This window comes from Lycium barbarum, chromosome 1 (assembly GCF_019175385.1).
Source record: "Lycium barbarum isolate Lr01 chromosome 1, ASM1917538v2, whole genome shotgun sequence".
Lineage (NCBI taxonomy): Eukaryota > Viridiplantae > Streptophyta > Magnoliopsida > Solanales > Solanaceae > Lycium > Lycium barbarum.
Window position 1 is genome coordinate 161,636,052 of NC_083337.1, and position 71,146 is coordinate 161,707,197.

The 71,146-nt window shown below is 35.2% G+C and overlaps 7 protein-coding genes, 1 long non-coding RNA gene and 1 pseudogene across 11 annotated transcripts in view; 6 read left to right on the top strand and 3 right to left on the bottom strand.

The window, feature by feature from the left end:
- The first annotated feature begins 6,491 nt into the window (after window positions 1–6,491).
- LOC132602767 (uncharacterized) lies at window positions 6,492–12,913 on the top strand. The gene is made up of 7 exons (XM_060315541.1): window positions 6,492–6,844; window positions 9,945–10,035; window positions 10,955–11,070; window positions 11,472–11,531; window positions 11,614–11,679; window positions 12,327–12,526; window positions 12,608–12,913. Exons 1-6 carry the CDS (start codon window positions 6,788–6,790, stop codon window positions 12,516–12,518), a joined length of 582 nt encoding a protein of 193 aa, XP_060171524.1. The 5' UTR covers window positions 6,492–6,787; the 3' UTR covers window positions 12,519–12,526; window positions 12,608–12,913.
- Window positions 12,914–14,041: 1,128 nt separating this feature from the next.
- LOC132602778 (uncharacterized) lies at window positions 14,042–17,638 on the bottom strand. Of its 2 annotated transcripts, none has more exons than XM_060315556.1 (5): window positions 17,432–17,638; window positions 15,913–16,489; window positions 15,666–15,824; window positions 14,438–15,381; window positions 14,042–14,339 (listed from the first exon to the last, which is right to left on the bottom strand). In XM_060315556.1, the coding sequence occupies exons 1-5, from the start codon at window positions 17,543–17,545 to the stop codon at window positions 14,271–14,273; spliced, it is 1,863 nt and encodes a 620-aa protein (XP_060171539.1). In that variant the 5' UTR covers window positions 17,546–17,638; the 3' UTR covers window positions 14,042–14,270. The 2 variants fall into 2 exon arrangements, with proteins under 2 accessions (XP_060171539.1, XP_060171533.1); XM_060315550.1 differs by having other exon boundaries at window positions 14,438–15,390; window positions 17,432–17,636.
- A 2,711-nt stretch (window positions 17,639–20,349) lies between these two features.
- On the top strand, window positions 20,350–27,338 carry LOC132602793 (uncharacterized protein At1g51745-like). 2 transcript variants are annotated; one of them, XM_060315567.1, is made up of 3 exons: window positions 20,350–20,909; window positions 23,360–24,360; window positions 25,813–27,338. In XM_060315567.1, exons 1-3 carry the CDS (start codon window positions 20,722–20,724, stop codon window positions 26,925–26,927), a joined length of 2,304 nt encoding a protein of 767 aa, XP_060171550.1. In that variant the 5' UTR covers window positions 20,350–20,721; the 3' UTR covers window positions 26,928–27,338. The 2 variants fall into 2 exon arrangements, with proteins under 2 accessions (XP_060171550.1, XP_060171558.1); XM_060315575.1 differs by lacking the exon at window positions 20,350–20,909 and adding an exon at window positions 20,928–22,690.
- Window positions 27,339–30,335: 2,997 nt separating this feature from the next.
- LOC132602808 (uncharacterized) lies at window positions 30,336–32,805 on the top strand. Of its 2 annotated transcripts, none has more exons than XR_009567876.1 (3): window positions 30,336–30,645; window positions 31,204–31,249; window positions 32,486–32,805. It is a non-coding gene; the product is annotated as an uncharacterized LOC132602808 (long non-coding RNA). The 2 variants fall into 2 exon arrangements; XR_009567877.1 differs by having other exon boundaries at window positions 30,340–30,608.
- A 3,614-nt stretch (window positions 32,806–36,419) lies between these two features.
- LOC132602815 (cell division cycle 20.2, cofactor of APC complex-like) lies at window positions 36,420–39,879 on the top strand. The gene is made up of 5 exons (XM_060315601.1): window positions 36,420–36,915; window positions 37,528–37,800; window positions 38,375–38,644; window positions 38,728–39,309; window positions 39,413–39,879. The coding sequence occupies exons 1-5, from the start codon at window positions 36,817–36,819 to the stop codon at window positions 39,551–39,553; spliced, it is 1,365 nt and encodes a 454-aa protein (XP_060171584.1). The 5' UTR covers window positions 36,420–36,816; the 3' UTR covers window positions 39,554–39,879.
- A 532-nt stretch (window positions 39,880–40,411) lies between these two features.
- LOC132602822 (late embryogenesis abundant protein At5g17165-like) lies at window positions 40,412–41,927 on the bottom strand. Its single transcript, XM_060315610.1, has 2 exons — window positions 41,708–41,927; window positions 40,412–40,918 (listed from the first exon to the last, which is right to left on the bottom strand). Exons 1-2 carry the CDS (start codon window positions 41,803–41,805, stop codon window positions 40,666–40,668), a joined length of 351 nt encoding a protein of 116 aa, XP_060171593.1. The 5' UTR covers window positions 41,806–41,927; the 3' UTR covers window positions 40,412–40,665.
- A 7,499-nt stretch (window positions 41,928–49,426) lies between these two features.
- LOC132602833 (late embryogenesis abundant protein At5g17165-like) lies at window positions 49,427–50,633 on the top strand. The gene is made up of 2 exons (XM_060315622.1): window positions 49,427–49,655; window positions 50,215–50,633. Exons 1-2 carry the CDS (start codon window positions 49,540–49,542, stop codon window positions 50,444–50,446), a joined length of 348 nt encoding a protein of 115 aa, XP_060171605.1. The 5' UTR covers window positions 49,427–49,539; the 3' UTR covers window positions 50,447–50,633.
- Window positions 50,634–65,546: 14,913 nt separating this feature from the next.
- Window positions 65,547–67,745, top strand: LOC132602843 (UDP-glycosyltransferase 73C3-like; annotated as a pseudogene).
- A 3,190-nt stretch (window positions 67,746–70,935) lies between these two features.
- Window positions 70,936–71,146, bottom strand: part of LOC132602850 (UDP-glycosyltransferase 73C4-like) — a 1,808-nt gene continuing 1,597 nt past the window's right edge. The window contains exon 1 of the mRNA XM_060315644.1: window positions 70,936–71,146. This exon is cut by the window's right edge and continues 1,597 nt beyond it. Coding sequence (XP_060171627.1) covers window positions 71,068–71,146 — 79 coding nt within the window. The 3' untranslated portion in view covers window positions 70,936–71,067.

Here is a 71,146-nt window from a genome sequence, read left to right on the forward strand (position 1 = left end):
GATATGTATATGTATATAAGATAAGTAATTGTATATAGGACATGTATATGTATAAGAGAGAGGTAAATGTACATGTATATGTATATGGGGAAAGGGGAAGGGCCACTGTTATATCACCACCTGATTCAGCTGGATTTCATCCTGGACGCGGGATGCCGGGACGCGGGATATGGGAGAGCCGTACGCGGCGTCTGTATATATATGATGTATGATATATATGATATGATGTGTTGGGACACCGTTGGGGAGGGGGGTTGGGAGAGCCGATGTATTCGGCGTCTGTAAATGTGAGTAAAAGATACCGGTTACTGAATTGTACTGTTTTCTGTATACGAGAATAAGGGACACCGTGTTCTGAAAAAGGGGCAATGCTATGACATGATACGCTATGCCAAGATATACTATGATATGAGATGCTACGACATGACGTGATACGACACACTATGATAGAGCAGCACATAATATGATAAAATATGACACGATATAAATCCTATTTTCTGTGTCTACGAGAAAGAAATGTCTCAAAGAGAAAAGGACAAGCCTACATGATAGCCGGCCTGAAACAGAGGCCTTCCCACGTACAGGTTACTTTCCTGCCCCGTTATATGTCCTATGACTCCATGATATTGTTAATCGTACTCTATGTTACTGTTTATATTATCTTTTATGCCTTACATACTCGGTACACTATTCGTACTGACGTCCCTTCTTGTGGACGCTGCGTTTCATGCCGCGCAGGTCAGCAGACAGGTGGACGTGATCCTTAGAAGCTCTACCAGCCACACTTGACAGCGCTCCAGTTGTTTCGGAGCCTCACTCCAGCGGTACTATTTTGTGTATGTACATTCGGGCACGACAGTACTCGGCCCTTTCTATGTATAAGTGTACTATGTCTAGAGGCTCGTAGACAGATATGCACAGTCAGCTATGTACAGTTAGATGTATTGTATTTTGAATTGTTCGCGTCCCGGTATAACGCGATAGCGGAAAGCTTACTACTTATGTTTACGGTGACGCTGCTAATGTTAAGGTTCAGAAAAAAAAAATATGGCTCTGTTTACACGGCTTGCTAAGAGGTAAAGGTATTATGATAGATAAGGAGTGCTCGGTACAAGTATCGGGTACTCGTCACGGCCCCTAGTCAGGTCGTGACACTAACAACAACTAGCCTCTCTGTATCAATTGTCACACCCCCTTTTTTAACCCCGGAGAGTTAGAAGTATGACGTACGACATATTGGAGATTCCTATTTTTTGTTATGTGTTTTAAGGAGTCGCCACCTAATTATTTATGGTGAATTGGGACACCTAAAGTTTATTAAAGTTATTAGGTTTAAAGTTAACTGTATTTAAGGTCTGCGAAACTTAAGATTCTAGGTAAGGGTTCAATTAGTCTAAAGGGAAGGTATTAGGCATCCTTTAAGACCCATTAACAATGGTTAACCGACCGGACTTATGATTAGTTAGGCTAAGGGTAGATGTAATATTTAAATATTTAAGAAAATATCTTGTAAGTATTGTTAAAGTTATTTAAAATGAAACTTATAGAAAATAGTAGTCGCATAAAAGAGTTTAGTTAAAAATAAACTAAAAGAAGCAGGATATGTAATGTTTACATGTATTTGGAGAAAAAATGAGTTATGCCGACTCATAAAATAAAAAAAAAAAGCTATTGTAAAATTAATATTAAATAATTTTTAAAAGTTTCATAGAAAGACTATTAGTTTAATGTGTATTATACGAATGTTGTGTTTAAACAAACATATATTTCAAGTGTTTGGAAAGAAACTAAAGTGAAAGAGTTATCTGTTAAATTAGTTTGCTCTTTTATTCCTTAGATTAAGCTAATCGCTAGTGTAAAATTTGTGATGCTCTGGAAACATATCTGTCTTTCTAACTAACAGATGACAAACTTATGAGGACAATTAAACTCCGTTTAATTTAAGATCTAAATTCGCTAATTGAGACATCCTAATATAAAGAGGCTCGGTTAGAATAAGCAGTTAAATAATTATCACAATCACTCAGCTAGATAAAATGTCAGTCACACCAGACACATAACAAGCATCAAAAAATAAAAATGAGATGACTAAAGCTACATTTGACTACCATAAGAGTAAAGTTTTCAATGGTCTGCCGTTTGGCTAACCACTCTCTTTGTTCTCTGGTCGGATGAAGGTCGAGGGAATGAGAGCCGAATAGCAAGACACGTGCAAAGTTCAAATGCCGTATAGTCTCAAAATGAGACTGTTCGGATAATGAGTCTTTATGAAGACTCCATTGCGCTCCGAGGTGTACATGTAAAAAGAAAGATAAAGATTAGCATAAAATTATCATATGATAACTCAACAGATTTCACTAGAACGCGTACGAAAGAAATGAATCTTGACGATACTATGAAATATCAGCTTATAAATAGGCTAAAGCTCCAACTTAAAGCCAATTCATACCAAACAAAAGGGCTGCTGCCGTTAAACAACAGCTGAACCATATATTTCTCACCAAGCCAAATTCCCAAGATAAGAGTGTATATCAATCATTAGTCTCAAAATTTAGTAATCAAACTTAACTACTTCAATCGGCATTTTTCGACAGAACAGGACTAGTATGCAATGGATAAACAAGGCTAAGCGTGTATAGTATACTGGTCATACATATATATACACATAATCAATATGGTATACTTGGCAATATAAGAATCACAAAATTGAATATGCAATAACGCGACGGATCTGATCAAAGTGGCGACTGCACAGCTTGAACATGCTATGACTGATCCTCAAAATGCAGCAGTAAAGATAACAAAATGCAAACAGCAGCTTCAGTCCAAAGAATATGACAACAAAGATTAGAAATGAGGAAAACTAAGAGGTCACCACCATACTGTTCCAAATGCTGCGATTCAGTTTATGTTCAGAAAGAACACAAGGAAACCACAACAGTTTGGAACTTATAAGTCAGTTCCATTTGCAGTGGGTAATACAAAATCAACTCATCAGTGGTTCCTTAGATTCATAAAGAAGGAAAGAACAACAACTAACAGAGGAAACAATTCTATGGCAACACTATGTAGTTTAAAAAGCAGCAAATAACAATGTTCTGCCCTAGATTTCCAGCAACAAATAACTGATTTTAAAGGCAGAAATAATTGGTTCACGCCCTAACACAATAGTTTAAATTTAGCAACAATGCAGCAGTCTTTTAGTTCTAAACACTGACTCAAATAAACCCTTTAAACACTCTGTTTTCCTCTTAATCTCAGCTAAAAGTCCAGGCCATAAATGGCTAATCTCATTTAAGGACAAACCAAAGAACCATAAAATGAATAATCAGCTCTAAATAAAACACAAACCAAACAACAAACTGAGTAGGACGATAGGGCTGCATCATGGTCAACTAGCACATTCAACAGAAGTGAAATAGCCAAGACAAATCATGTAGAAATCACTATACAGAACAGATGAGTTCAAAGACAATTAAAAAAAATGTGGGTATGAGCAGGAGGGAATGCACAAGTGCATACATATGAAATTCATATCAAAAGACTTTAATAACACCAAACAGTAATAACCAATCAAACACATACTCCTTTGAAGGGCAAAGAGGGATAATAACAACAGCTGTAGGCAAAGCAAAAGGGGAGATATAACTAAACTGTAAACTCTTTGAAACCATGAAGTTTCAAACAGGAACATCACCTAACGCACAAATGGTTCCACCGACACTGAACTAATGCAGAAAACAGTAAATAAAAATCACAGTTGCATCATCATTCTCAAACTGAAGTCACAACTTAACAGAGAGTAAGAGCATAGAAATTAAGAACATGATAAGTGTTTCACCCGTAAGCCCTCTCCTAGGTTTCTTGAACTATTCTTTATTGCTTAGAAGATTACTTCAGTTCAATTACCTTCTCAGTGATCATACAGGACAGTAAAGGTTGTTTAGCCTTAGCATGCTTTCCTTCTAACTATTAAAAACACGAGACGACTTCCTCGTGTCCATCCAGTTAGCAGAAAAGTATATCAAATCTCTTAACGACACATATCAACTAGAAACAAAGACCTTTGTCTATTAGTGTTAATCTGAACATTGCTCTAAGATGTGATCACATGGCTTAACATGAGCACCAAGGAAGAAATCCAAACAGAGATGAAGCTAGTTAAAAACTGCCTAAAACTAAGCCATAAATCTGAGAGACGGTGAAAAATGCAGTGAAAGTCAGGCAAAGTAATGAAACAACAGCCTACTCAACAGAAACGAGATACAGATTTTGAGTAAATGCAAACCATCAGTATGCCTATGTACTACTTCAACAAACTGAAGACCCGGGAAACAAAATCGATGTAGAAACATGAAAGGCAAACTATTCATCCTATATTTATGCATAGCAATATAAGATAAACCAACCAACAAACTAATCTAACCAAGGAACTACTCATGCTCATCGACATCGTTTCGGATAAAAATTCAAAAGACTAAACTTTAAATTCCAGCTTCAGCCAAACACTTCAAATTCGAAAAAGGAAATAAACTTCAACAAATGTATCTTATACTTAGCATGTGTATTCATATTCACAGAATCATATTAATCAATAGAAAGCAACAAAGGCTGCAAACAATACATTTTGTACTACGTAGGAATTTGTCTTAACAGCAACGAATCAACAAAAAATGGAAATAGGGATAAGGATTTTACCTGTTGTAGGTACAGTGAACAGGGTACGGTGGTCGTGAATCTATGCTCGAACTCGAACGAACCCGATTAAAGTAATTAAAACGAAGAACTAAAAAATAGAGTAATTGTCGGTTGTTCTTGTTCTTCAAGGTGCAAGCTTTACGTTTTTTTTTGTAGGGAGATTTTTCATTTTCCCCGATCTTCCCCCCTTTTAAGCCTCAATTCGCCACAGATTTATAAGGTTTCGTTTGGTTCAAGAGAAGAGAGAGAGGAGCGTATGAAAGAGAGGGAGTGGGGAACAAGGCGACAGGAGAGTGGGGGAGACAAAAGAATGTGAGGAGCATGAGTGGAGATGGCAGGGAAAAGGAAGAGGAGGAGCGGGAATGAAGGAAAAGGGAGAGGCGGCTAGGGTTAGAGAGGGAGAAGAAGGAGAAAGGGAAAGAGAAAGGAGAAAATAAAAAATGAGGGGCGGCTGAGGGTTTTAGGTTTTTAGGGAAAAATTGGGATTGGTCCGGGTCGGGTAGAAATTAAATTGGGCTGGTCCGTTTGGGCTGGCCTATTAATTTTAAATATGGATTGAGAATGTGGGTTGGGTATAAAAATGTGGGTTGTTTGTTTGGGTAGGAAATAATATTGTATCTGTATTCTAAACCATTAATTAGCTGAAAATTGTTGGCCATTCCTCCGCTATTTAATTATCTTCGGGCTTCTAAGTTAATGACTGGTATAATATATATTATGTAAAGACAATAAATAATTAATATGTAAAAAATAGATATTTTATAAAGTGTTGTCTCGTAACTAATTTAATGATTCCAAAACGATGACGAACATTTAAAATTTGTGATACAGTAATGCTCGATATGTTTAAAAATAAGAGTAGTGAAAATAATAAAAAAGTGAAAATAAAGTGTTTAGCTCGTCAGTAAATTTAGACGTCCGAGTGAATAAAATTAAATAAAGGAGGGACAAAATTGGGTGTCAACATCAATCTATTTGGTAGTATAATTTGAATCCGCACGGAATTACAAAAGAATTGATTTTTTTTTTTAAAGTTGCGGTCTTAAAATATCGTAACATTCGTGGTAATATTTTTTTAAAGAAAACTTGTGACATTAACTAAGACATAAAATGTATATGACTATAAAAATTTCTTTTTAAAGATAAAATGAGAAGTGTAAAATTAATCGTTTCAAATTATAAAATGTGTCATCTTTTTTAAACTAAATTAATAAGTAAATGAAACGGAGAGGAGTACTTAACAATTGATAATTGAATATTATTTTTTAATAAGGAAATTGATCTTTAAATTTCTAATTGACTCTATTAATAGTAATAAGAAATAAACATATATCCAAATCATATGACAATGTATTTGTAGCACTATTTCTTTGAGGAAAATAATCGTTTACCATCTCAAAATGGATGGAGACACAAAAAAAAAATGAAAGAGAGATTAAAAAAGAATTGGTCCAAAAAGTTACACAATATTTGCAACTTTCAAGTATTCCATTTCCGGTGCTAAAAGATGAAATAGACTAAAAGAAAGAATTGATCCAAAAGAATTCCCAGTATTTGCAACTTCCAAGTATTCCTTTTCCAGGGCTATAAACAATAGAATAAGGAATATACAATAACAATATACCCGGTATATTTTTTTTAAATGAAGTTTGGGGAATAAAGTATACGTATACCTTACCTTATCGTACCGTGAGAGATAAAAGAGATTATTTGCGATAGATTTAGAAGCCATCGCAAATTACAATAGAAAGCGTAATACAATAATCCAAATACAAGATACAATATACAGCAACTGAAATTGAAAGGCAAATAGAATCAATAAATAAATAAATAAAAGAAAGAAGAAGAGAAAAACAGAAAAGAAGCTCAGAAAAGTTGCAGAAACAAAAGAAAAACAACGCTACCTTTCTTTGTCTTTCATTTTTCTGCATCTCTTTTGTTTCTCAAATTGATCATCAAATAACTTTAAAGTTTCTCAGATCACCAAATTACAGTTACATAATAGCTTCTCTTACTTGGATCTTTTACATATCACTATCCAATTTCATCTGATTCACTTTTGTTGAAAGAAAAAAAGAGAAAAGGTGTAATGGGACAGGCCTTTCGCAAGCTATTTGATACCTTCTTTGGTAACTCTGAGATGAGGGTATGCCCAAACACACCCTTATCACCCCTCCCCCACCCCCCGCCTTTTTTTTTTTTTGGCTTTCTATTTTTGTATGTTCATTTCTTGATTTGGAAATGATCACTTATATTTTTGCCAATTTGAGTTTGTGGGGTTTCTTTTTAGCTCATTTAAGATAATGGGTTTCACATACTTTCCAATTTCACTTCTCTTGGTTCAGGTGATATCTACTTAAACAGTGTACATTTAAGAAAGATGTAATTTTTAAGTGACCCTTTAGTTATTTTGGGTTTTCCTGTTTAAGATATTGGACTGTTACCTTAATTAAGAATCTTGTCTACTTTTAATAGTCTTACCTTAATTAAGATTCTTGTTTAGGTAAGGAATTTAGGAGTAGGAGTTCTAAATAGTTGTAATTTTTTTTTCCCTACATTGTAGAGGTTTCTTATAATTATTGATCTGAAAATCCTCCAGTATTTTGCCAATTTGAGTTTCTTGGGCTTCTTCTTAGCTCGTTTAAGATAACGGGTTTCAGATGTTTTCCAGTTTCACTTCTCTTGATTCAGGGGTTAGAGGAAGGTGATAGCTACTTAATTTATAGTAGTATCTTTTCTACATTAAAAAAAATGTGATTTTTAAGCGACCTTGACTTATTTATCTTTTTTTAGTTTTCCTGTTTTAGCTATTCGACTGTTACCTTATTTAAGAATCATGTTTACCTTTAGTAGTCTTGCCTTAATTAAGATTCTTGTCTGTGTAAGGAATTTAGGGGTAGGAGTTATAATTGGGACTTATGATTTTGCCAATTTGAGTTTGTGGGGCTTCTTCTAGCTCATTGTAGATAATGGGTTTCGGATACTTTCCATTTTCACTATTCTTGGTTGAGGGGTTAGAGGAAGGAGATATTTACTTAATTTACAGTATCTATTTCTATATTTGAAAAAGATGTAATTTTTAAGTGACCTTGACTTATTTATCTTTTTTTTTTTTTTTTTTAGTTTTCCTGTTTTAGCTATTGGGCTCTTACCTTATTTAAGAATCATGTTTACCTTTAGTAGTCTTGCCTTAATTAAGATTCTTGTCTGGGTAAGGAATTTAGGGGTCGGAGTTATAATTGGGACTGATGATTTTGCCAATTTGAGTTTCTGGGGCTTCTTCTTAGCTCATTGAAGATAATGGGTTTCAGATATTCTCCAATTTCACTTCTCTTGGTTCAGGGGTTAGAGGAAGGGAATAGGTACTTGATAAAAATGTAAATTTAAGTGACCCTCACTTTTGATTGGGTCCAGTTAAGAAGCAGTAAGTTTAGCTATTTTGGGTTTTCCTATTTTAGCTATTGGACTAGTTACCTTAATTAAGAATCTTGTCTACTTTTAGTAGTCTTACCGTAATTAAGATTCTTATTTGGGTAAGGAATTTAGGGCTGGAAGTTATCAATTGTAAAGTTTTTTTTTTCTTCTATTTGGTACATTGTAAAGGTTTCTTATGATTATTGATTTGAATATCATCCATTAGTTTGTGATCTTCTGTTCCTGAGGTTTGAGGACGAGTTCCTCCATCCCCTTACTATTTAATAGCTTCCACTCCGTCATTTTACCTTTTCTTTTTTGGTCATTCCTGAGTGGATGCTGGTGCTTGATGTATTACATCTTAAGAATAACACACTGGCTACATATTTTTGAGGAAATTGAGTGATGTGAGTATAAACATGTGTGAGGTTGTTGAGGAAAGAATGTGATATGCAGGGTTGAATTTAACTCTAGAACTTCTTCACGCAGCTTGTGGCAAAAATGTAAAAATATCTGTCCTGGGTTTTTCAAAGTTAGTTGCATATTGTGATTTTACTCAACAGAGCAGGATTAGCTTCACTGTATTTTATGGACTTCTCGGAACTGGCTATCATTTTTAGAGTACACCAACCTAGGAATCTGTTCGTTGTATGGGAGTTGGAGAACTTGCGGTTGATTTCTTTATGTATTGATAATCCAACAATTGAGGGTTAAAGTTTCCATTGAAGGAGCACACTGAGTAAAAAGTACACATGGAGAATAAAATTAAATAAAGGTCCCTTAACAGAAGTTGTCTGTTGGAAACAGATATGGGTGCCCTCATAACAAATGGCAATTCTGATCCTTTTATTTTGGTCAATTTCCATTTATCAAGATCAGTGGTCACTCTTTTCTTCATTAGCACATTACTGTTTTCTTCCTTTTGGCGCACTCCTGTTTGTGGTAGTTCTTGTGCATAAGTGCAGTTTCTAAAGTTGCTTCCTTTACGACTTCAATTAAGTGCAGTGCTGTAACTTGGTCTTGTGATTCACTTGGTTGATCTATATTGTTTGTTTCTCTCAGTAGTAAATTGATTTCATCAAACTTGAAAACAATATATACTGAAGCTATTTCAGGAAGAACGGGTCAAAATAAGCTAAAAGTACCCATTCATTTCCTATGTTGGTGGGATAAAAAAGTAAAGCCCGGTTCCCTTCAATGCCATTCCTTTCCTCTAGGATTCCATTTTCCACGTAGTGCCGAATGGACCTCCCATTTCAACGAAGCACTGCTAAAGCAGGCAGAGTAAACTTGCAAAGAGCCTAAAATGGCCATCTTTAGATCAGTAGCGACTTTCAATGTGTCAGAGATCATCTCATCTTTGCCATCTTCCCTATTATTATTATCATCTTTTCAAATAGGTAATCATCATAAATTTTTATGAAGTAGTACTATCTCACGTAAATGCTTCTGCCTTAGGTTATTTTCTTGAAACTGAAAAAAAAAAAAAAACCATTAATGCAGTGCCCTCATTGCTGGCAGCATGGAGAGGGACTTGGGGAAGGGAATGGGAGAGTTTCTTGGAGGAAAAACCAAATTGCTTTCTGCAATGACTTTTTGCGTCCCCTATAATGAAAATGATTTACTACAAATGGTTGGATTGTTGTAGCTGGTTTATGTATGAAATGATGCTTATTTCTTATCATCCATCCGTCAGCTTTCATAGGCCATTGCCTTATGTTCACTACACGTCTTTTGTCTCTAATTAATTTCTTAGCTGATTATTCTTCTTGTATGTGTAATTAATTATCTTATACCTTTCTGCCGTGTCTTCTATGATTTGCTTGGCATAGGTTGTGATGCTGGGGCTTGATGCTGCTGGGAAAACCACTATATTGTACAAGCTGCATATAGGAGAAGTTCTATCCACAGTTCCTACTATTGGTATGCTATTGCTATAAATTCTCGCTCGCAGTGGTGTGGCACTTTGAAAATGTTTTATTGGAGCTTCAGTTCTGAATCTACTTGCATTGATATTGTTCTCGACTTGACAACTTTTTTTTTTTTTTTTTTTTTTTAAATTACTTGTTGCTTGATGAATTTGAAGTTTCAACTAACTGCAATATGACCTATCAATGTACTTATCACCAAAAAAAGACTTATCAATGTCATAGGCAAAACTTAACAACAAAAAAAAAAAAAAACGCCAAGATCTATAACATATGGTAATTTTGTGACTTGTGAGCATCCTACATAGCTAATATTGTTTTTCCATCTTTAATCTGAATATAGATCCGAATATCACTCAATGGTATTTGTGCTTTACTTATTAAATAAATAATGGATAGGTTGTAAATGAATTATGAGAGAAAATGGAAATAGGGCATTACCTAGGATAAGGTTGATGTAATTGGATGCATGGTAAGATTTCCTGAGTATTGTTGATTCTGCACTGCTCTAATACACAACACACAGTGGATCTTTATTACCAGAAAAATCACATGTACGGCTTTTTGTTTGAGAAGTATCCTTAGTTCATTGAAAAGATTGCGTCAACACTTGTTACAAAGAAAGTACTTTGATAGGCCATGCCAGAGTTAGTTAAATACTTAATCAACCAAATCATTTTTTATCTTTTCTAATTCTCTGACTGAAAATAAATCCTTCTTTTTCTTCCTAATTTTGAGGCCATCACATAAGATCACATTATAGTGGTTGCAAAAGGCACAAATTTGGATCTCAAATCTTGCAATGGAAATTCCTTCATGTTCGGAATGTCGCAAAGTTTTACAGAAATGAGTAGTTGAACACCTAAGTGAATGCCTGTATATGTAATAGCTGATTGTATATGCATGGCATACAGGTTTCAATGTAGAAAAAGTACAGTACAAGAATGTGGTTTTCACTGTGTGGGACGTTGGTGGTCAAGAGAAATTAAGGCCACTCTGGAGGCATTATTTCAATAACACAGATGGACTGGTAACTATATATTTAAATTAGATTGTATCTGTGTCGACTACTACGCATCTGCTGTTGATTTTAATTTTTGTATCATTAGATGCCATAGGGAAAGATGAATATTCCCTCTTTACTTGTAAAGAAAAAGGTGAATTTTCCGCCCTCTTTTTTCTCCATAGGTGGTATTACCTAAAAGCCGAATAGGAAGCTTAATTCCTGAAGGTTGATAAGATATTTTAAATGAGAAAATGTGTGAATGTGATATAGCACATGAAACCATCATTACTGAATGCATTAGTCAACTTCCATAAAAACCAAATCTACATTTTCCCTTTTATGTGAACTGCCTTTAACTGCTTGCGCATCCTGTCTCTGTAAAATGGTTAATTATTTCTGTTTACTAAGTGCTTTATTGTATACAGATTTATGTAGTTGACTCTTTGGATAGAGAGAGAATCGGAAAGGCAAAGCAAGAGTTTCAGGTTCTGCTTTTGAACTTTTATCTCTTTGTTTCAGGTACAATGGTCACTTACCTACTGAAATCTCATTCTTAATGTGTTTCAGGCTATCATCAGAGATCCATTTATGCTTAATGCTGTCATCTTGGTTTTTGCTAACAAGCAGGACATGGTAAGTTTGTGATATCAGTGGGTTTGTGCATCAACAAAATACAATTAGTTTCTTGATATCTATTTTTCTCTCTTTGTGTACTGTTGGAGGATAAAATAATAAGTGAACGCTGCTAAATAAATCCAAGACAATAGGAACAACTCCTTTTTCCTTATTTTTTTTCCTTTCCACCAAAACCTTCCAAAAGTCGACCGTCATAATAATTGAATTGTTTGGGATACTTAAATGCAGACAAGTCAGATATTCAGATTCCATATTTTAGGATAATGGTATGATAGATAAAAACGTAACACGTGGAATTAGAATAGGATGACTGATGGATGAGTGCTGCAACAGTGATGCAATCAGTGGATCCCACATAAAGTGAAATGTCAGTTCTATGAAATGGTTGCGAGACCAAAAAACTTTTTTATGGGAGTGAAAGTTCGGCCACGAAGGTCTAACATATTCATAAATTAAGTCTAGTAGGAATGAAGGTGGATATAAAAAGAAGCAGACAGACACACACACGCATACTTAGAACTTAATATAACGTAAAAGAAGCAAATCAAATGTCCCCTCTACCCCCTTTTCCATTTTCTCCTCTCGTGTTTGGTAGATATTTATCATCTTGAACCTTTTTGTTTTTTCCCCTAATTTTGGTCCAGAAAGGAGCAATGACTCCAATGGAAGTGTGTGAAGGCCTTGGTCTTTATGATCTTAAAAACCGAAAATGGCATATACAAGGCGCATGTGCTCTTAAAGGGGATGGCCTATATGAGGGACTGGACTGGTTATCGAGCACTCTGAAAGAGCTCAAGGCCGCTGGGTACTCTTCAGTGGGCACTTCAGCTTTCTGATTGATCAGGTCTACAACTTAGCCTTTATGTCTTCAAGATTGTTGCAGTCATCCGTAACCTGTTGATCTGACTTTCATTTGCTTTTGCAGGCTTACTAAGAACAACCTATTTTGAGGGACAAAGCTGAATGTCCTGCCATCTGTAAATTGGAACACCTGAACTCTCATCGAACATTTTTACTTGTTCTTTCGGGTCTGTGCTTTTGTGCAGCGGAATACAATAGGCACTTGATTCCTGGCCTAGGGTGAGGCTTGAATTTTTGATTCTGTTGTATTCATATGGGCCTTGCAATTGGTCTTCCACGTACACTACAATTGTGTCTGTTGATACCTACTGTAGTATTTTAAGTATGTATACTTCCACATCAAATAGTTGATTGTTGATCTCCCTAACAAGCATGCCAAATCGATCCACCCTGCTGCGTGAAATGCTTGTTCCTATAGATGGAGCTTATCATTCCTGTTTTTGCCTCTAAGCATGTGTGCTTGTGGAACTGTTTATCTACAAGGAAACATATGGTATCAAGTGAGACAATGTCTTTCTACTTCGATGAAAAGAGTCCTTTTTCCCCTCCACTAAACCTTTTAGGTTAAGGTTTATGATCCCATTATGCTTTCATGGAAGACTCCACATATACTGAAATCGGCAGTTCTCAATTGCATTGCTTTGGTGGTACATGGAATATGGTTTTATCATTGAAATAATGTTTCTGATAATATTATTGAAAGGATCACTTGAAGGGTGTTTAAATCTTGATGCAAGGTGAAACACTTTAGGTACCAAAACGTTAATGTTTCAGTGTTATGGGGGACACTGTCTTAAAGAGGTGAACACAAAATATAACCTACGTTTGTTGTTCATGTATTCTCATGTACATACACTTAAAGAAGGGCAACACAAACAAGAAGTGCAACTGTCAAAATATATTATTGCAAACTTTACATTTTACAAGAAACTTAAAATGATTTTGACTTATTTGATATGGCTCTTTAGTATTTCGAGGAATTGTTTATAGGATTGAGAGGCTGTTCACATGTGGACATCTTTTTCCTTAGCAATGTAATAATACTCATTTGATTTCTGCCGAGCAATAATACTAGATAATCTGGCAAAAGTTAAATTAAAAGGGAAGGCAGCCAAAAGATTGCAAGAGGCTGAAGTTTCAAAGTAATTTTGTTGGATCAATTATCATAAGTAATTTAGTTTCAAAGATATTTTGCTGGTTATGATATTTTTCTGTTAAGAGGGTGAAGTTATTTATTCTTTATCACCTCCTTCACACTAGTTTCAAAGTAATTTTGCTGGTTATGATCAATTATCATAAGTAATTAGTTTCAAAGATGTTTTACCGGTTATGATATTTTCTGTTAGAGGGTGAAGTTATTCTTTATCACCTCCTTCACACTAGTTTCAAAGATATTTTGCTGGTTATGATCAATCTGCATAAGTAATCAGTTTCAAAGATAATTTTTTGCTGGTTATGATCAATCATCATAAGTAGTTTGAGAGAGAGACTAGATAGATTGATTGACAAAGAGAATAATTATCTGGTGGATTCATCATCATATGAGTAATTTTAGTTTTTCATACAAGTAATGAAAAAAACCCTCAAGGAATACAAAAACACAATAATTTGATGTCTCAAAAGTAGCAAACCAAGAAGGTTTTGCAGGTTTGATCTTCCATCTTCATCCCACTCAAGGTTGACTTAACTGGCAGGCGGAGTGGTCTGCCCCTATAATAGCATGAGCTTCAATTTTCGGTTTCACTGGTCAAACGGTTTCCTGGAAGTTTTTGCAAGGCTGATCTTGAGCTTGCTGCCTGTGAAGGAAAAAAACTACTCCATATTGAATATCTACAACCAAAAGTGAAAAAGGAACACACAAGTGAAAAAGAATATTGGCTGATGTTGTTCTTACCTTGATTTGAGCAGCCTCTTTTCCATTAGGAGCTTTTGCGATCTTTAGCTCTTTCAACATTTTTGTAAGCTGCCTCAAGCTTAAATCTTGCAGAGATTGCTTATTTTCATTGCCAGCAGTGCCTTTGTTTTCGTTCGCACAAACCAAGTTTTCCTTGTTATCTGTAACAATTATCTGTCCTGGTTCTAGGGCAGCATTAGGTATGAGAGAAGCATGAGAAGCATCCACATTAGCCTCAGCATGATCAATTTCAGATTCTTCCATAGGTTCTTCTCCAGCAACTTCTGTATTAGCTTCTGGAACATTTAAACACTGCTGAGCTGCACTCTCCACAGTAGCCTTAGCATAATCAACTTCAGATTCTTCCATGGGTTCTTCTCCAGAAACTTCCAGAGCATCAGCTGGTGCATCCACATTAGCCTCAGTAAGACTAACCCCATATTCTTCCACTTCATCCTTGAATTGCCCGAACAAGTTCACCTCAAGAGAATCTATGGTAGCTTGCATGTTAGTCAGACACTTCAGCTTACTTGCACTCACCTTAGCCTCCACCTCAGGTTCTCCAATCAACTCTTGTTCTCCTGCAACATCAGAATTACATTCTGCAGCCTCATCCACTTGATTAAGATTATCTTCTTCATCTTCATCATTTTTTGCCACAAAATCAGATGTATCACCACAATGGGGCTCATCCTGTTCATGCAGCTGCTTGGTCAGAACCACATTAGTGACATCTGAATCTCTGTTGGTATCATCACCCAAGTTCTGGCTTTGGTTCTGGAAATCTTTTTCCTCTTTAGCCTCAGCATGATCAATTTCGGATTCGTCCATGGGTTCTTCTCCAGAAACTTCAATTTTAGCTCCCGCAACGTCATCCAAACGCATTTCTCCAGATGCCATTTCTTTCCCGTTCTCAAGTACCTTCATTTCTGATGTATGCATATCTTCAGATCCTGAAAAAATTTCAATTAATTATCACAAAGCAAGAAGTTTTGCACTGTACTAAGTAAACGAAGATTGTCATACAACAAAAGATGGTGATAAAACAATTGATACAAAAAGCAGACCAACGAACAGATACCATTTTCTTGAATCTTTCTTCTACTGAACATGTGCTTTATACATAAGCAATCAAAATAAATTGATAGCCAAAACCGTTTAAGTTCACGTAAATAGTAATTGGGAAGACTAGAGCAACAAATTACACCGAGAACAGAGCAATACATACCACTGTTATTGTGCTCCAGTGCTACTTCCTCTGAGCCCTCTTCTGCATTTGTATCTAAAGCAACAACTACCAGGTCATTGCCACTTTCTGGTTGAGCACATGCTGTAGTATCAGATTCATTGTTAATGTCCAAACTCTTGAATGCTTTCAAATCAATACCTGTGGAATAGTTGCTAGTCAGATTTGAGACCAAGCGATGTTCATGAAAAAAGAAAGGTTCAGGATTCGATGAGCTTGGGAACATTACCACTTTTGTCTAGTTCTTCATTCTTGGAGTTCACCTCCAAACTTTCATCTGTTTCTTCAGAAACCGCATCAAACGTAAGGGTTCCTGACTTTTCATCCTCTTGTGTGCTTGATTCCTGCTGTTTCCCAGCTAACCTCACTGATCGACGAGTGCTGTACACTTGCCTAACTGAACTCTTTGCCTTCACTTCCTTTCTTTGGCTAGTGAGGGCAGCTGCTGGTGTCTTTGGAACATCTTTCTTTTCTTCCTCAACCTGATCCTCGATTTTCTCTTTTGGTTCACATTCATTCATTACAGATTCCAGCTTAGAGCGAACGTTAGTTGTTGCAGCCCTCCTTCTGGTAGTTGGCAATGCAGGAGTCTCAAGTGTATCATTTTTCACTTCATTGACCACCGTTCCTCTTGTTCTGCAGCGAGTCCTAGTCGAGGTCTGCAAAGTTTCCGAGTCATGTTTGATTGTAGTTCGGCGACCAGTCCGAGGTACACTCATTACTGCTTCTGACTTTCCAGGAGACTCCGTAGATGAGTTTGCAACATCAGATTCACATGCTTTCAAGACCTCTTCAATACCGTCAACCTGCATATAAAACACATTTCTGAATTTCCTTTCTGATGTACAATGGCAATATACTATCAGGTGAATATGTGTTATAAGCAGCTATAGAAATCCAGCTGTTGAAGTATTAATCAAGCATAACTTAGGCAATAGTTTTTAGAACATTTAATTATAGTCAAAGATTTATTGTTACTTAACAGTCATCACAATGAGGTAATTAAAGGGTCTGCAAGTGAAATGAGGTAAACCGATTTACATATCAATCCAACTAAACAAATATTCACAGATCAAATCAGATACCGGTAATTCCTCTTCCTATTGCAACCATTTGAAATGCTGCTCATTCTATTTTCATTTTTAAACAAACTCAACAATGGTTTAAATTAAAAAAAAGTTACCAACTCGAGAGAGGTGACTGCAAATGAAATGAGGTAAACGGATTTACTTATCAATCCAACAAAAAAATATTTGCAGATGGAATCAGATACCGATATTCCTCTTCCTACTGTAAAAAGGGGTCATTTGGTACGCTAGATAAGGTGGATATCTCTTAATAAGGTATAAATTTTATCCTGATTTTATCGTCAACCAAAAACAATATAAATTAAATTCCAGACTCAATCCTGGATATCCCATCTCGTTCCATCAAACTTGGGATTATTTTACAGGTGGGATAAATTAGTCCAAGAATTATAAATCCCAGAACTATAATCCCGGGGATAATATAGTCCGCGAACCAAACGACCCCTAATCATTTTGAAATGCTTCTTATTTTATTTTCATTTCAAACAAGCTCAACAATGAATTTGAATTAAAAAGCTTACAAGTTTGAGTGAGGTCACTGCAAATGAAATGAGACGAATCACAAACTAGTATTCCATCTGAAATGCTACTCATTTCCTTTTCATTTTAAATAAGCTCATAAACATAAATTTCAATTTTTTTTTTTTAAAAAACACTTACAAAGTGGAGAGATTGAAGAGCATCAGCCATAGCAACATTAGTCATATTAGCTGGGATTTTGTTCTTCTTGCAAAGAGCTTGCAATTCTCTCCTTGTTAAGCTGTGGAAATCCATCTGAACCGTTGAAATTAAACACGAAAATTGATCTACGATTGCTGTGGGGAGTGGGGGAAAGGGATTTATGAGCTTGTTCGATTGACAATGATGAGAAAAAGTAGGGATATATATATATACTTGTGCCTTGTCAAGGTGACCGTTGGAGCGTAAATTTGAATTTTTTTGAACTTTTGGGCTAAACAGAGCAAACCCTAAGCCTCTTAATGAGTGGGCCTTCGTGTATTGTTTTGGATGAAGTCCATCTATAATTGTTTATTACCTGCCCATGAGGTTGAGCTCATGAATTTCTTTTTTTACCTTTTTTGTTTTTTCATGGTTGATTTACTTCAATTTATGTGATATAGTTTGATTAGACACGAAGTTTAAGATAGAAATGAAGACTTTGGAAGACTTTTGAAATTCATAGATATTGATGTGACTATAAACCATTTTGTTAAAGGTAAAAAGAGAAGTTTTAAGTTTTCGGTTTGTTGGGACGTATCAAAAGTAATCATCACTTTACCTTTTTTAAAGAAAGATAAAGAGAAAAGGGTGATTTATTGTATTGTCCTAGAATTATGTTTTTTTTTTTTTTTTTTTTTTTAAGAAAAAACTTGTTTCGTCATTTTTTACTACTCTTAATTATTATGTTACCCCAAAAGATATATAAGGCTCCCTTTAAATCTTGATAAATTAACATTTTCTCTACATTTGTAGTTTCATGTTAGTAACTAATTATACTTTTTAACTCTTAGATGAAAGAAGGAAGGGCAAAGAAGGAAGGGCAATTAAAATGTTGATGGCCCTCTTCTTCTTCCATCGTGAGATGCGAGAGAAAGTCCCCAACAAAAATTTATATGAGTCTCACAATGGAAAGATATCTATCCGAGAGATAAAGGGAATTATAAATTGTCTAAGACATTTGCTTTCTTTTGATGTGAGTCATGAAATACAACAAAAATTCAATGTTGTTAATAGAGTCTCACTCGGTGTTGTACTTATAGACATCATCAATAATGATCAATCATAATACGAGTTTTATGAGTTGGTTATTGTTTCCGTAAATAATGTCAATTGTTGATGAACGATTAGTCAACAACAAGAGTCTGTGAGGTATTATTTAATCTACTTAGACGTGAGATTACAACACATAATACAAGAGATGGAATATCATTTTCTAAAAAATACCTCACATGATAAGAAAAAAGTGAGTAGGTTATAAATTACTCAAAGCTCTCATTTCGTATTGATGTGTGACATGAGACAAGGCCACAGCCCACATGGTATCACTAGAGGCTAGAGCACGTGATTTGTCCATCTCTATTGATTTTGTTTCGGAAAAATACAATAGAGAAGAAGGCGTTAGCTAATTATTATGCCATGAAATAAAATTGCCACAGGCATGGGAAAAGGCAATCTCATTATTGTTTTTGTTTCATTTGGTTTCTATGAATGTGAATCTGAATGATTAAGACTTGGTGTCTAAATTTGAACACCGAATGATTAAGACTGTTTGTTCTTTAACATTTGAATATATATATATATATATATAATCAAATAAAAAGGTGATTAAATTTTATATCAATATAATAAATATTGTACCAAAAATTTAAGTGTAAGAAATTTAATTCAACATAAATTTATGTTTTAATCACGATTCTCCAACAAAACAATGAAATCAAAATGACATGTGACGCTTTGGTCATCTTTTCTTTGTTTGCTAGAAAATGTCGCCCGTTCTTCGTGAAAACACTATAGAACAGAAAGAGAAGTAAAACAAGAAAAGAGAATGAAGCCACGACTAAAATTTCTCCAATTTTTTTGTCAATGATGTTGAAAGATGTGGAGGCATCTTGTTACTACAATTGATTCGGCCAAATTTGAGTGATAACACATAGCAAATCATCACAAAATAATACTTTCAACAGAATTTGTTAATGCAATTCTTCATTATTCTACTGCAATTTACCTATCACATTCAAATCCACCATTTTTATCAAAGCACCCTTCTAGTTTAGCCACTCGATATTCTTAAATTGTATTTGAAAATAAGTCTTTTTAAACCCTAATCTCAAAACAAAAAGTTGCCGTAAAAAACATGGAAATAAGATATATAATTCCAAAATATTGTGAAATCTTATGAGAAAAAATTTAGTTGGCCAACTGATAATTGGAGAGAGATATGGGTGAAACTGTTTTTGTAGAAAGAGAAGCCGGTGGCGTGAGTGGGAGAGAGAAAGAAAGTGTGCATGTTTAAGATCTGAATGGTGTTAAGACTTGATTGCAGTTCTGATTCATTAGGACCCAATCTGAATTATTCAAATTCAAACTTCCATTAAGTGTAAACAAATGAGACCTTAGTGTAATTCTCTTGGGATGAAAGGTGAGAGGTGACAACTAACCCACACTTCTCTCCTTCAAAGCCAAGTGACACACCCCAGACCTTTTTCATACATAACTTGTGTTTTTTCCGGTGTTCCACCTAATGTTGATATCTGTTTTAAATTCGACTAATTCGGATTCACTTTGATAAATTCCACTTCAAGAGCAAAACTACTTCTTCTAGAGAATACTCAATATTCATAGCTTAAGCCCGAAATCACTAGCTAAAGATAGATAAATAGTTACCGCTCTACTAAAATAATCAATGCAACCGTGTTAAATTTAGTAAGCGTAAAATATCATCTTCTACTTTAATTGTAATGGTAACGTTTTTTAAATTATTGATTTTCATTATTTATTGAGGAGTACTTGTTGAGTTGTTGTCATTTTTAAACTACTTAGATTAGATAGTGTAAATAAAAATAGAGTTCTATAAATCAGATTAGAGGAAAAAAAAAAGAAAAAGTAACATAACTCGTCGGTTTAATCGGTGAGTCAACATAACCGAATTCAGACTTGACACTCAACCTCGTCAATCAAATTACGCTCGTACATAAAGCGCAAAAATAAGACTCTGAATGAGAAAAACTTTGAATTAAGTGGATGATCACTAGATGTAATTTTTTCAGAAATCCGTATATATGAATTTTGACTGGAAACCCTAACCCTAGCCCCAAATTTTCCAATTAGATTCTCCCATTTGCCAATCTTCAATTCCAATTCTCCATTTATTTTCTGATAACTCAGCAATCAAAACCCCCAATCGTCTTCACCATATATTTGTATATATATAAAGATATAGGTATAGAGAAATGGTGAGCTCAGGAACAGAATCAGGACCGTTGGATTGTGGAATTGGGAGTATAGTTTGGGTCCGAAGGCGAAACGGGTCGTGGTGGCCCGGTAAAATACTGGGTCCTGATGAGCTGTCAGCTTCTCATTTGATGTCTCCAAGATCTGGTACTCCAGTTAAGCTTCTTGGAAGGGAAGATGCCAGTGTGTAAGTCCTTTTAATTTTATCTTATAGTGGGAACATTTTGACTGCAAGATAAATGTTGCATGTTGATATTGTTGAATTATGAACTTGTAATAACAACAACCAACATACTCAGTGTAATCCCACAAGTGGGGTCCGAGGAGGGTAGAGGAGTGTGCGCACACCTTACCCCTAGCTCGTGGAGGCAGAGAGGTTGTTTCCGGCAGCAAAGCAAAGTAGTTATGAAAGAGGCAATATGGCAGTAAAGAAAACATGACAACTAATAAGGAAAGCAGTACAGAGCATTTTGAAAAAGAATAGTAACAACAACGGAAGTTATGAACTTGTAATAATTGTATTGTTATCTTGCATGTTATTGATGGATTCTTAGTTGCAGTGAACTTGGAGTATATTTGTTAATGACACTATAAGTAGTGAAATTCCAGTGAGTTTGCATTGTGATATTTCAGTTAAAGTTGGGTTGGAGCAGTGGCGGAGCCAGCAAATTCGGCAAGGGTGTTCAAACTTTGAATGGGTGAATATTTTTTTTTTTTTTTTTTTTTAATGAATGGGTGCACCGAAAATCTTAATATTAAACTACACAATTTTTAATAAGATTTGTTTAGTTAGAAAATTTAATAGGAAAAAAGAAGAAGTTAAAGACACACTAATTGTGAATTGAATAACATTCACGCTGCTGAAAATGAGAATCGAAATATAAAATGGCAAAAATTTAAAGACTCCATCCAGAATCGAACCTGAGCGGAGCATAGTAAGGCTTTTTGAACAGCCTTGACCGCTGAGCTAACCCACTCACTTGTGTCAAGGGTGTTCAAAATATATTATATCATAAAATAAGATAGAAATTAACCTATATCCGTCGTGTAATTTCCGGCGAAGGGTGTTCACCTGACCACCCTTGGGTGGTTGTAGCTCCGCCACTGGGTTGGAGGGGTGGTGAGCGATAAGTGAAGCTACTTCAAAAGTAAATTCTGGACTTAATATGTTATAATATAGGATATTATAGGATAGGATTCATAGTTAGAAGTTTGGACTCTTTGCTATCAGTCATTACGAAGGAAGAAAAAGAGAATTTGATATAATCTTAATTGTTTCCTGATTAGCTTGTGTTCCTTGTTAAATCAACGTGTAGTGGCTTATACCAAAATCTTATCTGGGTTATGTTGGGTGGAGGAGAATGGTAATCGCAGATTCTCTGATCTTGTATGTGAAGATTCTTGTGTTTGGAAGATTAGCGCTGGTATGCGTGATAGGTTTGCAGGCTGGCTTAGTAGATCAGGACTCTAAGTATTGGTTGAAATTTCTTTTTTCTTTTGAATAAGGTAACAAAAGTTGAAATTTCTTTTATAACCCTAAAAATAGGAAACAATACATAATGATAGTAGAGATCCCCCGCCCCTTGTGAGCTATATGTGGAATATTGTTGCCTAAGAGGGTAATATTGAGTTTTACTTAATTTCTTGAGATTTGAGAATAAGATTATATATGCAATTATAGAAGCTCTATCTCCTGAAAGTACACAATTAAAGAACAAAAATACAGAGGAGAGAAAAAAAAATAGCAAATATTTGTGAGTTGATATTCATTGTATTTAAGACCTGTCGCCACAATCTTTCATAATGTTAACGAAAAGCTTATGAGGTTGAGGCAAGATTCTGATTCATCCACTTGAGAGTTTTACTTAGGCGGTAATCAAGCCGGTGCTTGTAGAATCGGAGACGGGATCAAGTCAGGAAAGTGTTGCAGAAATGGAAGTGTTCGCAACACCAACACATACTGAAAAGGTACTAATTAAACCAACCATTAATAACTAGTTAAAGCACCAGGAATGGTCCGATGCTGCTAGCAAAACTCTTTTGTTGAGTGCGTGATCATGACAAGACTCGAGGACGAAGTCTGGGAAGGACACTTAACAAAGCAAGAATTCTTACAGAGTTCTAACATAATGCTTATTCTTTGTCCAACGCAGTACATTTTGGGATAAACAATTTTTCCTTGTGAGGACTTTCCTTCTCCATGTATTAGGCTTCAAACCCTCTTTGTTTGTTTCTTCTATATGAGTAGGATTCTTCCTTTTTCGTGAATCAGCGTTTAAAATCTGTATGGCGCTGGTGAGGGAGTGGCTTTATTTTGTTGGACAGACTACTGTTTGGTTATCCAGGGCAGTAGGGCCAGCATGGTCTCATTGAAGTGATTAGAATTGTCACCTGTGATGATCATCTAAATTAAAAGAAAAGCAAAATGAAGAAGCAAAAGATGCTTGATTCTATTATTTGCTAAATGCTGCTTTCACCGCTTATTCTTGATATATAGAAATGCTACTCATAGTTGGGGGAATACTGTATCTTCATAAGTTATGCCATCTGTCCAATTAAACTTCATTTTCTAGGTATAGACACTTCATAGTCTTAGTAATGGTATGTTATGGTGTTTCTTTGTGTGTGTCTTACCAGGGATTGGTATAATTTGGAGAAGTCAAAGCGAGTCAAAGCATTCCGGTGTGGCGAATTTGATGATTTTATTCAACGGGCTGAAGCTTCCCTAGGTATGCCTCCGAAGAAAAGAGAGAAGTATGCACGACGTGAAGATGCAATACTTCATGCTCTTGAACTTGAGAGGCAGTTAGGTAAAAGATATGGGCTTTTAGGTTGTTCATCCACTGATAGAAGCAATAAATCTACTGATGATTTTTCCGGAAGAGAGTCACAGACATATTCAAAATACTTGGATAATGGAAAGGGGAGACGTTTAAGATCTAAATCTCGTCAACTTTCTCATAAGTCTGGTTTCTTCGTTGAGGAAAAGAGTACATGCAACTTTTCTTCTATACAGGAACCCAAAGGTCATAATCAGTTTAGTGGGGATGATGATAATTCCGATGTACCTCCGAGGATGAGAGGTTTACAGGATTTGGGCCTCAGTACTGCTCCTTCAGAGCATAGAAATCTTCCATCAATTGCTTCAGATGGTGCTGACCTACCTGTCCTTGATAGGAGCGTTGATGCCGTTCCTGATGGGATCTATAACGCAGAACGCCTAGTTAGTATTGAGAGAAAAAATTTGTCAGTCAAAAGGAAATTATCAGATGAAGGCTTGGCCGAAGAAATTCTTGTCAAGAGGCGTGGTAGGAGCTGCCCTCTTGCTCAACTTTTGGAGAGTTCTGAAAATTTACCTGACTCAGGTTCTGTTTCTATCTCCGAGATGGGAGAGGAGCATCCAGGAGTTGCAAAGAAAAGCAGATGTAATTTGGCAGAAGAACCTACAGAATCTTTGACTGTTGAAGAGAGTAATCATGCCCAGATGGAACTCTCAACATTGAAGCACAAAGATACTGGTTCTCATCCTGCTGAGTTATGTGAACAGAATGCTTCTGGGTCTACAGAATATACCGAAACTGATTCTTCTGAAACAGATTCTGCGGAAGATACTGATGACGAGTTGGCCACAATTTCAGGTTTCTCCCTTCTCAATCTCTCACAAGCCACCTTACATGTAAATTCTTTTTCTCGACACAATGAAGTCGCATCAAACAAACAAAATCTTTGAGGCCACGCTATGATGCCTCTAAACTTTGGAACTTTGAGATCTTTGGAGCTGAGTGGACAAACTAAACTATTTCAATCCCTCACTTTCTATGCTTGTGTCACCTTGTGTGTTCTACCACCCGTATATGAACCAAATCCTTCCGTGGTTCTCCCTCTTTCAGTACACACGGTATGGCACGGCCGCCTTGTTCAATCCTCTAAGTTTGTACTGGGACTTTTAGGGGTGAAGCTGTTTGAAAGTGGCTTTAACTGGTTACTTCACCATCATTCTCTATCACTTGTGAGCAAGTACAAAGTAGTCCTAGGTTCTCAGGATGTCCAAGTTCCATTAAGGACTTTCATGTGCTATGGTAGAATCTAGGCTTGCTGCAATGGAATTTCTTTATTCTGATTATTTTAAAAGAAATATTTGAAAAGAAAGAATTTGGTATTTGGTCTTGCATACTGTCACATGGTTGGAGTTGTGATGTTCTAAATTACTAGTCCTTTCAATTAAAAGGGAACTGGAAACATCCAAAAGGAAAATTTAGGTCCCCTTTCTCAAAATATTCTCAAGAGATTGCAAAATCTCTCTCTCTCTCTCTGTGTTCTGTATTTTCTTTTGTGTTTTTATAACGGAGGTGTCCGGTCAGCTTACATGCACGTCGTCTATACCACCTCTATATGTCTCTTTTAATATTTATTGCTCCTTACTGATTGTAATTTAAATTTTTTATGAAGGTCTAGGGCTTGTTAGTTTGATAAGTTTGTATTATGATTTAGCAGCATGCCGTGTACCAAAAAATCCAAAGACAAAAACAAAAAATTACAGAGGAATGAGATGTGGTACTTTTAGCAAGGAAAACTATTACCTGCCTTGTTCCAGTTGGATTTTGTGGCTAATTTGGTGAGTTATAGACTATAGAGTTGATTCAGAGATGTAATCAGGTTTTAAATCTTAGAACTTTAACAGTTCCAAAGGAAGATTACATTTGAGCGACAAGTATACATGTTCATAAGTTAATTTCTTGATATCTCTTCCTAATACCAAGTCGGCATTATTTCTGATTACCTAAAGAAAAAGGAAACTCCATTCTATCATGCCTAAGTGGTGCAGTTTGCTGCCTGCTAGTTGCTAATTTTTTATCATTTTATGTGAAATTTTTAATGAATTGGTTCTCTGGAATAATGCATTGTTTTTGTATCTAAAGTGCAGAATCATACATCTAATACTGATTATGAATGCATAGTTCCTTATCACTCTTTTATTGCTCATCTCTTGACGTCATGAATCAGATCTTCCATGCGCATTGTTCATTTAAATATAGAAGATAATAGAATGTTCTGCTTCAGTAGGCTAACTTTGCTTGTTGCTAATGCAGATGGTGCAGCATCCATTGAGCTAGAACCAAAATATATAGGAAGATCTGAAGCACAACCTGGACATGGAAGCATCAGCAGCGAGGAACTGGATGATGGAACTTCTCATACATGTCATCAGGAATCTGTCTCTACTGGATTTGGGGTGTCAAAATGGCAATTAAAAGGGAAAAGGAATAATCGAAGTCTTAACAAGAGGCCTCTGGATCCTTTTGATGGAAACCTTGCGTTAAGACCTTGTCACATGAATAGCTTCAGGGGAAAGAGGGGTTATGGTTCTCTTCAAGATGATCCCGTTATGAACTCTTGGGTGCAAATGGCTGGGTATGGATCTAGAGCTCCACGTAATGCTGGCCAAAATATGTTCAGTTGCGTGGATTGGGCTTGGGATGATCAACCTGCAAGCAAAGGTTACTGGGAGGAGTCTACTGAGGGTTTTGATTCTGTCAATAGCTACCATCACTCCGGTGGCAGGACCATGCTGGTCAATGTGGACTTAAAAGTCCAATCAAGCTATCAGAGAGAGCACGTGCCTATGATTTCATTGACGAGTAAGATAAACGGCCAGGCGATAGTTGGATATCCTGTCCAAATTGAGGTGCTTTCAAACGGGTCTTCTGAAAGCCTCCTTTGGGCAGTTGATGGGAATTTCCCAGAAACATCTGATAATGATACAGCACTCCAACCTATGTGGAGGACTGCTCGCAGGACTGGCAATGTTCGCGTTCCACGGCCACATGCATCATCAGCATTGGATAATGCTGAAGGAATCAAGCATGTACAAGGTTTTGACCGCGACAAAAATGTCCAAAAAGCTAGCGTAGGAGGCGTTGTTCAAAAGGGAAGCATGACAAGGACGGCTATTTCCCGGCCTGCCATAGAAAGAACATTTCCAAGAAAGTCCGGAAAAAGGATTAGTGTTTCTTCTTATCAAAAGGTAAGAACACTTTCTTCTATAGCCTTGCAGCAGAAACATAGTGATCAGAAGGGTAGTTCCACCAGTCATCAAGTGGATGCGGCAATCAAACGAGAGACATTGCCAACAGTCATTGCTTGTATTCCAGTTAAGCTAGTGTTCAGTAGGCTAAGTGAGGAGTTGGTGGGCCGTCATCAGTAATAATTTCTACTGGGGCTGAAGGACATCAATACAGACAATAATATAGTGGCTTGTAAAAAAATGGAGGGATCTAATAATATAAATATTGTACCAGCTAGCAGACCATTTCTTGGTGATCTTTTTTGCTCCAGGCAAATGCAGCTTGAATGTGAAGGTAAAGCCGGCAAGGCATACCATAGGACATTGTTTTAGGATGGTATCTCAGTTGTACATGTTTTTTTTTTTTTTCTTTTCACAAGTAATTTTATTTATTTATTTTGTTTTTGAGGTGTGGGAGTGTGGAAAGCTGAAGGTGGGTTAGACACAGATAGTAGGCTCTATCTATATATATATATATATATGACATTATGTATGTAAATTGTATAACTTATCTATGACTTGGTGCCTTTCCCAGCGTGAAACAAACAGAAATTTCTGGTGCTCTTCATCAGACTCAGCTGCACTTACTCGCACGAAGTTTACGTCAAATAAATGCATATAATTTTTTATAATTTAATCATAGTAGTGACGTGTATTTCCACTTCAATTTCCGGCTCTTCTGGTTAAATTGTTTAGCATTGTGACTAGGTGTATGTAAACGTGTTAACCGGTTTGAACCGGACCGGTAACCGGTTAACAAACCGGCCAGTTTCCGATTAAAAAACCGGAACCGGTTAAAAACCTGAAACCGGAACCGGTCCGATTCAAACACGTCCAAACCCTTTTTTTTTTTTTATAGTGTATATATATATTATAGTATTTATTAGTATATTGTAGGTATATTTACATATGTTATATAAGTTTATAAGTATAGTTTATATATTTACTGACTGACAGGCTAACAGCAAGTCAGCAATACAGCATATATGTGTGTGTATATATATATATATATATATATTAAGTTATATGCTTAAATTATATTACATATATCTAAAATATAGTAAGAATATATTTATATATATCAATATACTTAAGTTAAATAACTTTTATATATATATATAGTTGAAGTATACTATATATACTTATATATTATAACTTAAGTTATTTATAGCTTAATTTTTTTCTAAGTTTCTAAATTCGTATATATATATATTAAGTTATATGCTTAAGTTATACTACATATACCTAAAATATAGTAAGAATATACTTATATATATCAATATACTTAGGTTATATAACTTATATATATATATATATATATATATATATATATATATATATATATATATATATATATATATATATGACTTAAACTTATATATATATATGTTTAAGTTATATGTATACCATATATTATAAGTATATTTTAGTTATTTTTCAAGTATATAACTTTCTACTTTTTAATTTAAGTAGATGTATATTATAAGTATATTCTTGATATATTTGAGGTATATTCGTAACTTAATATAAGTAAAAATATGAACACAAGTAAATAGAAGAAAGCTCAATGAGCCATATATTTTATTCATTCTTGGATAACATTTATTTGCAAGTTGTAATTTTTTTTAACTTGCAAATAATACATAAGTTGCAAAGAAATAGTAGAATAATAAAATCACCAATTCTCAATCATTTGGTTAGTTTCCCCCATATCATATTCGGCCACGGAGATATCTTCAAATTCTTCCATTTGGTCCGGTCCACTTGCTATCAAATCTTCAATCTCTTCCTCTTCGCCTTCCTCCGCTTCTAAGTTTTGGTTGCGTCGCTCCGATCTAATCCAATCGCGAATGCACACTAGTACTTGTAAGCTAAAGCTGGATAATGAGTGTCTATGGTCTCCAATTTGTTGTCTTCCTTGGCTAAATGCACTCTCCGAAGCCACGGTTGATACTTGAACCGTAAGGATATCTCGAGCCATTCTTAAGAGTATCGGATGACTTGCCTTGTATTTTTTCCATCATGCTAAGATGTCCAACTCATTTAGTTCCTTGATATCCACATTTGGCTGCATCAAATAAAAGTGATATTCATCAAAGTTTGCACTACAAGAAAGAGTTGGATGTGAATGTAAAACTTTTAAACCCGACAAGCCCTTTTTGCTATTTTGAGAAGTAGTAGGGCGTGGAGCAACGGGTGTAGCATTCTTCCAAATTAGAATAATGAGTAAAAACTTTTCTAAACTCGTCATCAATAGCGAGTTCGGCTTTAGCTAAAGATGGTTGAACTCCTTCTTCAATTTCTAGATGTTACATCCCGCGTTTTCACAAGTTGGAAGGCGTACGAGTTCAATGACATTAGTAACGGAATAAGTTTGATGAATTTTGAAACTGTTATTTATATGGTCTTGATATGGTATTTTCTTTTAAGTAAACCCCTTTTAGTAAATATTTGATAAGTATGATTTTCTATAGTTAATACTGTAAGTACTTCTGGGATACATTTTTAATTATGTGTGCGGTATGAGGACATTTAGAAATGAGATTTTATTTGTTATGGGTACATAAATTATTTTCTCTTATGAAAATCTATCTTTTTCTATTATGAGAATTATTGAGGAATACGTATGATAGATATTTATATCTGCACCATTGCTATATTATTACCATATGAATACTATGTTACCAATTAGATATAGTGATTACTAGATGAAAATATAGAAGGAAGCATATGGTGCTTTTTGTTTACAAAGTGTTATATGTAGAAAGTCCTTTTAGTTGGAAAATATGTATTATATATTAAATGCTAGGTGGGACAGCAAGGATGGAATAGCTACTATTAAAAGGTGTAGTGACTACGTGGATAAGTGGATTAATGGTAGGTATTAATTTTAGTAAATATAAGGAACATTACATTGATAGGATAAGTGTTTCGTACCATTAGTGCGTGAATTTGTTAAATTCCACACTTTTGTGCATTGGATTTGTTTTAAGTTAATTGACATAAGTTCAAGGACAATATTACTTATGACGTTATAAGTATTTATGCTATGTTTAACAAGTGATAAGTAAGTGTCGTGGAGGTTAAACGAATCGGAGAAAATAAGTTTTGTCAAAGTTTAGAAATTGAACAAGTTATAACGAACTATATGGAATTTTAGTCACATTCAAGTATGCAAATAAAGAGATCATGGTACAAAGAGTTTTGAGATCCCGAAATAATCTAGGACTTAACAAGTGTGATGACAGTGATTGTAAATAATATTTTATGTGTGCAAAAAGTAGTTATGGATTATTGCTATACCACAAGATTATAAAAATGAGTGTATGAGATGTGTTTAAAAATGATAATTGTTTTCGTATGTAAATAATTTGAGATCAAGAATAAATTAAAGTGGGAGAAATATGATCTAATTGTTGAATTAGTGGGGGACAACTGCTTTAATTGTTTATTACACGTGTGATCATGAAAGTGAGCCAAACTTATGACTCATATTAATGCTATATGCATTTAACCGTGGCTTATCTATAGCCAAGCTTTGTTTTTAATTTTAAAAAAAAAAAGTGCTGAATAGGAGAGACCACAATCAATTAATTAAGTCTTGAGATTTCGTTTTAGATAAGTTTAACAAATATGGGCAGCAACATTCCAATATATTTAAAGGCTATACGTACAGATTTCCTCTCTTCTTAATTGAAGTTTCTTAGGAGCTACAAAGGCAGCAACAATGATCCTTAACGAAATATGAAGAACAAACATACGGGTTTTACTCACCTTTTCGATCCGTTCCGTTTTGCCGTGTTGTTGACTCCGAGCTTTCAAGTAAGAAGAAGATTATTATTTTTTTTTGCCATATTAGGTAAGAACTATTCTCTCCTCGGTATATTTTTTTAGCCAAATTTATTAAGGTAAGGTTTAATATTTTCCTACATACTTTAGAAGATGATTAGTCCTTGTATGAATTAGTGGATGTGAAAAAAATTGCAAGAGTTGTGTATGTTGATATGGAAGTGGAGTTTGAGCCGTATGGGGCCAATTTAAACTAGCTATGGTGAATTAAGTTTAATTAGTGGTATGATTGTTGTTATCATGGATTATATGGCGAAAGGATTAGAAAGTTAAAGTTGAAATTTTGTTGATATGAATATGTTGTTTTCGTTGAATTGAAGGAATTGAAGATATGATTGTATCCATATGTTGTTGTTGGTATTTCTGTGTCAACAGGAGAACAATTGTAAATTTTGGATAGGTGAAAATATAGGGGAAGTGCTGCCGGATTTTCGCTAAATTTTAGATAATAGAAAATCTTAAACGAGAATATGTATAAGCTAGAATATAGGTTCGATAAGAAATAGGCTATGGATTTGTAAACTAGATAATATAGTTACTAACAATAACGTTACTCTTATATAAATAGGCTAAAAGAGCGACGAGACGAACGGGTTACGAATAGCCGCTAACAGGTATGTAAAGCTATCCCGATTCTTCTTTTGGCATGTCCTAGATGTACTAGGATCGGATTCGAGCCTCGAAAAATATTCTGTTCATCGGAATCCGCGTTTGAAAATATCCCTTTTTCATTCAATGGAATTGAACCCTATAAGTATGTTTTGATAAAGACTTGTGTAAATTTCTGCAAATTGTCTATAAAGTTATGAAATGTCCTTAGAACCTCTATAGGTGACCCCATAAGCTTAATATACGTAATTTGAGCCCACCGCTTCGTTGTCCCGAGGTGAGCCCACTATTTCCGATTTTACCCTTTTTGTGTTTATAACTTAATTTCAAGCGGTTCTAAAGGAAACGCCTTAACTACTCTTGTAACTACCAATGATACTTATTCTAAATACTTTATTGAATCTCTGTAAAGGTATGACATTTTGTGTCTCATTTAGTCTCCCACTATTCCCGCTTTGCCTTTTATTGTACTATTGCCTTATTTTCGAACAATATAAAATGAAACGTTTTAACTATCCTTTTAACTACTAAGGAAAATTGTTTTAATGATTCCCTCGAGTCTGGTAAACTATTTTGGAATATGAAAATGATCCCAGAAGGATTATTCTTCCGTAACTTATTATGACATACGACATACACTTACTATGATTCTGTCCGATTTCATTGGTTTGATTTGTCATCCGATATGCCTCATTGAGTCTCTGGAAATATATGGTATTTTTATTGCATTTAGTTTCTCACTACTCCATTCGTGGATGCCTCAATGTTTCCCACACTGAGCCCGGGCCAGGATATGTTGTCAAGCGTATTCCTCTGCATTGTTCGCCGTGCCTCGATGTGAGGGGGCAGGTATACATGTACATGGGTTGTGGAGTATGCTGTGCCATGTACACATATTCTGATATGATATGATATGATCTGTTATGGCCATCTGATATGATATGCTACGTTAAGGGGTTATACCCCTATTCTGATCCTTCTGTATTGTGGCACCAGCGTCGGGAGGGTGGCCACGTTTTGTCTGCCGAGTCCCTTGGCAGGGGCCGGATATGATATGGCATATTTCTGTATACACTCTGTATGTTTTGAAAATATGCATTTGATACTTCGGATTTTACACTCACTTTTCTGTACGTTCTGTACCGGTTACGATTTTGATTCTGTGATTCAGGCTTTACATATTCAGTACATATTTCGTACTGACCCCCTTTCTTCGGGGGCTGCGTTTTCATGCCGCGCAGGTACAGACGACAGGTTTGCTGATCCGCCCGCTTACGACTTTATTCTGTTATTTTGGAGCGCTCCTTTATCCGGAGCCTATATTTTTGTACAGTCTTCTGCTATTGTATATATGTACGCTATTCAGGGGTACGACGGGGCCCTGTCCCGTCTTATGATTCTGTTATGTTCTGTAGAGGTCTGTAGACATACTTGTGTGGGTTCTGTATATGTTTTGGGTTGTTATGATCGGTGATGGCCTTATCGGCCTCTACGTGCAAAATCTGTTCATCTGTGATATTTAGTAGCGCCAACTAACCTTTATATTAATATATTTTGATAATATGTTGGTTTGGGGTATCGGGTACGTTTGGGTGTCAAGTACGGACACTAGTCACGGCCTACGGGGTTGGGTCGTGACACTAAAAATGTATAAATTTGACCAACCAATGCTTTAGCATAAGACGCTTTTAAACAAGGATTTAAAAGAGAACCCAATATAAATAAAATTGGGATGAGAAAAAAATATTTCTTAAATTTTGTTGTCATATCAAAATAACCGCTTGATAACCGGGTTTATATTTATACTCTTGTAAAACTCTAGCTATTTCCGCTAAGTAGGCTAAAATTCCGGTTACCTGGGATAAAATTGTTTAGAAAAAGTAAGAGTTGTATTATAAAAAAATTCTAAGAGTTTAATACATTCCTTAACATCTTCCCAATGCGTAAAATTTAACCAATCATCACTATTAATATTATATTTGTTGTGAACTTGTTGTATGCGAATCCTATACTCATATGCTTGTTGTAGCATAATGTAAGTGTAGTTCCATCTAGTCTAAATTTCTACTTGAATTTTTCTAGGCCTAAGGTTATTTTTCACACAACAATTCTTAAAATCTCTAAGTCTTCCCCTATTAGCATTACAAAAAGAAACGCAACCGCCTCTATAACTTTTTGAATAGAATCATCAAAACGCACAAGACCATCTTTAACAATTAAGTTTAAAATGTGACAACTACATCTTACATGAAAAATATTTTTTAGCGGAGGGTTTAATTCTCTTTTTAAAAGACCAATCGCCTTTGTATTATTAGAAGCATTATCTAAAGCAATACAAAGTGTTTTTCTATAAATGTTAAAAAATCTCATAATAGTAGACATTGAATCCGCTAAAATTTTTCCATTGTGACGATCTTTTCCTTCATCATATAAAAAAGATATAATTCTTTTTTGCATAACCCAATTGTCATCAACCCAATGACATGTAATAGCAAAAAAATCTAACTTGTTAAGACTAAGACCCAAATCAGCGGTAAGAGAAACATTACAATTTAAAGAATTAAATACATGGCGCAAATAAAATCTATATTTTTTATACAAATCTATAACATCCGCTCTACAAGTACTTCTAGGAATACCCTCAAATAACAGATTATAACAACGTTGAATGTAAGTAACAAACCCCAAACCCGAAGGAAAGAAAAATGGTAAACAATCATAAACTACCATTTTAGCTATTTCTACATGCTCTTTTTTCTTGTCATACTTAAAAATTTTACCGGTTCGTGGGTCTATCGTCATTTGAATACCCCCCACATTTGAACCCGTTTGCTCTCCCCAAACATCCATATGTTTCTTTTCTCATATGAGCATTTAGTGTACCCGTTCCACCATCCTTACTAGTTTCTTGCTTAAAAGTAAATACTTGTCCACATAGGGTACATTTAGCTGTTTGACTTTCCCTATCCTTAGTCATAAATTTTCAAATTTTAGCGGTTGGCTTACGAGTTCTAGGCGATTTGTCTTGTGTATGTGATTGTACAGGACATGTATCTCCTATGGGATTTTCAGGGGCTTGTGTGTCATCATCATCATCATCATTATCATCATCAATTTCATTAAAAGTGTCGGTATAATGTTGTTGCATTGCCTCATGACCTAAAAGTGGATTATTTCCACCAACATCAATACCTAAATTAGGCGTTTCTTCCACAAATGTTTCCTCATTAAGCCCACGCCTAACAATACCACTACTACCGGCACCACGTCTAAATCTCTTCGCCATTATTGAATAGAATTAATTTAAATCACACTCAAATAAATCACAAGAAAATAAATTGCAACAAATTAAATTGCTAGAATTAAATTGCGTAAATTAAATTGTGAAAAATAAAGATAGAGTTGGAACGAAGGTACCAAATTGCCGAACTAATTTCCAACAAAGTGAAGGCAGCTAGAATTGCAAATCCACCAAAGCTACTTCGGATTGTTGCAAAATCACCAACTCCACCAACAATATTATAATTGCAAAATTAATAATTGAAACTATAATAAGACTTTATAATATTTATTTGAGAGAAATTTAAAGTGGCTAATTGTTGCAAAGTGACTATAATTGAGAGATTGAGATTTGAGAGAAAGAGAACAGTGAATTGGTGTGGATTAAAATGGAAATGGAGAGGGGTTTATATAGGGGTGGGGGATGGGTTAAAGTGTTAAAAAAAAGTTTGGGGGGGGGGGGGGGGGGGGAAGGGGTTTGGGACCGTTTGACAACGACCATTTTTGCAACGGTCAATTGGGCTGCCCCAACGGCTCTATAAAAGAGGCACATTTAATAAAGCCAGTGAAATTAATTACTAAAATGATAAAGCTTTGTTTGGATATTTAAGAAAATATGCCACAATATATTACTTCCTCCGTCACAATTTATATGATGATGTTTGAGTGAACACGGAGTTTTAAAAAATAAAGAAAGACTTTTGAAATTTGTGATCTAGAATAAGTTATAAAAATTTCTGTGGTTGTAAATCATTTCATTAAGGATGAAATGGAACGTTTGAATTTAAATTGTTACGAAATATAAAAAGATGTCAATTTTTTTAATTAACTAAAAAAAAGTGTCATATAATTGAAACCAAAAGAGTATATAAAATACCCAACTAAATATAAATAGTGTATATTCATGCCATTGAATGTAGAAGTATTAAAGAGTTTACAAATGAAATGAAGAAGTGAAATTATGTGAGCATCAAGAAAAAAGTGAAAAGTGAAAAGTAAAAGTGTAAAATGTGACATATGATTAGCTGATAATTATTACATGCTATTTGAAATGACATCATTTGTAGTACCGTACATATGTAAATGAGCACAATAAAATATATTGAAGATACAAATGAAAGAGAATGAATGAGAACTGGGGCCCATGGAAGAATCAAAGGCAACGCTTTAATGTTGGTTGTGAAATTACAATACTACCCTTGGTCAACGATCTTGATTCTCAAACCCATGCTTCTATAATAGTATAAATATAAATGTATTGGACGAGTTTCAAGTCTGTCTTGGTTGGACCAACGTCGTTTATTGCTTACAAATTTCGTTTCAGAAGGAAGTGAAAAAAGAAAATCCCTCTGACTCCGTGTAATTAGCTAATGCACATGTGGCCATAAAACTTGTCTTTTAATGTTGAACTTGATCTGTCCCCTTAGATAAATGAGTTTGTTAGTTCTCATAAATGGCGGTATATGTATTTAAGAAATCATTTTATTTTGGTTGTATCCAAAATTATTGCCCAATTAATTCAGTTGATGTTGGGTAAGCCTACTAACAAGGTAAACACTCCATACAAGGAAGTTCTAAATCTTCAGGGCTCGAATTCTAAACTCTTAGTTAAGGTAAAGGAATTTCAATCATCTAATCAATCATCACACTCCTTCTGAGATACCTAAAATAAGATGAGTGCTGAACCATCTCTCCCACGAACAAAATCCGTCCAAATACATTTTACTCTTTGTCTCACATAAATTGTGTAAAGCTTTTTTTTTTCTTCATAAAGTAGTGAAATTACACGTCCACTAATTTGTGAAATTAAAAAAAAGCCTCACGTAATTTATGTGAATTGCGTGAGGCATAAAATAAGTTTGTCAACAAATTGCAAAAGGCCATCTCAAGGAATATAGCCGTTGGAGGAGTATCACGCAAAATGCAAACCCTAGAATCCTCGTGGCGGCTACTAGCCGTTAGAAAAAAGAAGCACAACTGAGACCAATCCCAACAAACATAGAGACACACTATTATAAATCCATAAATTAAACCAAGGAGACACAGTCCCATCAATCAATTATCTTAATCATCTTCTTTTTGCAGGACACAACTTGGGTCCTTCCATATTCTCACTTCTCAACTCTCTCAAGCAAATCCACAAGCGCTCTCTAATCTACTTTATTGTTCTTCAATATTATTACTATTATAACACTAATCTTTATTTTGCAGGCTTTAATAATCTTGTTTTCTTGTTTCTCTTATTGCTATCTCTGCCTTTCTACATACTATATTTGTATCTTGTGCTAATAACATGGATGCAGGATCATTAAGTTCTGTCTCAGCAAGTAAATCCAAATCTCGTTGCCCTCTCCAGGAACAATTTCTACAAAGGAGAAATTCTCGTGAGAATGTATGTCTACCTTCGATTATTGTCTCTATAAAGTACTACTACTTGTTTCCATTTATTGGAACAATACTTGTCACAAGATGGTAATTAGATTTTGAAATTAAGAAAAAAAGGTCAAAAGAGAGATGGGATTTCATCTACTTTGTCATCTGGGGTTGATAATGAGGTTTGCTTATACTTGTTTTATGTGTGTTTTTAAGAGGAGGGGTTTGTCATAGACATTGATTGCTGATTTGGGTTATTAATTACAGTTGGATAGGTTTATCTCAGTTCTACTTAACTCTGATTATTGTCTGTCAAGATTACTACTTCTTTCTGTTTATTTGTGTTACCAGATGGTAATTTGGATTTTGAAATTAACAAAAAAGGCTAAAAGGGAGATGAGTTTTCATATACTTTGTCATCTGGGGTTGGCTTTAATTTTCTTTTTATAGAACAAACTGAGGTTTGCTTAGACTTGGTTTGTTTCTTGAAATTCTCTGTGCTTTTTGTTTATTTTAAGTGATTCTTTTTATAGAAGAAATTGAGGTTTGCTTAGACTTTTTTTATGTGAGTATTTAAGAGGATGAGGGCTTTGACATAGGCATTGAGTGCTGATTTGGGTTATTATTACAGTTGGATAGGTTCATTCCGAATCGATCAGCGATGGATATGGACTATGCACATTACATGTTGACAGAGGCAAAGAAAGGTAAGGAAAATCCAGCTGTTAATTCTCCCTCCAGAGAGGCATACAGGAAGCAGCTTGCAGAAACGTTCAACATGAACCGGACCCGTATACTCGCGTTCAAGAACAAGCCACCCACTCCTGTTGAGGCCATTCCAAACGACTTCCAATCATCCGTTCAACAGGCCAAGCCTGCTAAAGCCCGTCGATACATTCCACAGGTGAGTTTACTTACATGGTCTAATGTTGGTATTACATTTCATGAATCATCATGCCAATTATTCTTAACTGTTGAGTTTCAAAAGATTTAGGCATATTGCTGTAATATAGTAAGACCTCTCTATAATAGCCACCCTCAATAACAACATTTCACTATAACAACCATGTTTTATGTGGAACCAAACTTTCTGGTTATGTTACATTTTATGTTCTCCTCTATAACAACATTTTGCTGTAGCAGCAAAAAAAAAATGCCGGACCAAATGATGTTTTTATTGAGAGGTTTGACTAAGTACATGTCAGTACCAATTATATATGTAACTGAATCCCGTCCTTATCGGTTTCATTGGTTTATTTTTTGCAGACTATAACAACCATGTTTTATGTGGAACCAAACTTTCTGGTTATGTTACATTTTATGTTCTCCTCTATAACAACATTTTGCTGTAGCAGCAAAAAAAAAATGCCGGACCAAATGATGTTTTTATTGAGAGGTTTGACTAAGTACATGTCAGTACCAATTATATATGTAACTGAATCCCGTCCTTATCGGTTTCATTGGTTTATTTTTTGCAGACTTCTGAAAGGACACTAGATGCTCCAGATCTAGTAGATGACTACTATTTGAATTTATTAGATTGGGGCAGCAGCAATGTTCTTTCTATTGCTCTTGGCAGCACTGTATATCTGTGGGATGCATCTGATGGTGCTACTTCAGAACTGGTCACCGTTGATGAAGAAATGGGACCTGTTACAAGTGTAAAATGGGCTCCTGATGGTAGACATATTGCTCTTGGTCTGAACAATTCTGATGTTCAGCTCTGGGATACAACTGCAAATCGACTGGTTTGTTTCTTAAAATTCTCACATCATTGTTTATTTTAAGTGATTCTTATGCTAATAATATATGCTTTGTTACATTGTTGCAGCTGAGAACTATGAGAGGTGGTCACAGATCCCGAGTTGGCGCTCTAGATTGGAACAACCACATATTGACAACCGGGGGAATGGACGGTCAGATCATAAACAATGATGTGAGAATACGATCGCCAATTGTTGACACTTACCAAGGACATCATCAAGAAGTTTGTGGTTTAAAATGGTCAGCCTCTGGCCAACAATTAGCTAGTGGTGGAAATGATAATCTCCTCCATATATGGGACAGATCAATGGCTTCTACCAACTCATCAACAGAGTGGCTTCACAGGCTTGAAGATCATACTGCTGCTGTTAAGGCCCTTGCTTGGTGTCCTTTCCAGGGTAACTTATTAGCCTCTGGTGGTGGTGGCGGTGACAGGTCCATTAAGTTCTGGAACACCCATACTGGTGCTTGCTTGAATTCTATTGATACGGGCTCTCAGGTTTGTGCCTTGCTATGGAACAAGAACGAACGTGAGCTACTAAGTTCTCATGGTTTTACAAAGAATCAGCTCACACTTTGGAAGTACCCTTCCATGGTAAAGACAGCCGAGCTTACTGGTCACACTTCCAGAGTTCTTTTTATGGCACAAGTAAATTCTCATGCTATTCTGTTGCTTATTTTCTAATTAATCAATGTCTGAACCATACGCCAAACAAAGAAAGGAACTAATATTCTGGTTTATTTTGTTGCAGAGTCCAGATGGTTGCACAGTGGCATCTGCAGCTGGGGATGAAACTCTTAGATTTTGGAATGTATTCGGAACTCCCGAAGTTGCAAAGCCTGCACCAAAGTCAAACCCTGAGCCATTCGCTCACCTGAACCGTATTCGGTGAATTTTGAGGGACATTATATTGTGAGAAGTGACGGAATCTCTGTAAAGTATAATCACAGCACAAAATGCTCGTGAACCAGACAAATGCTGTATGTATTGTGTAAAAAAGATACTTCGGTTCATTTTCCTGTTATTGTTGGTGGAGTTTCGTGAATGGAGGAGCTATTTGTTTGCTTAAGTTGCTGCAATAATTTTTCTTAGTCACCTATAGTGACAAAAAGCATGTGTAGATAGATAAAAGCAAATGTTCTTCAACATAAAGATATTGTATGATTGTGGAACTACTGAAGTCCCTGAATAAGATGGAATTACATTTCTTACTCCCAACTTTGTCGTTTACAAAGGCTGTTGACAATTATTTGGTATTTTTTTTTTTTAGCGCTTTGTTGGTCCTCCACGAACCCATTGAAAGAAAATTGCAGTTTAAAGATGTGTTTTCCTTTGTCAATTCTGTCAACCTATGTTTTGCAGAAGCAAGGCTCACAATTTCCAACTTTTGAAAGATCAGCGGGTTCGATTACATTTCTCAAAGTTCTTAAATCTGTCAAGTTCTGTTTATACAATTCAGTTCTAAGCTTTTGCGTTACTGATTTTACTTGCCGTTCGAACAATGCACACTCAGAGAGCTTCATTTCATTAGCAAAAAATGAGTATAGGAGAATATCCTTTAGAGAAGTGTAGCAATGCTCCAACATCACCGTTATCGTTTACACAATTCATTAGATTCTCGGTTTACCGAAATGTATTCAATTTTTGATAAAATTTTCAGCCATTGAAAGAGAAATTTCTAATGTGTAAATCTTTTGAGGAATTTGGATGGTATAGGCTTTCCTGCCGCAATTACACAAAGGGAAAGGACTTAATAGAAGTAAAAGGTTATTATTACAATTATACAATATACTAACAAACATTTGATAGCAGTGCAGAAGTAGTCTTAATCTACACTCTTACTATAGTTCCAACTCAATTGTTACAGATTCGACAAACACAAAGCAAACATATTTCACCTTTGCTGCTAGCCACTACTAGTACTCTAGTTCTTATGTTGAGGCACCACTCTGCTATCTAAAGTGAGGACAGATACACTTGAAACGACTATGTTATTATGAAAGATTAAGCGTAGGCTGGCTTCTCAAGATCCTCGAGTGGGCGGAAGAAGGCCTTCTGTTCCAATACAGAATCTACACTAACACTCGCAGGCCTGATGTGGAAACCACTGTGATCGGTGGCTGGTCCAAACACCCCTGTCTGAGGGTGAGGAGCCCAGTACTTGTCTGATTGTGTCTTGATCACTTCATCTGGCACCACAAAAGGCTGCACATATTCCTCCGGATTCTTGTCGTACACTGATGCGTGCACTGCCCTCCTGCACAAGTACAACACACCATCTAAGCAAGACATTCAATACACGATTGAAGGGGCAAGTTCCTACTGGTATCAATTATTCGAGACGTCCTAAAACGGTATGATGTATTTACACAAATCTAAATTACTAGTATCTATTGTATATAAGTTCTACTGAATTCATTATAGTCTCAATATCCTCCTACTGATATTTTGAGCAGTCATATATAGAAATAAACCAAATTACAAAAGCCCAAGATCAGGGGGACAAAATGAAAATTTTCATGGATAAAGACTTCCAAACTTCTATAAAGATGCTACAAATATCTCCTATGCATAAATCTAAACAGAGTATAAGTATACGCGCTTGGACATAGATTTGGTTGATATTTGGAAACATAAGTTTTTGAAGTTGAAGTGGGAAAATGAATTTGGGAGTTGAAATTGTGTTTGGAAATGCATTTTAATCGAAAAAAGGTTTGAAGTTGTGTGAGTGGAAAAAGATTTTTCATTTGAAAAATTGGTTCTGAAAAACTCATCTTCAAAACCGAACCAAAAAAAGAAGATTCAACGTATAACCAAGCTTTGTTGTTTCCTACCCAAAAAAATATGTTTTGATTTCCTTTTCTTCAAGAAAAGGAAAAAAATATCCAAATGGCTCCTAACACAATTATCGTGCACAAGATTCTTGAATACACCTGAAATCCCCCATGTCATGATCATTAGCCCGAATATTTTGCCAAAGATTGAAAACTAGTACATGCAAAGCTCTTCTTAACAGAAGCGAACTATAGACAGATAATAATTGTACCTGGTAGAGAGGGTAGGTGAATTTCCAGCACTTGCGTAGCTCTTCAAAAATCGCTTCCCCAAGCTAGCTAGTCCACGGTTCTGTAAACTGGTGGCCATTCAAATATAGTATTAAGATCAAAGGGTATATAAGAGTTCTTAATCACTATCAAGAATCTCTCTCGAACACAATAAGCAAATCAGAAAGAAGAATTAGATGAAAAGCTCAATGTGGTGATCAAACTCTTTGGCTCTACTTCCCTATTTATAGTGAAAAATTCAAGACTCCATAGTGGACTATGTAGTTTAATTCCGTCTGTCCCTATAGTATCTTCCTGGGTCCCCACCTGCCCAGTTAGACATAGTTACCAGTTTGGTTAAAATGGCCATTATTAAACGATATTAATTATTGGCTAACAACGATTACCAAGGATCTATTAGCATTAATACTTATTTGATTAATCCGTATTTAATTGAAAGTCGTCTTTGTGCCGTCATAGTTTTTGGTCACATAAAGGATGTGGACCAGAAAACAAAAAAACAAAAGCCTTCCCATTTAAACGAAATTGATTTAACTCCTCTAACTCTTTTCATGCCCATTAAAGAAATAATAAATACAAGACAAAGTAATTTATTAAGTTATCCCTATTTATTAGATATTTTTGAAAATTGAACAATATTTAAAAGAATTACTTATTTTTTAATGCATGTCAAGGACATAGTTGGAAATAATTACAAACTTTAAAAGAACAATATTTAAAAGAATTACTTATTATTTTTGGGACTTTTTTTTTTTTAAACTAAAGTGACTGTTAACTTGGGATGGACAGAATACTATTGACTTATTGAATTGAGAAAGATAAAATGGACTCAATAGGTGCATTTTCAATGTTTTCTTTTACTACATAAATCTACATTAATTTCAGCCCTTCAATTATTGAAATAATATGTCGCTAAGAGTCATTTGTATATATGACTAATTGCATAATTACGGTTAAATACATTCAATATATTACACTTAGTAAATGATGAGAATCATCGTAATTTTTATTTATGGACACGAGGCTCATAAACGTCCCCTGTCAGCTATGGTATTATATTGAGCTGAATGAATTATTAAATCATGAGAATATAGTGGCATGACTTTTATGTTTTAATTATGTTTATTACACTCTCATGTCTTGTTTGGCATGGAGCTGGTGAAGGTTGCTGGCTGGATAAAACTTAGTCATGCTTTTCGAATTACGACGCAGTTAATTTTAACTTATCTTCTCTTCCATAAAATTCAATGGAAGAAAATTATAAACAAAAGATTTACTCTTAATGATTCTTTTAAGTTAATATTGCTCTTATTAATTTTATTTACTCTTTAACAGTAAAGTCTAAATTATAACTCTTGAGAAAATCACCAGATTAGAGTCAAAGTGCACACACATATTGTTGCATGGGTTTCATCACGTCCACAAACGGAAATTAAATTTTATAAAACTAAAAGGTATAATAATTGAAGTATAATGACATATATAAAGGTATGATAAATAAAAGATTATTGCAACTTGCAAGCATCTCACCACTTCCACATGCGGAAATTAAACTATAAAAATTCTTTCGCGCTAGATCGTGAATCACCACTCACAAACTTATTTTTTAAAACAATTTGTATTTTAAAAATAATTCCAATAAATTTACGTTTCAGTCTAAATTGTTAGGCCATAAAAGTAAGGAACCAAAATATATTTAAAGTCTCCTTTAGGAGCCGAGGGTTACCATTTTTGAAAATGTTAAATGTGTGACTTTTAAGTTTCAATATGATGAAAAACTAATCCACTCAGCCATTCAGGTAGTCAACTTATGGTATGCTAATTTCTGTAGCAGCCGAAAGGAAGTAATTGTTGGCGGGCTAAAATTTCCCTGCTGTACCCTGTTTCATTCGACTTAATAGTTTTTTTTTTCAATTATTGACTAGTGAAAATTTCAGTTGTTGAACAGATCATTTTTGAAGATGAAATATTCGTATCGAAATGAAATATGCAACTTTTTTTTATAATATAGTATAACAATTCGATTTTAGGAAAGATAAAGGGCATATGAAAAGTTATTATTCTGCCAAACGCGTGTGGTGATCAATAGTTACACCAAACTTGTGGTAAGTGCTTAAAATATCCATAGATTGAAATTAATTGCAGTATCTATTCTGAGACTTTAAGTAGCAATGCAACCAATAATAGATTTAATCTAGTGGATAGGAGAATAAAATGACTATGTTTTCCCCTACGACAGCACGTGTTATGACCCCAAAGAATAAGCATTTGGAGATAGCTGAAAATAAAAAGAACACTTCTTTAGTTGTTTAATGGTGTATTCTCTTTTGATTTCTCACCCGGCGTGTGGCATTCACATTAGAGCTCCGACTAATTCGAATTCGCGTCGTTTAAGGTCCATAATGCGCTCCTTAACAAGATTTAGATTTTCTCCATGGCTCGAATGCAAGATCTTTAATTAAGGTTGAATGGATCCTATCCATTCCACCACTACCAGTATTAGTGTTTAATGGTGTATTCGCATCTGCTATAAATAGTACTTCATGACTACTGCGAGGCAGAGAATTTATGAATAATTCACAAGGCGGTGAAAATTGAAAATCGCGAAAACCATCTTTAGGAGTATATGAATTCTCTTAGTAAATTCAATAATTTTTAGCTATAATGTTGAATTTGTTTTTGAGTGTTTTGCTATATTGCTCCATTTTGACAACCAATTAACTTTAAATCGGGTTATTGTTAGCATTAATATCGGATCACATGATCAAAGACAAAGTCATAATTTTATGTTATAGTAGAGGGAGTATAATTACTCAAGTCACTACTCTTCCATGAGCATTAAGTAAAATTAGAAGAAGCTAACATCACCACCTTGATAGAGTCAAACTTTTACTAAATATCTTTTGAGTTACCTGATAGCGTAAATTTTATATTTTTATATTTTTCTTACACTGATGATATATATAAATTGAATTCGTTATGATAACTGATATGTGCAAGGTATGATAATTGAAGTAGTAAATGACAAAATTACCACTTCAAAAGCATATGAGTAATAATCCTACACCAAAACCAAATACTCCAGTTATTAAGGTAAAACTAACAAGCAACTCGTTCTTATCGATGTTGTGATAATTAGTATCAAGAAGTAGCATTTGCCATGCAACAGAGTAAAGTTATTGAACAATTTTTCTTTTTAATAGACATAGACGATTAGTTATACAGGAAAGAAGTTATATAGGTTGGGGACTACTGCATAGCTGACTTGTGACTACCATATCTGAAAGGAATAAAACCGTAATTAAGTACCATAAAGGGCAGGTTCCTCTATCAGTTGGAACCTCTGGCAGAATAGTACTTGAGTCTCTGAACATTAAAAAATAAAGTTGAATGAAAAAGATTTTCTTGAAAGCTTTCAACCTTTGGAATAACAAGGAAGCCGTATTAGGGGAATAGGGGCAATGCTAAAAGCGCTCTAGAAAAATGTTTGATGAGAAATTATTGATTTGGTAGCCAGACTTTCCTTCCTTCTTTTTTTAAACACCTATCGACACGAAGAAAGAATGCATATACTATCAATATAATTTAATATGTTATACTATATAGTAGTAGGTTATTACAATTTATAGCAAGTTATCAATATATACAATTATCTGTGATGACCTTTTCACTTATCTAATTGCATCAATACTTGTTGCACCGTCGATGCATAAAGTTTATACTCATAATTTTTTTTACATTGTTTTATTAAGTATTTCACAGGTAAAGAAGGGAAGGGATAAATGGGAAGAGAATGTTACTCATACGATTTGAATCCTCCACATTCAAACAAAAAAAGGCACACATAATTCTAATTTTCTTTTCTATTTTTGTTCCTTCCACATAGTACGTAGTCAACACTCAACAACATGCTTCATCCCTCTTAATTATGACAAATCGTCTACTCTTTCGGTGCAAACATTAATTTCTTTATACAAATATAGAATCTACCCCAAAGTTATAGCAAATATTTTTATTAAAAGAAATAATTTTCAGGAGCTGAAGTTTCGTTTTAGAAAAAGAAAAGCTAGTTAACAACTTCCAGTTCTTGCTCTGTTGCATGGCAAATGCCAGTTAGCGTGGTTAGCAACTTGCCACAAATTAATTATGAAACCAACGAAAAGAGTTGTTTTTTAATACTTTCTATAACTAAGTAATTTGGATTTGATTATGACGCTTGTACAGTCCCTTTGCAAAGAGCTAGATATGCTAGCTAGCTATGTGATCTAGTGTGGTTTTAAAAATGGCTGAGAACCAAATTTGATGGTCGAGATGTAGTAATAATAGCAATAGTACTAAAAAAGGTTCAATACCATCGCTAAAAATTATAAAAGTAATTAGTACACGCATTTGAGAAACCACAAATTATTGTAGCGGGATTCGAGCCCTAAAAATAAAGTCACCTTTAATAGTAATAGGACACACTCTACCTCTTAAAATGGGACTTTCCCAAGCAAATTTGGGTTGATCGGCTTCAAAGCATTAGGTATTCGAACAACGGATGAGAAATAAAAAATTGGGTATTCAATCTATATTATCTTGAGTTACGTTGTTCCTCATGGTAGCAGACTAGCAGTTGTGAACTTATGAATCAGTCAATAATTTAGTCTCAAAAAGTAATCAAGGACTTGTATATACTATTTGGCAAGAATTTTTCTTTTCTCAGCTCCAAAACCAAAAGCTTAAGCTTGAGATTGTAACACGTGCTGGCATAGGGGGAAATGGGGAGTTATTTTGTTCTCCAATACATTAAGTAAATCTATTGTGAGATGCAATTAAGCTTCAGAATAGATGCTGCAATACTTAATCACTATTTTGTCAGTAATCACCGGACATTAATTTAGCAGAATAAAATGCTTTTCCATGTTCCCTTTTCCCATCCCCCACTCCCACAAAAGAAAAGAAAAAAAACGCGTTAAAATGAAACAAATTAAAACAGGGGTAAGTGTGGAGAATTTTTATTTTATATATTTTATTTGTAGTAGAGTATATTAATTTAGAGAGACATCTAACTAAAGACTAGAAAGGGGTGAAAGATAAAAATGTCCATATATTTATACACTGGCAATATTATTTTTGAAAATAAAAAAATGGAGATATTATTAACTTAGCGAACTCTTTAGATATATGGATATCTAGATTTATGGGTATTCATTAACTTTTGTCTAGATCATGTATTAGTAAGAAATGTACTAAATATTTGACTGTGAATCGAGTTATTATTGTATATTAACTAGAGGTCATTTAAGGAACGCATAAAATTTAAATTATGAATCCATCCTATTTATACATGGACGAACCGGTCTGACTAAAAGCAGTTTGAAAAGCTAGTTCAATAATAGAAATCTTTGAAATTGTCTTTGTTATTTCATACTACTTGATGGCATCTAATGAACGCTGCTTTAAATTCATATAATCTTAAGATACGGGAAAGGCTTTAAAGAAGTATAAACTCTATTATACCATTCACAAAAAATCAATTCTGATTCTATTTCCGATATGCTCTTATCTTTTCATTATATAAAAGCTACGCATGCATATGGAAATTAATGGAATCACCAAGAGCAAAGCTAATAAACATGTGGAGTTTGACTTAATTAGTACCTTCCACAAATGTTCTCAGACAAAGCAACATTAACTAAAAAGAATCATTAAGATTGGACAATTTCCTATTATATCTTTAAGTACTTCACTTTATATAAGCAAAAGAAAAGTAATCAAGATAAATGTTCATGTTAATTAAAAACGTGAATAAGTTTTAGCCAGCCACAAGTGACACTTCCACCGGTTCATGCGAAAAAGATTTCTACAGATATAATTGAATAAATAAAATTATAACTATAAATAAATAAAAATATAGCTAAGTTTGATAACTAAAAACTTTTATTATAGACAATTTACACAACGGAACATGTAGAAAAGTAAGCAGAGGTTTGAGTACAAATCTGCTACGGAATTATCCGGAACAGTTTTCATGTTTGAGTACCTAATGTTAATTAGCCGTTAATTATTAATAATTGTTGGGTACATCTATCCAAACACGTAATTATTTAATTATAACATTTGTTATTTGGCTTTATAACACTAGTCCTCGTTTTGACTTCTTTAAATTTATTTAACTTAATTTTTAATAATTCAAAATCATTACAATATGACTAATTTGTCCTTTATAATATTATACTTCTTAAATTAAATAAAAAAACTGGGGTTTAACCTGCAACCAATCTGTTCATTTATCTCTCTGTCTCAGTCACTGTCAGGGAGATGAAGACAATAAAAAATGTAATCGTCGCCGAAGTTTGTTTGGATGGAATTCTAATACCAAAGCTCTTAATTGGAATTTTTGATTAGTGAGGCTTTTTTCTATATATGCCATTAAGTCATGATTTCATTTCTAAAAGTCAAATTTCAGGGTGGTTTGGAGAGGAATGAAAAATAATTGATATATGTCAGGCGGCCATGTTAAAAGAAATTTGCCCATAGATTTGGAAGAACCTCCTTTTAAAAAAAAGTTAAAACATTTTGGATTGTAGATTACACAAACAAATATTAGCAAATAGATTTTCTTTCCGTGTAATTAATCAAAACATTAAAATATTAGGAAGGACAAATTAATTATAACTAAATTAAGTAATGATAAATAGTTTTAAATAATTGGTAAAAAAGTCAAAATAGAAAAGGTAAACGTAATATCGCAAATCACAAAAAATGTTGGTGTTATAAGCTAAACCTGGAGGGACGGAAATTATCCCTTTTTATTTAACTCTCACTGACCTACTGTTATAAGAAAACTGTGACATGGTTAGAAATTTAGAATTCAATCCTTTTTTCTTTTTTTGCACATGATTACTGGCTTACGCTTCGTCAATTTATTTTAGGCAAGCAGAACAAGATCAGGAGGAGACGTTTATTTAAAGACTCGTCCAACGTGTTACTGATTGTACATGGAGATTATGGACGACTTTTGTTTCGATCAGTTATCAACATTACATAATATATTATTCCAGAAAAAATAATACTGTATTAATATTTTATCCCTACTTTATGGCAATCCCTGTTAGATTTAATTCTCCGTTGTTGTACCTTTCATCAAAATGATTAGGCATGGATATTGCGTTCGACTAACGGAATGTCTAACTTGGTGATTGTGGACCAAATTAAAGAAGAGAAAATGGCGTGATGGAAAAATATTACCCCAGTTCTGTCAAATACCAAAGCTCAAAACACCGTAAATTTGTTCCTATGATTACGGTATTATTGAGCTAATAAATTTGCATACTATATAAATCAGTGTTCTGTTTTATATAATACTTTAGCTTTTTCCTCTTTTCCAATGGAATTTGTCTACATCGTCATATATGTACCCTTTGTTCATAAGTTACCAGAATAGAAGCTTGCTGCTTTTACCTTGACTGGTCCTCTATCAAGAATTGTTGTGCCCCAAATTAATAAATACATGACATGTGTTTTATGTATAAACATCATCATTTAATTATGATTAACTAATGTATTTTACCTCTATTTAATTATACTAAATCATGCTAAATTAACACGTACGGTCTGATGAACGCGCCCACTCGGGAAAGTTTTTCTTTTTTCCTGTGAGATATGAATTAAGACGCACACAGATTCGATACTGTGTTTTCACTATAAATAGGGGAAACAGATCGGCATAATGTACAATTATCACATAGTACTTTGTTCTTCTTCTTAGCTCATCTAATTAGAAAACTCCATCTTCATTATATTTTCAACACAAAAAAAAAGGTATTGCATGGCTGCTAATTTACAGAAGCATAGACTCGTGAGCTTGGGGAAGCGACTTGTGAACCATATCAGCTATTCCACTGCTAGAAATTCTGCGAACTCATCTACTGGCCTCTCTGGCAGGTATAGTTTGGACACGTCTATGCACTACGTACGGGTGTGTTCGGTACGAAGGAAAATGTTTTCCACGAATTTTTTCCCCTGAAAGATGTTTTGGAGGAAGGGTAGGAGCGCAATTATGGAACTTTTTTTCTCTACTTTCACAAGGCGAGTCATTTTACTCATTTAAGGATTTATTTTTCTAAAGAGAATATTTTTTTAAAATTTTGACCAATTGAAAAATTGGAAATCCTTTGTGCCAAACACACCGTACATCTTTTATCCTTTTAATGCTTTCTTCCATGTTGTTCTTCTCTTTCACTAAGACAGGCTTGCTTACTTCTCACATGAAGCCGCAATAAGAGCATATATAGAGAGAGCTATATTTTTGGCAGTGGATCGATTAGTACTAGGTAGAACAACCCTATAAAAAAATTAGCGTCAGACAACTTCCATCGCAGAACAATAAAAATTCATTTATTTTTATTTAACGATGAATTTCATAGTTAATTTCTGTTTTTCAAAAGCCTTCTAATATTGGATTAATTAAATGGATTACTTAATTGGTGTATGTGTGATGCAGGAGGGCGGTGCACATGTCTGACAAGAATCTAGAGGAATATCTTTCCTCGGTACCCGGTGAAGTAATCAAGGTGCAATCAGACAAGTACTGGACTCCTCATCCCCAAACTGGGGTATTTGGGCCAGCCACTGATCACATTATCTGCGGTGAACAAGGTTTCCACTTCTGCCCTGTAGATTCTGTGTTGGAACAGAAGGTTTTCTTTCGTGCTGATCTCGAGGATTTGGAGTAGCCAACTTACCCTTAAGTTTCAAAAAAATGCAGTAGTGTATAATTCAAAGTTGCATATTATGTTCTCGGAGGAGAGTGCTGAGTGGGGATGAGTAGCTGTACTCACAACAGAATAATACTAGTAATGTAGTAGTGGAAATAATACTCAATGCGAGATTATTCATGTTGAAACTTGAAACAAACACAAATGTATCATCGAATGAGTTTTTGACCAAATATAATCTTAAAACTATACCTCAAACTTAAATTAAATCTTTTTAAATATTCACGTAAACTAAAAAACATCCTTAAGTTTAACAAAAGGGGCAAATATATCCACCTTTACTCGAAGTTGAAAAAATTAGGGATAATAGCATTTTTAAATTTCCTTATTGATAAATTCTGTTTGTCCTTTTGATACATGGTTCGATAGTATGTTTTTTTTTTTTTTTTAATTTCATGTAGAAAATATATTATATTTAACTATTTATAATACTATATTACTGTCAAATATCATATAAGAATTCAAACTTAACATAACACACAAGTGATGAAGGTGTTAATAATTATGATAAATTTATGAATATTCATAAGTAAAAGGATAAAAAATGCACAATTCAAATTAATTGAACTTTAATGTGTTTAATCTGGTATTGTATAAACTAAAATAACAATATTCAAATATGACATTTTTCGCTTTTCGAGAGTCAAATTGACTAATCTTTAAAGTTAAATTGGATTAGATCAACTGAATATTTTAAAACTAAAATTTAGATATTCGAACACTATACGAAAAGTGCAATTCTTCTCGTGTCAATATGGTGAAAATCATACATTTTAAAATTATTGATCAAACTTATATAATTTGAATTTTGGAAATTCAAAAGGTACCGGCCTTAGGTTCCTTGTCATAAAAAAAAAAAAAATCAAAAAGCAAAAAATGTATCATATAGGACAGGACACAGGGGTAGTATAATAACTAATTAAGTAGGCATTTGGCCAAGAAACTAAATATTTTTCACTTTATTTAAAATTTTTGAAGTTGGAGTTGACGATGAAGTTGTGTTTGGTTATAGATTTTGCGAAAAATATTTGGTTGTTTGAATGTATTAAAAGTGAAAACTGGGGTTTAGATGTTTTCCAATTTTTTTTTCCCCCCTCAAAATTCCAAATACAACTTTCATGATCAAAAACTGATTTATAAATATACTGATTTTTTTTTTCCAGAAAAAAGTGAAATAACTCTATGGCCTAAGAGGCCAAAAAGTATACTATTACATTAACCCAAAAAATTAACAGCACGTGATTTCTCATCTTCTTCCCCAAAATTCCCCTAGCTATTCGAAGAAAAATTGCAGTCAATTGGCAAAAGTATGTCTTAAGTTTTTTCAGTTTTGAAGAAATTAGCTGGTGGCATTGGGCTGAGAAGCTGTTTAATAGGAATATGGATTTTCTAAAGCTATTGAGAGCCCAAAGGATCTTATGATCTTGGCCTCTTTAATGTCTTACTTTCTAGTCTCTTTCTACATTTAGTAATATGATAATTCAAAAATCCTACATTACAAGTTTAAAATCATAAGATTCAAATGACATTTTAGTACATTATACATATTTAGTTTAGAATCACAAGATTCAAAAATCTCCTTTTATTCCTTAAATTTTGTGTTCAGTTAAACTAAAACACTTAAATTGGGATGGAGGGATACCTTATATTATGTCTTACACGCTTAACTTTTGATTGATCGGTGAATCATCTTTTATTGTATAATTTTCCTTATTGAATAAAGCTCTTCTCCCTGTTTTTTTCCTTTCATGTTAGCAAGTTTCCAATCTCATTATATTGTTGGATGTGTGGGCGGCATAAATTTCAAATTCTGGATCCACCTTTATATACACATTGGTAGCCTAGTATCATACAAATTATCCTTGGTTGTTTTAACCCAATAATGTTTTCTTGATTTTGCATTGCTTTTATTTCCCTGATATCTGTTTGAAGTGTAAATAAATGGATCATGGGCCACCGATGTGGGAATTTTTCATTCTTCAACACCCCACCTGAGATGGTCCTGCTCTGATACCATGAAAAGAAATAGATCATGGGCCTAACTCAACCCCAAAAATTAGCTTATGAGGGGAGTGTTGACCAAGTGCATATAAGGAGACCCCTATCTCATCAACCATCGATGCGGGAGTTTTTCATTCTTCAACATGAAGATGACCAGTTGATTCAAAACCAATTTCATGTCTTGTTCACTTTTTGATGAATAGCTTGGAACAATGAACAATCTGGTACAACACATTCGTTTCTTCTGTTTCTAAAAGAAAAATGTTTTATTTGTTGGTGATCAAATTATAGAGTTATTGGTATTGAAGGTTTCTTTTTCATTCTTTTGTGTCGCTTGTTTAACAGTTTGTCAGCATTAAGTCTCGTAACGATCTGTTCATATCAGGTGAACGATAGCGAAGAAAAAGGCCATGATGAAACATATGATGATAATGAATAATGAAGAACATGATGAACTAGAGGAAAAAGTGTCTGGGAAGTTGAGTGTGTTCTCACTCTCTATGTAATCTACTTATTATCAACAGTTCTATTTCTGTAGGAATACACTTGGAGATGTAGTCAATACAAATCATAGCTATCACTTTTGAAACTAATATAAGCTAACTTAATCCCAACATCTAACGTATTAGAGAAATGGGGATTTTTTTTATCAATTTTCTGGTGTCATAAACTTGTAGTTTATCATGGCTGAAGTCTAAAAAGAGAAGCCATTACATGCTTGTGCATTTTCATTATATGCTGATTTGGAATTCTTCGAATTCATTGATTAGTAAGAGTTAAACTGAGGTGATGTTAGGATCTGGAGTCCGGGATAGTGCGGAATTACACAAAGCAGTCAATATAAAGACAATAACAAGGATAACAGGAAATAAAGATTTAACGTGGTTCGGTCAACTTGACCTATATCCACAACCAAAAAAGGAGCAAATTTACTAACACCAACGGATACAAAAGATAGTACAAAATTAGAGTAATTAAATACTCTAATATCCCAAAACCCCAAGAGAATAACCCCACAATATCACTCCAATAAAGGGTTCACACAAGTGTTTCCCAACACAACTCTCTTACAAATACTCTCTATAAAAGAACACAAACTCAACTAAGTTCTTCTCAAAGTGGTGTATTCTTGGGATGAAGAAATAACACTCCTCTTATAGGAGCAAAACTTGGAGCCCAAGTTCTATAATAAAGAAACTAATAAATAGTCAAATTTTCTATACCACATAAGCATGCTTTGGCTCCAAGAAATATTTGTGACCAATTAAATCGGCACATGCCAAATAAAGCCACATCTTACAAATCTCCACCTTGGCTTGATTTTGGCTAATATAGTAAATATTGCTTCACCTTCTTCAAACCCCAAGGGGCAAATTTCATGATGTTAGAATCAGACGGATCTTCGTCTGATGTCAAAACAGTAGCAACATCTGTAATAGAAGATCCCAACAGCGTATACAACGTCCCAGACTTACGTGTCTTCATAACCACAAGAGCACCTCCAGAGACTTCAAGAACTCCACCTTCACCTGTGTTTGCACCTAAGAGATTCTAGAGTGCCCAAAGAGATGAGATTTTTCTTCAACTCATGAACATATCTAACATCGGTAAGAGTTCTCACCACACCATCGTGCATTTTGATTCGGACTGTACCCTTTCTAACAATTTTGCAGGCAACATTATTGCCCATCAAAACAGCTACACCTTCAATAAAATCATATGTAGAAAACAAGTCCTCGTTGGGACACATATGATGCGACCAACCTGAATCTAAAATCCACTCATCGTTAGAACTAAAATTATTTTTAGTTACTAAGAATATAGCTCCTTCAATTTCATCAGCTGCAACTCAGAATCTTCGTGCTTATTTTTCTTTTCCTTTTCTTTTTTCAACTTAGGACACTCAAACTTAATGTGGCCCTTTTTATGACAATAATGAGACACTAAATTGTTGTATCTGGACTTTGCATCAGATTTATTTTTAACAAATAAACGAGCCGCCTGATTTGCACTACATTCCCCAGTAATATCTCTATCTATTTGATCTTTAGATTTCAGCATAGATTCGATTTTTCTATAAGAGATAACTTCTTTCCCATAAAATATATATCTCTAAAATGCTTAAAGGGTAGGGAACATATTAACAAAACGGCTTGATCCTCTTCCTCAATCTTAACATCTATATTACTCAAATCTATAAGAATAGAATCAAAAGCGTCAGATGTGAGAGCATTGAAGTACTTTCATCCATGTGAAACGTGTAAAGCTTATGCTTCAAGTAGAGTCTATTCTCTATTGTCCTTTTCATATACAGTGTCATACCCCATTTTAACCGGGTTAAAGTAGAGTACAACATATTGGTGATTCCTATTTTGTTTTGTTTAAGGAGTCGCCACCTAATTATTTACGGTGAATTAGGACACCTAAAGTTAATTAAAGTAATTATCTAAAGTTGATTTTATTTTAAAGTCTACGAAACCAAAAGATCTGAGTAAGAGTTCAATTAGTCTAAAGGGAAGGTATTAGGCACCCTTTAAGACCCATTAACAATGGTTAACCGACCAGACTTATAATTGATTAGGCTAAGTGTAAATATAGTTTTATAGAAAAGAAAATAGTTTTGCAAGTATTGCTAAAGTTATAGCTATGCATGTAAGAATGCTATTAAAAATGGGATTTGTAGAAAAATAATAATCTGCATGAAAGAGTTTAGTTATAAATAAACTAAAAAGAAGTGCGGGATGTGTAATGTTTTTATAAATATTGGGGAAAATAAGTTATGTCGACTAACAAATTAAAAGAGTTATTGTGAGATTAATAGTAATAAAACTTTAAAGGTTTTGTAGGAAGACTTATTAGTTCAATACAAGCTATGAAAAGATTGTTCAACAAATACGTATTTCAAGTGTTGGGAAAGTGGCTAAATTAGAACAGTTATCCATGAAAAATAGTTAGTTTTCCTTATTTCTCGGAATAAGTTAACGTTAGTGCAGAATTTGTAACGCTTTAAATTTCTAAGATAGTAAGAGTGAATCTTGATTCTCAAAATATGTAGTCATGCTATTTTAAAGATCAATTATTCTAATAAAAATAAATAATATAAATACTATAAATAGTTTGAACACAAATAGAAGAGAATGAAACTTGTGACATTAATTATTAGCTTCTTTTAAATTAACCATCAGTTATTTCTAACACTATCTATGTTAATTCTCCTATAATTCGTCTAAGCTAAGAGGAAAAAATAAAGTGTTAGTCATATAAAGTAAATCAAAAATACACAACAAAAGATAAGATAGAAGGAAAGAAGAGCAAATGGATCAGCTAATTTTTAGGACTGCTGCTGCAACCTATTTTCGTTATTGGGCTTTGGCCTAGGAAGTCCCCTTTTTTACTTTGTTGTTGTGGGCAGGCTAGACAAGAGGGGGAAGATCACGTTGGGCTATGGCCCAACACCGAATGCGGGAGATGTGAATAATGGGGTAGATGCGCATTCCAAGCCTTTGCGGGATGACGTCGAGTCCTAAAGTAAGACTCTTCGACTCAAGTGTACATGCAAGAAAAGATAAAGATTAGTGACAAGGAAATTTACCCGAGGAGGTTCATGGTTTTAAATTCACGCATAACATGAATGAACACAGTTACTGATTTTAGTTTCAGTTGATTCACGTGATACAAAAAGATGGTATATCTATCTCATACTGAGTATACCTATTTCTTATATACTTATGAGTGTACAGAAATATGTATACCCTGTATATCATTGGGCAGTCTTTAGAGAACATCAAACAGTAAAGGGCAGAAAACAACTAAATGAATCATACTAAGAGGGAATTGACACCTAGAAACCACATATAAACGGTACCAAAGCAGGGCATACAAGACAAGTATACACAACTTACTAGTACATACCTAGATCAGCTCATAACAGTGGCTTTCACTAATCACATTTTAGATAGTATGCAAAGCTAACAGGATCCATATCGTATATAGAGGTAGGCATAAATGGCATTGATCTTTTACTTATTATCAAAACACATCAAATGCATAAAATTAACAGTAGGCCTTAAAAACATTCTGGACAAGCAATAGATGATAGTTTCTGTAAATAAAGACATTCTTTATAAGATACTTTCGAACAAAAGGGGGTAGACAGGTTCAGAGGGGTTATATATTGTTCTTTTCAGGACATCTTATCAATAAAAGACCTTGAACAACCATTATGGACTTCACAGATGCAGAGACTGGACTCGAATACTTAAACACATTATTTAGCATCCTTATTGTAGAACCATTCAATGGACCAAATGACTTAAGCTTCATGGCATAGACAGATTCATATCTTATTAAGCTTGACATTTTGGTTTTAAAGATACAACCTAGTTCAGACAGGCCCCAAACAAACTTACACGAATCTCGTAACTTTAAAGTCTACTAATGATGATATGCCAGCAGTGTTAAGTCATATAAAGTGGTAGATGCGTATCATGCTCAATAAACCAAAGATTCTTAATCACGTGCAAGGTACCTGGATCAACGAGTTCCTCTTTGTAATGGTTTAAGCTCAAACAAGGGTCAAACAGGACATTTCAAATCAAATAAAGGGGGGGCTGCCACATGGGGGGGGGGGGGGGGGATAAACAAACTGAAAACTTAACCTAAAATAATAACTTTGCTAATAAGGACATAAATACCATGCCGAACAAGTAATGAGATTAATCCATATTAATTTTCAACCTATTTAAACATACTAAAGCAGCAGATGCAAAAGTTTGGACCAGGTTGGAAATGGTAAAGTGGTCAAAATGACATATAGAACATATTCAAACAAACACATATATAAACTAAACAACTATGATCAATACCAATGCATTATAGACCATTACATATTCCAAATGAGTTTATTAGCACATAAAAATCAGATGTTTAGTCCCAAGTGAGTTACTGAAGAGTCAAAACAAATATAAAGCAGTTCAAACAACACTTGAGAACAAACAAGACCCTAAACTATTGTTGATATATCATAAATCACAAGGAAATCAGACAAGTGAACATATATTGACTAATCATTTGAGTTTAAGGCAGTTTTATGCTTAAACTCCAGATTGACATAAGAGAATAGATAGGGAATATTTTGGTTAAGAGACTAAGACATATTATCTTAATGTAAAGCAGCTCAATGCAATTTCTACAATCAGATTGGGTGCACATAAGCTTGAATAATCACACTAGTTTTTAAATGCTACTTCAAATTCATTTTTTTTATATATATAAGAACTTCATGCGACTGATTTGAAACCCTTTCAGCCCCTTTGTATACTAAATATATCAACTAATATACACCTAAATGGGTATGAAGCTGAATGTCTCGAGCCTATCCACCTTTAACACTCCTCAGAAGTCAGTCATACCCAACAGAAACAAACAAAAGGGAAATCATGCTGAGGTATTGAAGCTAAAGAAAATCACGTATTCGGTTGCACACAGAATCAAAACAAGAGGGTGACTACCCGAAAAATAAATTGAACCACACAGAGGGTTAACTACCCCAAATCGTGCCTAGCAGACTTAACAATAGGAAACCAGCCATTTTAAACATATACACAGATACTTAGACTACATACACAACTCATATATAAGAAAAAGCTTGGACTAACACAGAACCATTAACACGTCTTAAGATCTGAATAAAACAGCAAAAAAAAAAGAAAAAAAGATAACACTGACCTTTTGTTGGTGCAGTGAATGAGGCGACGAAGTCTCGGATATATGCTCGAACTCGAACGAACCCGATTAAAGTAACTAAAGTTTCAAAACGAAAAAGTGAAAATATAGTAATTGTTGGTCGCGGCTAAAGTTCACCGGAAAAGGAAAAATTAAGTGTGGAAGATAGTCTGTCCCTCAAAACCCTGAATAATCCCTTTTAAAACAATGATCCCGTCCCCTCAAAAAACGATTCCCCCTTTCCCTTGAGTAAATCTTTTTCATTTATAGAGTGAGGAGAGAGAGGAGCGTGGGAGAGAGACAAAGCGGGAAACAGGCGTGGTGGAAGTGGCAGGGAGGATGGCAGAGAGCGTGGGGGACATGGGAGAGTGGCGGTGCAGAGGAACGTGAGGGAGAGGAGAGAGCGGCGTGAGAGGGTAAGGAGAGAGAGAGTGAGGGACGAAGGAGGCGGGTGAGGAAAAAAAAATGAAACCCTAGGGTTTCATTTTGTTAAAAGGGAAGTTGGGCCGGGTCAATAATTCGTTTGGGCTGGACTGGGTAATATTAAACATGGGCTACTCATTTTGAGTTGGGCTGGCCGAATTTAGAATGATGGCCTTTTCTCCTTCAATTTAATTCCTTTGGGCTTTTAACTTAATAACTAGTACAAAATATATTATGTGAAGACAAATAATAATTAGTATGTAGAAAAAGGTTTAATAATTAGTATGTAGAAAAGGGCCGGGTCAATAATTCGTTTGGGCTGGACCGGGTAATATTAAACATGGGCTACTCATTTTGAGTTGGGCTGGCCGAATTTAGAATGATGGCCTTTTCTCCTTCAATTTAATTCCTTTGGGCTTTTAACTTAATAACTAGTACAAAATATATTATGTGAAGACAAATAATAATTAGTATGTAGAAAAGGGTTTAATAAAGTAAAATTAATTTAACGAGTACAAATCCTAAAATGAAACGATGACGAACCATTTAAAATTCGTGATAAAGTAATACTAGTAATGTTGATAGTAAACATAGTAAAAAATTAATAATACTGAGCATAAAGTGTTTAGCTTGTCAATAAATTTAGATGCCCGAGTAAATAAATTGAAATAAAGGAGGGACAAAATTGGGTGTCAACATACAGGACTTTCAACTTTTCCCACATTCCTTTAGCTGTGGTTTCTGAAGCTACTTCACGCAATACATCATCAGAGAGATTTAGTATAATACTAGATCTCGCCCTTTTATCAAGGCTAGCAAACTCCTCGTCCATCATTTTTTCTTATTTGTTCTCATTTCCTTGCAGCGCCATATCCGAACCATCCTGAACCAGGATAGCTTCCATTTTCAGCTGCCACATACCAAAGTTTGCACTTCGGTCGAATTTCTCAATGTAAATCTTCATTATCGTCACGGTGACTACTAGAACAAAATCCGGATTAACTAGGCTCTGATACCAATTTGTTAGGATCTGGAGTCCGGGATAGCACGGAATTACACAAAGCAGTCAATATAAAGACAATAACAAGGATAACATGAGACAAAGATTTAACGTGGTTCGGTCAACTTGACCTACATCCACAACCAAAAGAGGAGAAAATTTACTAACACCAACGGATACAAAAGAGAGTACAAAACAACAAAAGAGAGTACAGAGTTAGAGTAATTAAATACTCTAATATCCCAAAATCCAAGAGAATAACCTCACAAGATTACTCCAATTAAGGGTTCACACAAGTGTTTCCCAACACAACTCTCTTACAAATACTCTCTATAGAAGAATACAAATTCAACTAAGTTCTTCTCAAATTGTTGTATTCTTGGAATGAAGAAATAACACTTCTTTTATAGGAGCAAAACTTGGAGCCCAAGTTCTATAATAAAGAAACTAATAAATGGTCAAATTTTCTATACCACATAGCCATGCTTTGGCTCCAAGAAATATTTGTGACCAGCTAAATTGGCACATGACAAATAAGGCCACATCTTACAGGACAAAATATCCATCATCTTCTACTGTCTTTTTTTTTTTTTTTACAATTTGTCCAAGTTATTTGGTTCTATTGCTCTTCTTTTTTCTCGTTGTTCAATACACCAAACTTTACCATTATATGTCTGAGAATTTCTGCCTAGAGTTTCTTTTATTATTAGGAATTATGGTATATTAACATCTCATTAGGGGGCTCCCGCACTGGAACAATGCTAACAAAATGAGAAACCAGACACTAGTTACAAAGCTCCAATATAGTATTGATAGGGGTATTACAATCAAGAGCGATTTTATTACCTCAATTTTTAAACTACTCTTGTTTCTACTTGGGGAGTTGAGGCGAAAAATGGCTTGACGAACCATTCGCCATGCACCAACTACATTCACTTCCCGATTTTATAGCTAATAAATCTTGTCCACATTACGCACCAGATCTATTAGGTCACAAAATGTATAGCGACTTTTAACAATAGGGATGATAATTGGAATAGGTAAACGATATCATATGATGTCTTTTACAAACATTTCCCTTTCACCAACCAAACACCATAGCATATTTATTTTCTAGGAAATCATTTGCCATAGAAAATGACTTCCATCATACCAAGCACATTGAAAACCACAAACGTGTACAGAAATGATAAATAATGTAAATATGTAGTCATAAAATATTTTGTAAATCTTATAATTTAGGTTAGTATATTTTGTATCCTATTAGGACATTGTAACTATGGTATATTTACCAATTCCATCAATGAGAATAATCACGGAATTAATCTCTTTCATGGTATCAGATACTAGGGTTTCTTTTCCTCCTCTTCCGCTGCCCTAATTTTTCCGTCGTCCTTTTTTTTTTTTTTTTTTTTTTTTTCCGTCCACCTTCTTGTTTTCCATCAATGGCAGACACCAAGTTCCATCCTGCTATGGCTGTCTCCAACATCAAGAATCACATTCCTATCGTTCTTGAGATGGAAACAGATCATTATTCGGCTTGGGCCGAATTATTCAAGCTTCATGCCCGGTCTTACCGTGTCCTTTCTCACATTCTCCCGACCGGAAAGGAGAAGGCTCCTTCCACCGACGAAGAAAAGGAGTTGTGGTCCACCTTGGATGCCATGGTACTTCAATGGGTGTATGCAACCATCTCCACTGACTTATTGCATACGATCATCGAAGAAGATCTATCGGCAAAGGAGGCCTGGGATCGCCTCCGTAATCTTTTTCAAGACAACAAAAACTCCCGTGCCGTTGCATTGGAACATGATTTCTCTCATGTCAAGTTGCGGGATTTTCCGAACGCTTCGGCGTATTGTCAACGACTCAAGACCTTGGCCGATCAACTCAAGAGCGTGGGGGCTCCGGTGACCGACAACCACCTCGTTCTTCAAATGGTGGCTGGCCTTACCGAGGCGTACAAGAATGTAGGCACCTACATCCGGCAAAGTAAGCCTCTTCCATCATTCTCCGAAGCTCGGTCAAGTCTGTGCCTTGAGGAAAAGGCATTGGCTGAAATGCATGATGACTCGCCCACGGCTATGGTGGCTAATTCCCAACGTGAGTTTGATGACTCCACTACTTTGGAAAATTCAGGTCGTCCTCACCATCATCGGGGCAAAAATAACCACAAAAATCGTGGCTCTAGCTGCGGGAAAAATAACGGCGGTGGCCGTGGTTCTGGCGGCGGCAGTTCCAACCGTCGCCATGGTGGTCGTGCCTCAGGCGACCGGCAGCAGTCCCCCATGCAGCAGCAGTGGCAGCAGACCTCTTCACCGTGGCCATGGGGGTGGATGCCTTAATGGGCTCTCCCTTGCCCGTATCCCACCCAGCAGTGGGCTCGGCCACAGCAACAGTGGCAGCCGCAGCCACCTTCTTCTGGTGGCAGGTCGATGGCCTAACCTGGAATTTTGGGCTCGTGACCATAGCAGCAGGTGTATGCAGCAGCAGGCCCAACGACGCAGTGGACTCCGACTGATATTGAATCGGCTATGCACACGATGACGTTGAGCCAACCCGATCCAAATTGGTATATGGATACCGGCGTCACATCCCATATGACATCCACAAAAGGTACTCTATCGTCTTATTTTAATTTGAGCGATCATAATACTGGCATTGTTGTTGGTGATGGTAAGTCAATTCCAATTCAAGGTTGTGGTCGTGCTAAATTGCCTCCCCCGAACCCTCCATTATTATTAAATAATGTCCTTCTTGCTCCAAAACTCATAAAGAATTTAATATCGGTTCGTAAGTTTACTACTGATAACTTTATAAGTGTTGAATTTGATCCTTATGGGTTTTCTGTGAAGGATTTCCGGACGGGGATGGCACTCATGAGATGTAATAGTAGGGGTGCTCTTTATCCATTGTCCACCTTCAAACACCCCATCCATTCACCATCAACTTTTGCTGCCTTGTCTTCTACGCGTTGGCATGATCGTTTGGGCCACCCGGGTGCTTCTATTTTGAATTTTCTTAGGCACAATAAAAGCATTGAATGTAATAGTTCTAGTTCATCTAGTATTTGTCATTCTTGCGTTCTTGGTAAACATGTTAAGTTTCCTTTTGCTAGTTCTATTTCCGAGACTTTATTTCCGTTTGACATTATTCATAGTGATTTGTGGACTTCTCCCATTTTGAGTTCTATGGGGCATCGTTATTATGTTTTGTTCTTGGATGATTTTACTAATTTTTTGTGGACTTTCCCTTTGGCTAGAAAATCTGATGTTTACTCAAAATTTATAGATTTTAAGTCCCATATCCTTACTCAATTTGAACGTCCTATCAAATATGTCCAATGCGATAATGGGAAGGAATATGATAATGGTCAATTCGGAAAATTTTGTGCGTCCAATGGGATGTCTTTCCGTCTTTCCTGTCCTCATATATCCTCTCAAAATGGGAAAGCCGAAAGAAAAATTCGTTCAATAAATAATGTCATCCGAACTCTTCTTGCTCATGCCTCCATTTTTTTGGCATCATGCATTGCAAATAGCGACTTATCTCCTTAATATTTTACCAAGCAAGTTGTTGGTTCACAAATCCCCTTTAGAAGTCCTTTATCAACGGAAACCATCTTATTCTCATCTCCGGGTCTTTGGGTGTTTATGTTATCCCCTTTTTCCGTCTCCTACTATTCACAAGTTGCAACCTCGGTCAACTCCATGTGTCTTTTTGGGATATCCACCAAGCCATCGTGGCTACAAATGTTTTGATTTATCCTCAAATAAAATCATTATTTATCGTCACGTGTTATTTGATGAGACTCAATTTCCGTTTTCTAAAATCCACACTTCCACTCCCACCACGTATGACTTCCTTGATGATGATTTTTCCCCTTATGTGATCCGTCATCTCGCCACCAGCCACTCTCTACCGCAGCTGTGTCCCCCTCCCCCGCTGCCCAATGGTTTTCCGCTTGGTCTGGGCCAGCTGCCCACACCACCTTCGGCTGGGCAGCAGCGTCTCCCTTCCTCTACGCTGGACCAGCCCGCACCTACGCCCAACCAGCTTGCCAACAGCCCACAAAACTCCACCACTCCTCCTCCTATCCAGCAGCCCCCTACCCAAACGCGCATGGTCACTCGCAGTCAGCGCGGGATCTTTAAGCCCAAACACCCATTTAATCTACATACGGCAGTTACCAGGTCCCCCATACCTCGTAATCCGTTGGATGCGCTATGTGACCCGAATTGGAAATTGGCCATGAATGATGAATATGATGCTCTTATTAAAAATAAGTCGTGGGAGTTGGTACCCCGTCTACCTAATGTGAATGTTATTCGGTCTATGTGGATTTTTACTCATAAAGAAAAGTCTAATGGTGCTTTTGAGAGGCATAAAGCCCGTCTTGTAGGTGATGGCAAAACACAGCAGGTTGGCATTGATTGTGGTGATACTTTCAGTCCGGTCGTAAAGCCAGCTACGATTCGCACTGTCTTGAGTCTAACTCTCTCTAAGCATTGGCCCATTCATCAGTTGGATGTCAAAAATGCATTTCTTCATGGCGAGCTCAAGGAGACAGTATATATGCATCAGCCAATGGGTTTTCGAGACCCATCTCATCCCGATTATGTGTGCTTGTTGCGCAAGTCCTTATATGGGCTTAAACAAGCACCGAGAGCTTGGTATAAAAGATTTGCTGACTTTGTTTATTCCATTGGCTTTGTTAATAGCAGGTCCGACAACTCATTGTTCATCTATAACAAAGGGCACGACTTGGCTTACATTTTACTATGTGGATGATATTATTCTTACTGCTTCTTCAGATACTCTCCGCTGTTCGATTATGGCCCTTCTTGCCTCAGAATTTGCAATGAAGGACCTAGGTCCTTTGAATTATTTTCTTGGCATTGCAGTGACCCGTCACAAGGGTGGTATGTTTCTTTCACAAAGAAGTTATGCTACGGAGATTATTGAGCGTGCAGGAATGTCATCGTGTAAGCCTTCTTCCACTCCGGTTGACACTAAGTCGTAGGTCAGTGCCGCTTCTGGCGATCTTTGTGAAGATCCCACTCATTTCCGGAGTCTTGCAGGTGCTCTTCAGTATCTAACCTTCACCAGACCGGATATTTCTTAGGCCGTGCAGCAGATTTGTCTTCATATGCATGCTCCTCGAGATACGCATATGCTTGCTCTTAAACGGATTATTCGGTATATTCAGGGTACTCTTGATCATGGTTTGCATCTCTATCCATCTTCAGTTACTGATTTGGTTTCGTATACTGATGCTGATTGGGGGGGATGTCCCGACACACGACGTTCAACGTCGGGTTATTGCGTGTTTTTGGGAGACAATTTGATATCTTGGTCATCCAAACGCCAACCTACTCTTTCCCGCTCCAGTGCGGAAGCAGAATATAAGGGGGTTGCTAATGTTTTCTTTGAATCATGCTGGATACGTAACCTGCTCTTGGAGCTACATTGTCCGGTCCCTAAGGCTACTTTGGTTTATTGTGATAATGTCAGTGCCATTTACTTGTCAGGGAATCCAGTCCAATATTAGCGCACCAAGCATATTGAGATGGATATCCATTTTGTTCGTGAGAAGGTGGCGCGCGGCCACGTACGTGTCCTTCATGTTCCGTCCCGCTATCAGCTCGCCGATATTTTCACTAAAGGACTGCCGCAGGTCTTATTTGAGGATTTTCGGGACAGTCTCAGCGTTCATAAACCTCCCGTTTCGACTGCGGGGGTGTGATAAATAATGTAAATATGTAGTCATAGAATATTTTGTAAATCTTCTAATTTAGGTTAGTATATTTTGTATCCTATTAGGACATTGTAACTATGATATATTTACCAATTCCATCAATGAAAATAATCACGGAATTAATCTCTTTCAAGAAATAACGCTCCTAACATTTCTAATCAAGTAAGTACATCACATACTTGTCCATATCCATATGCATTTTTAGCTTAAAGAGAGTGTGGTGGGTGAGGAAGGGGTCGTCCTTATTTTATAATTAACTCAATTCAAAAAACACCTGTCAATGCCAGATTTACTTTTTTGATATCTTCAAGATATTATTTGATATTATAGTCCTATCAAGTTATCATCTCTACTTCTAAAAGTGTACTTTATTGACCTAATAGCCCTATGCATCTTGTGCAAATAGAATTCAATGCACATGTAAGCTCTTACATCACAACCTTAACAAATACTAACAACAAATACTAACACTACTTATTATAATATAAAAGCACCTTTCCTCATTCTTGATTTTGGAACTGAATCATTTAACAAACTATAGCTTTCAATTCATACTAATGATGGTTTCAGAGCCAGAGTTGAACTTTGTTTTGATACCATTACTTGCTGCAAGTCACATCATACCCATGGTAGACATGGCCAAATTATTAGCAAAGCGAGGCGTGACAGTAACTTTAGTCACGACTACTCTTAATGTTGCCCGATTCACCACTGCAGCAATTGACCATGCCATTGGTTCCGGATTACTCATCCGGGTAGTGGAGCTCCAGTTTCCAGCCAAGGACGCAGGACTACCCGAGGGATGTGAAAGTATGAATCTTGTGCCCTCTCTGGCTCTTATGAGAAATTTCTTTGCTGCAATCAATATGCTACAAGACCAAGCGGAAAAATTACTTGAAGAGATGAAGCCTAAGCCAACTTGCATTATTTCCGATACGAATATTGCTTGGACGGCTGAGACAGCTGATAAGTTTCAGATTCCGAGAATCATTTTTGATGGAATGAGTTGCTTCACTCAATTATGTATGCATAACTTGTACATCATGAGGGATCAGAACAAAATTCCCGAATCAGGGTCTTTTGTTATTCCTGATTTACCGGATAAAATTGAAGTCACTAAAGCTCAGCTGCCTCGAGAATTCAATCCAGCAACCCTTTCCACGCAAGATATTCGCGACAAAATACGAGCAGCTGAATCAAGATCCTACGGGATTGTTATCAATACTTTCGAGGAGTTTGAACCGAGGTATGTTGATGAATTCCGAAAACTTAAAGAGGGTAGAGTGTGGTGTATTGGACCTTTGTCTCTTTGTAACAATGACAATCTAGATAAAGCTCAGAGAGGGAACAAGGCCTCGTGTCACAAAGAAGAGTGTTTGAAATGGCTTGATTCTTGGCAGCCTGAGTCTGTTGTTTATGCATGTTTTTGGAAGCCTCGGTCATATGGCAGTAACACAATTTATGGAGCTGGCTTTAGGCCTGGAAGCATCAGGTTATCCCTTCATTTTAGTCGTAAAATCAGGGGAAAGACAAGCACCAATAGAGGACTGGTTATCGGAAAATGGATTTGAAGAAAGAACAAAAGAAAGAGGGCTTCTGATACGTGGCTGGGCACCACAACTACTAATTCTATCACACCCTGCAATTGGTGGGTTCTTGACTCATTGTGGTTGGAATTCAACCCTTGAGGGGCTTAGTGCCGGTGTACCCATGATTACGTGGCCTTTATTTGCGGAGCAGTTTTTGAATGAGAAACTTTTAGTACATGTCTTGAAGATTGGTGTGGGTGTTGGATCTCAGGAAGTTGTTCATTTGAAGGAGGAAGAGAAATTTGAGGTCCAAGTGAGGAAGGAAGAAGTAATGAAAGCCATTAAAACAGTGATGGACAAGGAGAAAGAAGGTACAGATTGCAGAAAAAGAGCCAAAGAACTTGGACAAATTGCAAAAAAGGCAGTAGAAAAGGATGGATCTTCTCACCTCGGTTTGACACTTCTAATCAAAGAAATACAAGAATTCCAACTTAACCAATCAGATTAAAATGAGACTGCACAAGTTTGCAATGTACTTCTTTGACTAGAATATCATTGAGAGGGGTCATGACTAAAGTGACTATCACGCCTTTCTGCGCTAACAATTTGGCCATGTCCACCATGGATATGATGTGACTTTCAGTAAGTAAAGGTATCAACACAAAGTTAAGCTCTAATGCTGACTCTGAAACCATTTCTGGTAAGAACTGAAAGCTGTAGTAATATATGATTCAGTTGTAAATCAACAAAAATGAAAGGTAGATTTATAGTATAAGTAGTGATATTAGTGATTTAAGAGCTTACTTGGGCATGAATTGATTAGTATTATGTTTCAACTTTCATGAAATCATAAGTCCTTGTATTTTGGCATAACATGTGTAGTACTAGTTTATTATGGCACTTCGGACTGATATGCAACTAATCAAAGTTGTGACCATGACAGCTATACATTTCATCATAAGTTGGCTATACCAGAATGTCTTTTTCATTAAAATCTTGTTTACATTGTACATCAAAGCATTTCTGCCTCACAACGTGTCTTATATTACTAGTTTCTGGATACGTGCGTTGCACGTGAGTTTCATGTCTATTAATACATATATACTTTGCTATAACAATATATAATATTAAAATTACATTAGGTATGATGTGTAATGAGCTATAGAATACGAAAACAGTTCTTTTAGAAAGCACAAGAAAATCAGGAATTTTGCCGGCAGTCATTCATAATATAATTTTTTCCCCTATAATCTTTTCTACTTTTTGAATAAATTTCTTATATCTATCTTTATAAAGTTTTAAGTTTTCGAAAAGAATAGTAATATAACTATTATATTCTCGCCTATTTTTTTTTTTTTTAAAAAAAACACTTTAATATTCAAATTCTCGGAAAAAAAAGTAATGACAATTATTTCCTTAGTGTTGCCCAAACAGAGGCTGTAGTACAAGTGCAACGAAGCTCAAAGGGATCATGGGAGACAGATTATAAAGGTTAATAGCCTGTTTGGTCAAATTTCTAAAAGTACTTTTGGCAAAAAACAGTTTGTGCTTGGCCAATTAATTTAAAAAGTACTTTTGAGCATCAATTAGTATTTGACCAATCTTTTAAAAAGTGTTTCCAAGTGTATTTTTCTCGAAAGTACTTTTCAAAAAAGTACTTTTGAGCAAAAACTTTTTTTTTAGTCTTCTGAAAAACTATTTCTGCTACTCCTCAAAAGCACTTATTTTCTCCCAAAAGCTTGGCCAAACACCTCGCTTTTTTAAAAATAAGTACTTATTAAAAAAAAAAAAAATTTAGCGAAAAATAAGCTTGGCTAAACAAGCTATAAAAAGGGTTAACTGGTTAAGTGCTTTCTTTTTTGTATATGTCTAAGCGAGTTTAGTAGACTGTGTTATCTTATACTTTTGTTAGCGGGAGATGGCAGGTACTTCGTGAATTAATTGAGGTGTGTGCAAGTTGGCGCTGACTCTTACATTATTAAAACCAAAAAAAGGATAAACTTCTTTTTATTTTTCATTACAGACAAGGAGGCTCACAAAATTCGCTTTTCAACCAACAACATAATCCACAAAATAATTTTAGGTGGTCTCCATGTCAACTTAGCTTGTTCCCACCATGAATGGCACTGACTATCTCCCACCAACACAAATACGGATAATTCTACCGATCAAGACTTATTCAAAAGGAAAAAATTACCAGCTTTTTCCGCCTATGATAAAAATTATCTCATAATTTCCATTCACTTTATTGATCATTAAATCATATCTTGATCGTACAATCTCCTCACAAGATTTTCAAGAACAAAGCTGGAAAAAATACATCAAGCAGAAGCTTTCTGACAGAATTGAGCATCCAAATTCTGAAAAGGAAAAACAAACAAATAAGCAAAATAAAATAACAAAATCAAGCGCACGACTGTGAACCCAAATCACTCCGATTGAAGTGTAATTAAGTAGTAACGGTGAACTTATGGTTACATAATCCCCCTAAAAAAATGGATAACACAAAATCAAAATGAACATAATTATCATCAAAATGAACAGATTATATTTTCATCAAAATTAACGATACTCACGGAAAGAACATAGAAAATACCGATATCGGAGTAAAGCAGAATAGAACTGTGAAAGCCTTTCACTTTGAGTTTGATAGACTACACTTTTATAGAGAACTGTAAAAATGTGAAAAGGCTGTGAAAAAAATTAATGATATTTGGAAGATGAAAGAAATCAACAATTAAGAGTAGAATAAATCACAGTATTATCTAAGACTAAAGAATGTAAAGAGACTATGCGAAAGGTTACTGTCATCATGTCATGGAAGATTAGAAAACAAAACGTAAGAACTATAATAACTAATCAAGAAAATTTACTTAGATGGACAATTCTTATGTTTATGTTCAAGATTAAGATGATTGATTAACGGGGTGTATGCTAATTCGTGGAATGCATTTCTCCTTCATCTTTCTACCTATTGAGAGCAACGAAGACAGAGAGCCTACTTTAATTTGTTAATTTGTAAATTAAGGAATTGAATAACATAATTTTTAAAGGGCATGAAGATCTTTCAATTTTATATGGGCATTTATGATGATATGATTCTAATTTCACAAATAAATTAAAAAGAACCTTAAAAGAACAATAGATGAGTTAAGAAAGAATTCAAGAAAAAGAAAAAAGAGGGAGAAGCCTTCTCTATATAATTATGATGAGAAACGTTTTTGGAAGTAAATGAAGGAGGGTATGAATGCCCTCAATCTTAATTTGGATTCAGCGGATTTTGATTGTGAAGCATTAAAGTGCTATTACTTCATTTCTAATTCACGGATTCACTTTTAGTGTAATAAAAAAATATTTAATTGAAGGTTCGTTTTGTCCTTATATGTTTCAGTTTCTTTTACTATAGGGGCAAAATTATAATCCAACTTTGAAGATATGAGCTTCCTACTTTTAATATAATATATGATATATGATATATGATTAGGAACAATGGTATACTACATCTTATCATGAAGCTCCTCGCACCGGAATAATGCTAACGAGATGAGAAACCAGCCACTAGTTACAAAGCTCCAATGAAGTATTGGGAGGGCTATCACAATCGGGAGCGAATTTAGTACCCTAATTTATAGACTGCTATTTCGATTTAGAGGGTGTTTGGATTGGCTTATTTTAAGTGTTTTTTGGCTTTTAAGCTCTTTTCTATTTTTTGAGATATTTGGGTGAGATAAAAAGTGCTTTTAAGCACTTACTATTTTAGGCTAAAAAGGTATAAAAATAAGCCAAAAGTTGTAAGCCACTAGAGGGTGTTTGGATTGACTTTTTAAGAATGACTTATAAGCTAAAAGCTTTGATGACCCGTTCACCTTCACCATGCACCGGCCGCATTCACTTCCTGAATTATAGCTAATCAATCTGGTCCATAGTATGCACCAGATCAATAGGTCATAAAAAGCATAGCCACTTTTAAGAATAGGGATTATAATTGGAGTAGGTAAACAATATCTAATGATGTCTTCTAAAAATATTTTTCATTCACCAACCAAACACCAGAACACATTTATTTTCTAAGAAATCATTTTCCTTGAACAGAAAAGCACTCGAAACCACAAACACACACAAAAAAGCTCCTAACATTTTCTAATCAAACAAGTACATCGCATGCTTGTGCATTTGCATTTTTAGCTGATTGGTTAAGCTGGAATTCTTGTATTTCCTTGATT

Coding starts and splice junctions, on each gene's coding strand:
- LOC132602767 (XM_060315541.1), top strand. CDS start 6,788: ATGGGACAGGCCTTTCGCAAGCTATTTGATACCTTCTTTGGTAACTCT. Junction 11,532..11,613: donor AGGCAAAGCAAGAGTTTCAG/GTTCTGCTTTTG, acceptor AATGTGTTTCAG/GCTATCATCAGAGATCCATT. Junction 11,680..12,326: donor TTGCTAACAAGCAGGACATG/GTAAGTTTGTGA, acceptor ATTTTGGTCCAG/AAAGGAGCAATGACTCCAAT.
- LOC132602778 (XM_060315550.1), bottom strand. CDS start 17,545: ATGGATTTCCACAGCTTAACAAGGAGAGAATTGCAAGCTCTTTGCAAG. Junction 15,391..15,665: donor ACTGGAGCACAATAACAGTG/GTATGTATTGCT, acceptor AAATTTTTTCAG/GATCTGAAGATATGCATACA. Junction 14,340..14,437: donor AAGAGGCTGCTCAAATCAAG/GTAAGAACAACA, acceptor TTTCCTTCACAG/GCAGCAAGCTCAAGATCAGC.
- LOC132602793 (XM_060315567.1), top strand. CDS start 20,722: ATGGTGAGCTCAGGAACAGAATCAGGACCGTTGGATTGTGGAATTGGG. Junction 20,910..23,359: donor GGAAGGGAAGATGCCAGTGT/GTAAGTCCTTTT, acceptor GTGTCTTACCAG/GGATTGGTATAATTTGGAGA. Junction 24,361..25,812: donor CGAGTTGGCCACAATTTCAG/GTTTCTCCCTTC, acceptor TTGCTAATGCAG/ATGGTGCAGCATCCATTGAG.
- LOC132602815 (XM_060315601.1), top strand. CDS start 36,817: ATGGATGCAGGATCATTAAGTTCTGTCTCAGCAAGTAAATCCAAATCT. Junction 37,801..38,374: donor CCCGTCGATACATTCCACAG/GTGAGTTTACTT, acceptor TATTTTTTGCAG/ACTTCTGAAAGGACACTAGA. Junction 38,645..38,727: donor ATACAACTGCAAATCGACTG/GTTTGTTTCTTA, acceptor ACATTGTTGCAG/CTGAGAACTATGAGAGGTGG.
- LOC132602822 (XM_060315610.1), bottom strand. CDS start 41,805: ATGGCCACCAGTTTACAGAACCGTGGACTAGCTAGCTTGGGGAAGCGA. Junction 40,919..41,707: donor TCACCTACCCTCTCTACCAG/GTACAATTATTA, acceptor GTACTTGTGCAG/GAGGGCAGTGCACGCATCAG.
- LOC132602833 (XM_060315622.1), top strand. CDS start 49,540: ATGGCTGCTAATTTACAGAAGCATAGACTCGTGAGCTTGGGGAAGCGA. Junction 49,656..50,214: donor TCTACTGGCCTCTCTGGCAG/GTATAGTTTGGA, acceptor TGTGTGATGCAG/GAGGGCGGTGCACATGTCTG.